We start from the raw sequence: 57,706 nt of genomic DNA, 5'->3' as shown, positions 1-57,706 counted from the left end.
TGAAGCAACACAGGTGTGTGTTTGTGGGTTTATTTTTTTTATTTTATTTCACAAGAGTAGTAGATAGGGGCAGAACAATCTGCAGTATGTCTGTAGGTTCTCAGTCATCTAGGTCAGGCTACCCTGACCTAGATGACTGAGAACCTACAAGGTTTCACAATGTTTTCAATCAAAACCTCTGCTGAGAATGAGCCACACCTTGGTGTATGTGGTGAGGCGCACGGCCGATAGGCCAGTTGGTTTTATAAGAAAAGAATCCTGGATGAGAGTTCAGTCACTTTCTTTCCAAGCTCCTTAGACCATAATCTCCAGATTTAACCATGTTTAGGCAAAATGGCTAATCGCAATTATTTATTTAGTTATTTTAAAATTCACTATAGACTCAGAAGGCAAGTTGTTTGGCAAAATAAACATTTACATATGGCTGCTCTGCGGTTTGCCACTAGATTTGATCAACTCTGTTGTTTGGACCAACCCTACCAATCAAACAGGTCACACCTGACCTACTTAGCTGATCTAATCTGGTGTTTCCTGCTCCACAAACTTCAAACAACTTTTCATAAAATGCAGTTGTAAAACGAGGAAAAGCTTGAAACAAAAACAAACTGAGTCTGTTGATACACACAAACCTAAAAAATCTGTGAAAAAATTATTGATCTTTATACAACTGGTAGCTTTAACCAACAATAATGTCACGCTGTCATGTCACAATGTGACCTGACATTAAGCCCTGTGCTGATGAATTCAGTCATCCTGCTCTGCACAGGCTGTCATTTGGTGTGAGGGCTCTGCTACGAAGCAAGGTGTTAATCTTAAAGTCAAGAATTTTCTGTGTTATAAATTTTTTTTTTTTTTGACCTGGATAAATCACGATGGTAACTTATGCTGAACACATAACTTGGTCGGGATAAGGTTTGCTTTGAGTTTTGGCTCATCTAGAAGTGCCACGTTTTCACCATTTTTTTAATTTATGGAATATATTAAGTGTGGTATAAATTTGGATTATCTGCTGGGGCTATATGTTTTATATGTGCATCTTGTTAAGATGTAACTTATTAAATTAAAAAATGAAGCCCAGCTGCAATTTTACAGCAATGCAAACTGTGCCTGCATTGCTAGAATTTGTATGTATTAATTTGGTGATGCAGAAAAATGTCTATTTATTTTTTATGTACTTGATTCTAATCTGGTGCCAAGTGTATTTTACACTGCTGGTATTGCAGCTAGTAGAACACAGAAGACACAGAGAATACCTGCTCAATCACTAAAATTAAAATCACTTTGCTCTGAAGTGATTTCGAGCCTAATAAAGTGATTCCTTTCTTAGGCTGTAGGACAGCAATCTTTAATGAATAAATATTTCCAGTTTAAAGTTTCAGAATTCTAATCTGTTGGCATCACATTGTAAATAAACAGAGACACAGAGTGTGTTGAATTTTATGTTCTTATAAATTTTTGTGTGTAAGATGTTAATGAAAATTTTATCATCTAATAACATCACAGATTGGTGTGGGAGGCACTCACAGGGATCCGTTTGTGCATGTGACTTTGTGTCATGTGACATATGAGCCCGAAGCAGATAGCCAGCCTAAACAGTCGAAACTGATAACCACTTAGTGGTTATCAGTTTCGACCACCTATGTGACAGAATCAGAAAAGGTGAAAACTGTTAAAAACAGTAGGTATTGGATGAGTAATTAACTGTATAGTTATTACCTGGAAAACATCTTTTCACAGAGAAAAACAGGAGGTTCAACAGAACCAAGTAAATTAGGTGTAGATGATGATGGATGCGTGTGACTTTTCCTATTTAGAATGAAGGATTAATCAAGTGGCATAAATGTGTTTCTCTTGAAAATATTTAACCTACATTCTGCAAAAGACTGACCTACCATTAGCGTACCCATAAAACTTTATTTCCTTTCATTTAGACTGTTGTAATTCTTTGGCTGTTGACCTTGATTAGTTGTTACTTCGTCACCTACAGGTTGTAAAAAATGCTGTACAGCTGTGCAGCTCACAAGAAAGAAATGGTGTGATCACACCCGTATTGACCTCTCTACACTAGCTATTAGTGCACTTCAGAATCAAGGTTAAACTTGTATTCCGTTTTTTCAAGAGTTTCAGTGGTCTGGCACCTCCCTAGTTAAATAAACTTTTACAGCCCTGCACTCCTGCCAGAACCCTGAGGTCTAACCTGAGACTGAACAATGAAAGTGATGGAGCTTTTTGGTGTTTGTCCCTGATCTTTAGAACACCCTGCCCTTTCACAACTGCCCAAACAAACTACTTTTTTTCATGGCTTACACTTCTATACAAGCATGATCACCTAGCTTTTCTTGTGCAAGCACTGTAAAATTTTTAATCTATTATTGTTTCGCTTAATTATATGCACATTTATTCAATTTTATGCTTTAGTGTGTATTTTTATGCATATTTATTGTTTGTGAAGCCAATATGATACAATATGAATTATGAAGCCAATATGATAAGGATATCATATTGGCTTCACAGTTTGTGTCCCGACAGCTGCCCCTCTCTAAGCCTGGTTCTCCCAAAGTTTTGACCTGTTAAAATTAAGTTTTTCCTTCCTACTGTCATCAAGAGTTGCTCATAGATAGTAGTTTGATTGTCAGAATACTTTAGGGTCTTTAACTAAAATTATAAAGCACCTTGAGTTGACTTTTATTATGATTTGGTACTATGTAAATAAACTAGGGACGGGACTCGATTACAAAAATTAATCTAATTAATTAGAGGCTTTGTAATTAATTAATCTTGATTAATTGCATTTAATCGCACTAGAAAATTTCCCCCAAAGCGCAAATGTTGTTTTTTTTTTTCATTTTGAAGGGTTTTAGTGGGCAAGAGAATAAATAATAGACATGGACATGAATATTGTAAACACCAACTCTTTTAATTTATTGGGGAAAAAACTGCATTTCAATGCAAAACAGAGAAAAATAATAATATCCCTGGCCAACATTGAGCAGACTTAAAAATAAAGTGTTATTTTAAGTAAATTTTCAAAATGGTATTGTCTTTAAACATTAATAATAAAAATGTCAACATAAAGGGCAGTTTTTCTTTTTAAAAAATAAGGCAGAAACGTAAAAGGTTATTTAACCAGCTTCACCTTTAAACTGAGTATCCTTAGCCAACCTTATTTTGTACATTAGGCTAAAACAGTGTGAATCATCGAACATTTTAGTGGAAAAAATAACAAGCCCATTGGACTCACAATACCTCCATGCTTATTTACTTTTCGTCTCTTTCAGCCAGTTACTGAGACAAACTAGCCTGTTCACATTTTCAGAGCTCAGGGCAGCTCTCTTTTTGTTACTATGTGACCTGTAAGAGAGAACAGTTTGTCACATGGGACAGAAGTGGCAGGACTAATCAAATACTTGTGGGCCAGGACAGACAGCTGTGGGTGCCCTGCTCAACTGGATCACCAGTCGATTCTGCTCTGTACAAACTCAGGACCCTGTTACACAGGGCTTCCTCGTCTGAATCTGTAGCACATTTTCTAACCCCCTATCTTCTACCACTAATAGTGGTCTACAGTCCAGAGCAATGCATTTTGTGAGAGAATTTGTAAGTTTGTCCAAAAAAACACATTAGGACAATAACAAAATCAGCTTACTATCACCTCAAGAATATATCAAGGGTAAAAGATCTGATGTCTCAACAGGACCTGGAAAAACTAGTCCATGCATTCATCTTTAGTAGGCTTGATTACTGTAACAGCATCTTTACAGGTCTACCTAAAAAATCAGTCAGACAACTACAGCTCATTCAGAACTCTGCTGCTCGAGTCCTCACTAAGACCAAAAAAGTGGACCGCATCAGTCCAGCTCTGAGGTCTTTACACTGGCTGCCTGTCTGTCAGAGGATAGACTTTAAAGTTCTGATGCTGGTCTATAAAGCTCTGAATGGTTTAGGACCAAAATACATCAGTGACCTCCTGACCCAGTATGAACCTTCCAGATCTCTCAGGTCATCTGGATCCGGTTTTTTATCAGTTCCCTGAGTCAGAACCAGACACGGAGAAGCTGCATTCAGCTTTTATGCTCCATATATCTGGAACAAACTCCCAGAAAGCCTCAGATCAGCTGAAACACTCAGTTTATTTAAATCCAGGTTGAAGACTCACCTGTTCTCAGCTGCTTTTGAATAAAGCACCAAATCCACACTTTTAAGCTTAAATTTCAAAACTTACATTTTAACTACTGATTTTATCTACACTTCTGATTTTACCTACTGTTTTTTTTTGTTTTTTTTAATCAATTTTAAATCATGCTTTTTATTTGTTTTTGTTTTTTAATGTCTCTGTAAAGCACTTTGAATCACATTGTTGTTGCATTGTGCTATATAAATAAACTTGCCTTGCCTCGCATTGTTGACTTACGAATTTTGGTCCTGAAGCCAGTCATTTCATCAAGTTTGGGCTGCTGACACCTTTTGTTGGTACTTGGACTGCTAGCTCTAACAGCTCCCACAGTTTCTGTGCTCGCTGCAACATGTTTTGCATTTAGATGGTACCGTAAGGTCGAAGTGCTTCGGTGTATGCAAACTCCTTTTTGCACAGTTTGCACAAAACCACGCTTTTATCAAGGCTTCCATCGGGTAGTCTTTTGAAATGGAATTTGCCTCCGATCAGTCCAAGCAATGCGCTTTCTTCTGATTCTTCCATTTTTGTAGCTGCGTGTATCAGTGCAATCGGTATACAAGGAAATCGTGTATAGACAAAAGTTCCCCTTTGCTTGGAATGCAAAGTGCGATTAAAGGCGTTCATTTTTTTAACACTTCATTTTTTCAAATTAATTAATCGCAATTAACGCGCTAAATTCCGACCCATAAAATTAACCTGATTTGAAGCTCAGTTGAATTTAAATTTTTACCCTTTTTGCAAAAGCTTTTAAAACAGCTCACCAACTGAAAAGGCGAAATATAAATAACCAAGGGTTTCACAGGTTAGAGAAATTCTATGGATTTTTGAAATGTAATAATATCAACAATAACAGCAAACAAAATGTTTCTCTCATCTCCATCATCTCACAGTATTTTTCCTACAGTTTGTTCTGATCACTGTTTTATTCCATTTGGTGATGATGTCCTCACCATCAGAGAGCTGAAACACACAGTCGTATATTCTCCAGCCTTCAGGTGTAACTGATCAAAACATTCAGATCAACACTAATTTGAAAGATCTCATCATTGTTGGGGAGCATCTCTCTGTGGTCCACACCATCATGAATCTCCTCTGTGTCTTTCTTCCAGAACATCTGTCAGGATAGAAACCTGTAGCGTGGCAGCTGACAGGAGAGGAGGGAGTCTTCTGGAGGAGAGACACTGAGGGAAGAACTGGAGAGAAAGAAGGTGGGAAAGAGAGGGAGAGAGATGTAAAACTTTACAAAATAAAAAATGTAGTGTATGTGACATAAAAACTACAGTAAATCCCTTCTCTGTAGTGGGTGTGTGTTATAGATATCTTATTTCAGTTTGCTTACATATGAGTATCCTTGTATTCTTCTATTCATTTCTTGTTTTGTTTTTAGAACTGTGTTTCCTTTCATGTCTCTTATGGCCTTACGTCTTCCATCTATGTCTTCCTATCTGAGACTCCCTGATTGTCTCCAACTGTCTCTGGTTTTCTTCCCTTGTGATTGTCTGTGATGACTGGTTTCACTGGTTTCTCAATGTCCAATCAACTCTGTGTGCATACTGTACAATCTTGTCTCTCCACCGACAGTTTCCTTGGACCTACAATTGCAGCAGCTCTGTGAAAATAATATTTATTTATTTATTATCAGCCTTTCAGCAATGCTCACTTTTTCACCTGTCTATGGTGTTTTGAGTCTTCTCTCAAAAACTCAGCAGTCTTTTGCCCATGCAGATAGACAGTTATTAACATGTTTTCCGTACTGGAATCAACCAGGAGACATGATAATTCTTACACTACAAATTGAAAATAACCACAAAAACAAATCTAATTCTGTAAGAGTTGAAAATATATTTCCAAAGCATTGTCTTCTCTATTTTAGAAGACAGTGCTTCTAAATTCCCTGTAATATTCTCAGATATTACAGGGAAAATAAATGTAATTATCTCTCTCTCTCTCTCTCTCTCTCTCTCTCTCTCTCTCTCGCTCTCTCTCTCATATATATATATATATATATATATATATATATCTCTATATATCTATCTATATATATATATATATATATATATATATATATATATATATATACATACATATATAATGTAGGAACAGCAAAGGGCCCCCAGGCCTCTGGTAGAGGACCCGAGTTTGAAGGATAAGGAGGAAAAAAACAAAAAATGATGGGGTGCCACTAAAATCCTATTATGTTTTTTTAATCCTGGATCATTTATTTCATTATTTAACAAAAAACATGAAAATGAAAATTTAGTTTAAAAAGGATTATGCTAATTGTTAACACTCAACCTCTTAAAGTAAAAGAAAAATAATCACACTGAAATATTACGAAATGTAATATTTTATGTATTTCCAAGGTTAAGATGTATTTGTTTATGTTTCAGATGAGTTCTCCAGCATTGCGTTTACCAGGGAGTTGTGAAATCGTTGCAGGTTTGCTGGTGTAGTTGAAGGCTGAATGACCTTACAAGGCTAAGGGGATCAAGTGGTTTTCCTGGCATTTTATGGATTGTTTGGGGCATTTCAGCTGTGCATTTGTGAGCAGGCCCCAATGCACTACACTCAAAAAAATTAGTCATTGGATGAACTCAATTTGATTGATGGCAGGTTTTCCATTTTGGTTCAACCAAATCTACATACATCATGACAATTTATTTAAACTGAGTCAGTCGAACACAGTTTTTTAAATACGTTTAAAAAATATTCACTCGCACATTAGGTGTGAATGTGCGAGTGATTAGGTGTGAATGTGCGAGTGAATGGTTGTCTGTCCCTGTGTGTTGGCCCTGCGACAGACTGGCGACCTGTCCAGGGTGTACCCCGCCTCTCGCCCTATGACAGCTGGGATAGGCTCCAGCGCCCCCCGCGACCCTGAATAGGATAAGCGGAAGCGAATGGATGGATGGATGGATGGATGGACGTTTAAAAGGAAGAAAATTACATTAATAAGATGTGAAAGGTTTTGGTTGGTTCAACTCAATACAATGTCATTCATTTGAGCTAGATTTTCTTGGCATTAAAATTATTTATTTAAGTTCAACTAACTCATAATTTTAATTACCAGAAAACAAATTTAATTATTGAAATAATAACAAAATTAATTTGTTTTTTCAACTCAATTTTATTCATTTGAATTAACAGCAGAAACAGAATATTTTGTGAATAAACATACATGTTACATGGTCAAATTAACCTTAACAAAATCAAAGTTCTAACAAAAAAAGTGCTGTCTTACAATGAATATCAAATCTGAATAGGAAACACCTTTGTATTACTAGGCAAGACTGAAAACAAATCTCTCCCCTCAGTATAAAAGAAAATGTACGTTCTTGCTTTTTCAAACTGCAATTTGTAAAATCAGATTTCACTTAAGAATCATTGTATATATTTACAGTGACTCTTGCAGGTAGCTTTTCAGCAAATTCGCAATGATAACCTTCTAAACATTACAGTTCACACCAGTCACTGAACATTTTAAACAACCCAACAATACTTGAATACAAATATAATATACAGGGTGGGCCATTAATAGGTACACCGTAATAAAATGGGAATGGTTGGTGATATTAAAGTCCTGTTTGTGGCACATTAGTATATGTGAGGGGGCAAACTCCTCAAGATGGGTGGTGACCATGGTGGCCATTTAGAAGTCGGCCATCTTGGATACAACTTTTGTTTTTTCAATAGGAAGAGGGCCATGTGACACATCAAACTTATTGGTAATGTCACAAGAAAAACAATGGTGTGCTTGGTTTCAACGTAACTTTATTCTGTCATGAGTTATTTACAAGTTTCTCTTTGTTCACAGCCATTGACATGTCGAAGAGGTTAACACGTGAGGAGCGGATCGAAACTGTGTTGATATCTGGCGAACGCAGTAACTGGGTCATTGCAGCAGATTTCAATGCAAGACACCCTACGAGACCACCCATCTCCCATGCTACAGTTAGCAAACTGCTTGCTAAGTTTCATGAAAGTGGTTCAGTGTTGGATTTGCCAAAATGTGGACGCAAGAAAACTGTCACTAATGAAGAAACATCAGTGGCTGTTCTAGCTTCATTCAGCAAGAGCCCACAGCGTAGCACTCGCCGCATGTCACTGGAGAGTGGCATTAGTCGAACATCCCTTCGGCGGATATTAGCTACTCACAAATGGCACCCTTACAAACTCCAGCTACTGCAGCATCTCAACGAGGATGACCCAGATCGGCACACAGAATTTGCAGAATGGGTAAAACAAAAATTGGAACAGGACCCTCAGTTCACGCAGAAGATTTTGTTCAGTGATGAGGCAAACTTTTATGTGAATGGTGAAGTTAACAAACAAAACCACCGCTATTGGTCTGACACTAACCCACATTGGATGGATCCCTCCAAGACTGTTGGAACAACACAAGTGATGGTTTGGTGTGGTATATGGGGTACAACGATAGTGGGTCCATTCTTCATCAATGGAAACCTCAAGGCCACTGGATATTTGAAATTGCTACATGATGTGTTTCCCTCTTTATGCACTGAAGCTGGCACGTTCCCTGAGTTTTTCCAGCAATGGTGCACCACCACATTATGGGTGCCAGGTCCGAGCATTCCTAGATGAACAGTTTCCTGGAAAGTGGATTGGTCGTCGTGGGCCAGTTGAATGGCCCCCAAGGTCTCCCGATCTGACCCCCTTAGACTTTTATCTTTGGGGTCATCTGAAGGCAATTGTCTATGGTGTGAAGATACGAGATGTGCAGCACCTGAAACTACGGATACTGGATGCCTGTGCTGGCATTTCTCCTGCGGTGTTGCTATCAGTGTGTGAAGAGTGGGAGAAGAGGGTTGCATTGACAATCCAACACAATGGGCAGCACACTGAACACATTTTATAAGTGGTCAGAAACTTGTAAATAACTCATGAAAGAATAAAGTTACGTTGAAACCAAGCACACCATTGTTTTTCTTGTGACATTACCAATAAGTTTGATGTGTCACATGGCCCTCTTCCTATTGAAAAAACAAAAGTTGTATCCAAGATGGCCGACTTCTAAATGGCCACCATGGTCATCACCCATCTTGAGGAGTTTGCCCCCTCACATATACTAATGTGCCACAAACAGGACTTTAATATCACCAACCATTCCCATTTTATTATGGTGTATCCATATAAATGGCCCACCCTGTATATATAAAAGGTTTTCATTAAGAACATTTTTGTGTTACCAAAGGGGAAGTATTTTAATAAGAAAAAACTCTCAACTTTACTTCTCTAAAACCAATGACATTCAAACTTTTACAAGCGTGTAAAAACGGGAACACCAACTTTAAAACACTGGAAGACACCAAAGTTGTCAACATTTGTTTTGTGTCTTTGAAAATCCCAAAAGCAATTAAAAAGAAAATGCTGGTTACAACCATTAAACTTTTTGGAGCTAAAATCCCACAGTCCTTTTATCCATCTATATTAGTATAGATTAAAGGTTACATCACTCACAATAGGATGTTCATCTAAAATGTTCAAACAGAACAGCAGACCAAAATAGAAAACTTCCATTTGTTTTTTGTTTTTTTAAAAAAGGCCACAGTTTGAAAAAAAAAAAAAGAGATAAAAAGGCCAAAATCAACTTTTGTGCTGGAGTCTTGTTTGCCTAAGCAAATATCTTCATTTTTATTTGTTGCATCTTTGCACTGAGCATTTGGCCATCCAGATTCATTCAAATCTTCTGACAAAACTCCAAAGTGTACTTGTGGTCATCTGGATAGCTTAAATCAAGTGCAAAAATCAGTTCAAAGAAGACGATGAATGCCATGATGACACTACCGAGGTTGTTCATAATTGTAGTACCTTCAATGACAACTCCCACATCCTCTGGCTGCTGAATGCCTTCTCTTGTGGTGGTGTAAATACCCATGACAGTTGCTGCAATGGATCTCAACTGTTCATCCTCAGTGGAGGAGGTCTGAAAAACAGAAACAATACCATATAAAAATAATAATAATAAACTTTATTTATAGAGCAACTAAAAAACCAAGGGTATACCAAGGTGCTTGACAAAATAAAATAGGAAAAAGGAGATGGGAGGGAAGGAGAAAGGACCTGGCACGTATCAATTATAAAACCATGACAATCATAATACATAAAAGTAGATAACAAAGCATAACGGATAAAAATGTATCAATGCACACCAAATATTAGCTAGGTGGAAAAGCAACATTAAATAAATAAGTCTTCAGCCGTGATTTAAACAATGGCATAGAGTCAGACGCCCGGATAGCAACAGGAAGATTGTTCCATAAGACTGGGGCAGCTACAGCAAGCGCACGGTCGCCCCGAGACTTCAGCCGAGAACGAGGTTGCTCCAGAAGAAGTTGGGTAGCAGATCTAAGTGCACTGACAGGAGTGTGTAACCTAAGAAGCTCATTGAGGTAGCTCGGCGCCAAGTTATTGATAATTTTGTAAGTGAAAAGTAGTATTTTAAATTGAATATAGGTATCTGACAAGCAGCCAGTGCAAGCCAGCAAGAACAGGAGTGATGGAGGAAAATTTCCTGCTACTCGTCAAAAGGCGTGCCTCCGCATTCTGGACAGTCTGCAATCTAAGGAGAAGGGGGGAGGAAAGGTCAATGTAAAGAGAGTTGCAGTAGTCCAACCTGGAAGTCATGAATGCGTGAATAAGTTTTTCCAGGTCATTATGCGGAATATAGCACTTGGCCTTAGAAATGAGGCGCAGCTGATGAAAACTAAACCTCACTACGGCAGACACTTGCTTGTCAAATTTAAACGAGCTATTCAGTAATATGCCCAAATTACTGGCATAATGAGAAGGGGAGCTAGCAAAGGGCATCAGAGCAGCACACAATTGGTCGTGGGGGATTTTACTATCGAACACCATGATCTCTGTTTTCTTTTCGTTCAGGACAAGAGAATTATTCTTGAACCAATCTTTAACCTCATGCATTCATGAAAATAATGAAAAGACATAGCAGGATCATCAGTAGTCTAAAAATAAATCTGTATATCATCAGCATAGCAATGAAAGGCAATATTATACTTCTCAAAAATTGCTCCAAGAGGGAGCAGATATAGTGAGAAGAGAATAGGGCCTAATAAGGATCCTTGAGGCATACCACAGCATACAGGTACCGAGGAAGACGAGAAGTTGACCAAATTAACCGAGAATGACCTGTCAGCGAGATAAGATTTAAACCACTTAAGGGCAGTGCCTCTTATACCCACAGTATGCTCAAGTCTTAATAGAAGAATGTTATACATCTTATGCAAGTCTTTTATGAGTTTTTACTATTTCTTTTCCATATGGGTTCACTGGTTCTCCAGTGCCCTCCCCTACTAACCCAGCGACTATCATCGGCCTCTCCTTCCAACGCTTCCCCCTGACACAGCATTTTCTGATAATCTAGGCGGTAGCAAATGAAAAGTGAAGAAATCAGTTCTAATAATAAATAGTTTTGAACATCACAGGAGTGCACATTGTGCTGACTGGAGTTACTCTTACAGCCACATGGTTCACTTTTGGTAGTACCCTCAGTAAAGTTAAAGACACCTCAAAACTATAATTTGTACTAGAATATGGCCTTATATAATAATAAACACAGAATGCCACATTATTAGATTATAAAAAGAAAACAGTAAGAATGAAGTTAGCCTTAGGACATCATCTTTCATTGAGCTCATGGCGGCTGGCTAGCTGCTACTAAGCTATCACAAGCTCTGAGTACTTAAAAGTCGGTGGCTACATAATTTCTCCTCTAAAACAAGGCACTTTTGAAAAGACCTGTCTATTTTGTCCCCCCCCCCAAAAAAATAGTATTCCAGCAGAGAAGAGAATGGTAGCACCACCAAAAGTTCAAAAAACAACTGCTTCTATGATAAATAGCAATACTCTACATTCAGCTCATAGGGAAATACACAATTGGTTATATGAACAATTAATATGTTACCTTACCTGAAGGTGTAATTTTATCCAAAAAGTACAGAGCGGCCAAGAGCAGCTGCATTCCGTTAGGTGATCCTGAAAGAGCGCAAAATTTTCGAAGAGGGTGGACCGTTGTATAACTCAATAACTTTGTGTTCTTGTAACAAAGACCGCTTTGAGAGAAAATAATTTATGTTTACCACACAAATAATAATTGCAGTAACGCTGGAGTGCTACATTTACGTTGAGTGAGATTAAAAAAAATGTTTCAGCTTAAAGAGGGACATGAATTTTTTTCTTTGAGTATACAAATGCGCATGTGCAAAAATGTACTCCCCCTACCCCCAGTACCCCAACAAACTCATTCATTTTGTGTCCAGAATCAGCCACTGCTGGTTCAGAATACATTTAAGTTTACACAAAGAAAATCAAATTAATTTGGTATTTTTTAATTACATTTATGAACAACTAACAAAATTTGTATGTGTTCTTTGAAAGAAGGACCTGAATCTGTTTTTTGAGTGTAGAAGAAGACAAGCCACCATAGTTGTTGATTCACTCAACTAGAGAAATGTTTTCACCATACGATTTTAATCGTATGGTGAAAACATTGGTTTTAAGGGCATTAAACATTGGTTTAATAAGGGCAATTGGTGAAACCCATTGCTGAGGGTGCGGTATGAATAACAAAAAAAAAAAAAAAAAGTACTTGGACTTCTAGCATAATGGACACAAAAAGAAAAAAAAACTACACATAAAATAATTACACCATAACGATGTTTTTTTCTGTTATTTAGAAGCTGTAGTAGTCTTTTTTATTGCAACCTGTAATTTATTGCAGTTTACTTTTATTTGTTTAAGTGTTTACAGAAGGTTTTAGGTGTGAAATAAACTGCATGGGGTTTGAAAACAAATATGTGTGTGTGTGTGTGTGTTTGGAGGATGTAAAGATTTTCTTGTAAGAACCAAGGGAGGCCTAGCAAAGAAACTTTGGGAAACACTTGTTTAGAGGATATTCATTTTTTAAAGAATTTAGACTTAGTTCTTTAAATTAGACTAAAATGGCTAAGGTACACAAAAGCAACACATTTGATTCTACAGACAAAAAATGTCAGTTACTGCAATCCTTTATATTAAGAGTTTATTCTGGACCACTCACTTTGAATTTTTTTATTTTATACACTTTTTACTGCAAGGGTTTCCTTGCTACTGAAATGTTTCTGCGCGCATGGTGTGTGTACGATGTCAAAGAAGTCTTTTCCCTTAGAAGACCACACTCTGCATTATAAACTATATTTCAATAATAATAAATGACACCTTTTAGAGCTTCAAAGATATGTCAGCAGTGAGAGCTAAAACAAAATTGGGCTTTATTTTGTTTCTCTCTCGGTGAGTTTATGCAGCTGCAATGCAGTTATGGTGAGGACCAGTAGAGCAGGAGCAGTTGTTTTGGAGATGGCAAGACTCAGCTCTCAGTAGGCTTTGGAAATTATTGTGCACTCTCAGTGTGGAGATGGCTCCTAATCCTCCTCCGAGGACTCTGAGGCTAACATGGAGGAGGCTTGAGAGGCAGAAACAGACCAACTGGAGTCCAACTCTGGCTCATCTGAAGTTAGATGACCGAACGTGTCCATCTCCAAATTTTGATGTCCCACATAAACTGAGACACTATTTCCTATTTGCTATGTATACTTCAGGCTCTTGTATTTAAAAAGACAACCATGAGTCATTTAAAGTTGTAAAAAAAAAAAAACCTATAAAAAACAGTTTGTGGGAAGGTGACATTTTTGCTCCTGTCAAGAGATTTATTCTAAATGACACTTCTTCAGCTGAGAGTCTAAGAGTGAAGAGACACACACTGTAGATCTTTACTTGCAAGGGCGGTCACAGAACGCTCACACCAGAGTGGGGGCCCTGTGATGCGCGCTCTGTTCTTGCACTTGTCTTTATTTATATGCAAAAATAATACAACAGTGAATACGTCTATTCATAGGCAGAGGAAAGTTAGTGCGTAGGGAGTGAAGATAAGAGTGGTTTAGGTGTATGTGTGTGTGTTGTGAGATTCAGAAGGACGCAGCCTCTCTTCTTGTTAGGGAGCGCAGATAAAAGTGTCCAGCTCTCCTCTTCCTGCTTGTTCAGCTATTATCACTGTGAGAAAGAATTTATAACACAGTCTTGTAGTGGACAACAGTCTAAGTCATCAAAAGGTCAACATACAGTATTCTATCATATGCAAACTTATATCATTAAAAGCTTATACTGACTACTAAGTACAATTTTCCATTGACATTCCCTCCTGTTGTCAGTATAACTTTCAAGTGAGATATCAGTATGTAACATCTTGTTGTACAGTTTCTATCACACCATCATTAATCACACAAAGTCTTCATGTTTCAACAGGTCGGGGTCATCATCATCATCATTTGTCACGGCTATGTATGCAGCAACAGTGGAAACAATTATACGGTTAATCATGAGTTTTAGACATGGCAGGATACATGTTACAAAGACACAAAATAAAAGTAAGAATACAAAAAGGAATAAATAGAATAAATAAGAATAAGAATACAAAGGAATTGCAAGTATTTCAAGTATTTCAAGTATTTCAAGTATTGAAGTCTATTGCACCGTTGGTTTTTAACAAAAAGTATTGCACAGTGAAAAGGCAGTAGTAGTCTTTTTAGCAGTCACTTGTATTATTTACATAGGCCTGATTTTGGGCCTGCTGGATCTGTCTCAAGGCGTTCAGGGCATCAGTCATGTTTGATGAGTGTACATTGTCTGATGTGTGTGTGTGTCATTTCTCACTCAATCAACAAGTGCACGTCTGTTCAGGTGTGTGTTTCTCTTCATTCTGAGTCAGTGTGTGTAGATGTGTATGTTTGTGTATGTTGGCGTGTTTATCACTTTCCTGTTCTGGTGTTTTGGGTAAACCACGGCCTGAAGCGTGCCCTGGGGTCCTGCCCTCCTCCTTTTCAGTCCGGTTGCGACCATTGCTGCTGCTGCTCATAGTTCAGTCTGTCCTGGTCCTGGCCCCAATTGGGGCAGTCCTTTCTCCAGTGTCCATGCTCACCGCAGGTGAAACCTGCATCTTCTTCTGTGTTTTGTCCATTCTGAGGTGCCTTTTGACCTCAGTTGCTCCTCCTGTCTCTGGCACGCCCTTTCTTCTGCTGCCCGATCATCCGTGTTGGTCCGTCACTGTCCTGCACAGTGTTAATGCAGAGTTATCAAGGTCAGCATTCTTTTGCTCGGCCTTACTTTTCATTCGGGCTTAATGGGTGTCTCGTCACAGCTCTGTCAGCTGAAGCTGTCTGGAAATCTCCCCCGTGTAGTGAAACGGGCCTTGGATTTAACGCTCTCCGTCTCTGCTGCATGAGATCGCTTTCCTGTAGCACTGTTGACATTTTTAGATTGTTGTTATGGGTCCAGCTGCTGCAGCATTTGGTCAGGGTCAGGGTCAGAGATGGTAGAGGGGAGAGCAGGAGTCCAGGTCAGCTTCGGCTTTCAGGACTGGCAAAGCAGCCTGTAATTAAACATAAAGAGAAAAAACAAAACAAAAACAGACGAACAGGAAAATGATGTTGTTTTGGCTGTGTTATTCAGAGAGGGGAGAAACACCGGGCCAGGCCCTGTGTCAGCCTTCTCTCCCCCTTTTTTGTTTTTCCTCACAATATAATCAACTCATAACCCACCAAGTTGACAGGACAACACAGGTAGATATTAAAATTCATAAGATCACGTTTAAAAGCACAAAAAAGGAATTTTCCTTCCTTCAGTAATCACTTGTATGATTCAATCAGCAGAAAACATCTCACCATTTGACTCTTAACCACTAAATTTGTTGTTTCATCACTGGTTGGTCATACCAGTCTCGTTCTTTTTGAAGTTGTTGTCCTGCAACCCAGAGAGTTTATTTGTTAGTAGTGGATAAACTTCAGCATTTGATAACAAAACTATTAAGTTTTCCCTGTTTTAACACTAATGAGAGATATAGGCGCATGTATAGTGTGTGCTGTAGTGTAAGCTGTTCTTCATTGCATGTATGTGTATTAGTAGCTTGCATGCAAGGCCTCTGGGCCTGTCTCACCCAAAAGAGCATTTTCTCAACAGTTGCCTTTCACTCACGTGTGTTAAGAAAGGCTTGAAGCAGTTGTGAGATTATTATGCTGTTATATATTACATTATACCTGTAATCAAAATGAGTGAATCATGATACTGCTGTAGGCCACATCACACTTCTGAGTTAAAAGAATGTGAAAATCATTAGATCTATTAGATAGGTTTGTAGTATCCTATACTGCTGATTTACTGTGAGTGAGTTACACTGTTTCATGACATTTCATACTGCCGAGTTATGAAGAGAATATTGTATTCAGACAGTAGGGGTCTCTCTCTTTTTTTTCCCTCTTTGTGATAGTAAAGAGAACAGAGCACATTGAACGGGAGCGTCACCCCCCACCTTTGGTGGAAGCAGAAAAACAGGGAGCCAAGGTCATAACTCAGGCTCACAAAGAGTTAGAAAGAATATGAATGCTTAGTTTGTGGCTGTGGCGCATTTTGTATAGCTTCTTTTCTTTGTTTAGTAGCTTTCTGCCTTCACCTGAGGGTGTGCCCTAAGCATGTGACTTCAGGTCTCCATAATTGGAGTTTATTTATATGTTGCAGTATTAGCCTGCTTCAACACTTAAGCAAAACATCACTCTTTGTTTTATTATTATTATTATTATTGTTATAAATTCTCCTTTCTCAAAAACATAAAATTAAATTGTAGTTGTTCTTGGCTGAGAAACACAAAACCTCCCTTTTTTCCCTTTTTTCTTTTTCAAAACAAGAAACTAAGTTTTAACTTTTCTGGCTTGTCACCTAAAACAAAACAGACAACCCAGCTCTCAGCTGGCTCTGAACAGAAGTTACAGTGCTCATCACTCAAGCAACATTTCAAAAAAGAAAAGAAACAAAAACAAAACTTAGCACACTACACAGAGAATAACAACAAGACACAACTGAAGATGTTGTTCTTGTTTGTTCTCCTTGAATTTTAGAATAAAGTTATTACATCTGCATTAGTAAATCATATGCCTAATCATTATGTGTTACTGTGATCCACAAGTATGATCACAAATTTATTCATTTTTCAACCCAACAAAACAAAAAACAAAACAAAACAAAAAACAAGTTACCGATGGCTTGAACGCTTTACACACGAGTCAGGATGCAAAAAGGCTGCTGCCAAAGACAAATCAGAAGCGTGAGGAAAAAAAACAAAAAACTGAGCCCACAGACAGCTTCATGTTTGAGCTTTAATAGCTGTTTCCCTCCCTCTGATGTGTTCTTATGCAGCTCCTGCTCTAAAAAATGTGTAACCTGCTCATCAGCTTAGCAGTGACCATATATTTAATTCAGCTTCTCAATTGTGTAGCTTTAGCTGTTGTATACAGGGTTTTTATTTGTTAGTATAGGTGTGCTCTATATTTCAGCAATGTCTCATCTAGGATGACAGGTTTTCGAGCAGGTCAAGTGCCTCTATGCACTTAAGTAGTTTACATATTTTCTTTATTTTCTTCATTTCATATGTCATTATACTGAATTTGAGCAACCTTAAGCTTGATGCAGATTACTTCTAACAATTATCCACCTCACATCATAGCTGACTGAGGTGCCTCTTCATATTAATATTATTTCATTATTAATGTTATTATCTTTTTATATAACAGCAATAGTATATTACAATATTTTATTTATATTTTATTTGTGTCCACCAAGGGCTGAGGGTGAGCTGCAGTCTCACCCTTTCCCAAGCTGGAGACATTTTCCTTTTCACACATTTTCCTTGGCTGAACAATGACACAACCTTAATATACCTTATGCATCTCTTTATTTCATTTAATATGTGTTTGTGTGAGTTATGTATTTTCTTTCATTCTATTCATTCTGGGCATGGTCTTCATCCTAACTATGTTTCATTGTTAATACCAGTTTACAGGTTGTTATCCTTGCTTTTATCAATTTGAGACATTACAGTTGTTTTATTTAACTTTATTCCTCTTGCATTTATATGTATTCAGTTGGGTCTGTATCCAGCCCTTTTTAAACTTATACTTGGATCTCTAATTTTTTACTTGGTGGGGGATTATTATGTTCTTCCTAATCTGAACTGTTCTCTTCACCTGAGCTACTATCCTGTTCTGAGTCACTGTCTTCTTTGTTTCTTACAGTCACGTGCAAAATGTCCCTCTTTTCCACACTTCCAGCATGTAGTGCTATAATTACTGTTTGGTGTGTATCTAGGTCTGTCTCTACCTCTTGCTCTTCCCCTATGCATTCCTCTCCCTCTCTTTTGGATTACTCCTGCTCCGGTTTGTTGTTTTTCTAAACATTCCTCATCAGGTGTTAATTTTGCTTGTTTATTCCCCATTGTCAAAGATTTTGCTGGGCTGTCACTGGCACGCTTGACTTCAGAGTGGTTGCTGATACGCCCTTCTACTTCACTTCTAAAAAATGAAGCGGTATCAGTTTTACGAGATAAAACTCAACCGTTCTCATTTGTCACCAGTACGTGAGCCTCAGCAAAGAAAACAAATAAAATAGAAGTAGTTCAGCAGCGTATTGTGCTGTAAAATCAACTTACTTCCAGACACATACACACACATAGACATTTGCACGCTTTTACAATTTGTTACGAAGTAATTACGGCTACCTCTAAAACCTAGGTCTAATTCGGTTCATTAAGGCGATTCCTAACCAAAGTAGTGTTTCTCACCTCTCAGACGTCTCACTGGTGATTCGGATCGTCAGACTGAATCCCGCCGCCGTGGACCAGACTAAAAACACCGGCCTGGACCCGAATTCACACGTTCCAGGGCTTTCGGCCTCATCTAAGAGGGCTGTGCACAGACTTCGGTGCTGGCTCCACGGCGTCAGGAAACAGTATGCCAGATCCTGGAACAGAGTCACAGATAACAGTTCTGATATTTCTGAATCCGGCTCGAAGGACCAAAATAAATGTCAAGAGATTTATTCTAAATGACACTTCTTCAGCTGAGAGTCTAAGAGTGAAGAGACACACACTGTAGATCTTTACTTGCAAGGGCGGTCACAGAACGCTCACACCAGAGTGGGGGCCCTGTGATGCGCGCTCTGTTCTTGCACTTGTCTTTATTTATATGCAAAAATAATACAACAGTGAATACGTCTATTCATAGGCAGAGGAAAGTTAGTGCATAGGGAGTGAAGATAAGAGTGGTTTAGGTGTATGTGTGTGTGTTGTGAGATTCAGAAGGACGCGGCCTCTCTTCTTGTTAGGGAGCGCAGATAAAAGTGTCCAGCTCTTCCTCTTCCTGCTTGTTCAGCTATTATCGCTGTGAGAAAGAATTTATAAAACAGTCTTGTAGTGGACAACAGTCTAAGTCATCAAAAGGTCATCATACAGTATTCTATCATATGCAAACTTATATCATTAAAAGCTTATACTGACTACTAAGTACAATTTTCCATTGACAGCTCCTTAGGGTCAAATGCATTTTGAAGGTTAAAAAATAGAGACAATAACACAAACTAGTGGGAAAAAATGCTCTTTGATGTGGTAGAGATCAAAGAGATCGCTTTCACTTTTACTTTAGTTGTTTATTTAGTCAACAGATGGACCATCCTCCTTTAAAAGCAAAGACCTGAAGTAGAAGAAAATAATGCCAACATATGCAAGGCTGCATAACTTTTACACAATAGCTGGCAGCATAATAGATATGGTCCATAGACACATGGAACAATAATAAGGGCAATTTTCCCTTCTTTTTATAACGTGAGGATTATTTTTATAGTAAATATTTAGGGAGGGTATTGCAGCTGGATTCACATGTTTTTGTTTAACCATCCACAACTATGGTGGATCTGCATATCTGGTCTCTCTCTCTCAGGTGTCCACTGGATGAAGGGCTATAAATGAGATGAGTTCAGATGAACTGAAGATTTTACAGAACCAAAAAAAAAAAAATTCCAGCAAACCAAAAAAATAAAAAATAAAAGAATATAAAGAGATTTATAAAACACAATTGATAGTGCCAGTCTGATCTGAATTAGTTTCATCATTTTGGGAGTGTTTTTGGTTAATAGCCCATCTCTTCTGGCCAGCAAGAAAAGACCTTGAAATGACCGCAGCATGCTAAAAATCACAACTTGTAACCAGTGTTGTGCAATAGCTACTGGAGAAAGATGTTTAAATTTCTCACTGCTTTGTAATATGTAGGAAGAAGCGGAGTCTGTAGGTGTATGGATGAAGCCAAGTGAAGTCATTTAAAGCAGTCATGATAAAAAAAAAGTGAATCCATGTAAATCAGTGACAGCCAGAAATTTAAAATATGTGTTTTTAAATGAAACATGAAAGAAAATTTTTTTGACAGTCACCTTTCAAGCATATTGTTTAATCAACGAAGTAAGCTTACTCATCTGCATATCAAGTTGAAGTTTAAATGTTATTTGTCACATACACGGTCATACAAGTACAACATGCAGTGAAATGCTTGTGTCACGGGGGGGGCAAGCCATTGCTGAAGGTGCGGTATGAATAACAAAAAACAAAAAAAAAAAAAAAAAAAAAAGAGTACTTGGACACTGCTAGCATAATGGACACAAAAAGAAAAAAAAACTACACATAAAATAATTACACCATAACGATGTTTTTTTCTGTTATTTAGAAGATGTAGTAGTCTTTTTTATTGCAACCTGTAATTTATTGCAGTTTACTTTTATTTGTTTAAGTGTTTACAGAAGGTTTTAGGTGTGAAATAAACTGCATGGGGTTTGAAAACAAATATGTGTGTGTGTGTGTGTGTGTGTTTGGAGGATGTAAAGATTTTCTTGTAAGAACCAAGGGAGGCCTAGCAAAGAAACTTTGGGAAACACTTGTTTAGAGGATATTCATTTTTTAAAGAATTTAGACTTAGTTCTTTAAATTAGACTAAAATGGCTAAGGTACACAAAAGCAACACATTTGATTCTACAGACAAAAAATGTCAGTTATTGCAATCCTTTATATTAAGAGTTTATTCTGGACCACTCACTTTGAATTTTTTTATTTTATACACTTTTAATAGGGTTTCCTTGCTACTGAAATGTTTCTGCGCGCATGGTGTGTGTATGATGTCAAAGAAGTCTTTTCCCTTAGAAGACCACACTCTGCATTATAAACTATATTTCAATAATAATAAATGACACCTTTTAGAGCTTCAAAGATATATCAGCAGTGAGAGCTAAAACAAAATTGGGCTTTATTTTGTTTCTCTCTCGGTGAGTTCATGCAGCTGCAATGCAGTTATGGTGAGGACCAGTAGAGCAGGAGCAGTTGTTTTGGAGATGGCAAGACTCAGCTCTCAGTAGGCTTTGGAAATTATTGTGCACTCTCAGTGTGGAGATGGCTCCTAATCCTCCTCCAAGGACTCTGAGGCTAACATGGAGGAGGCTTGAGAGGCAGAAACAGACCAACTGGAGTCCAACTCTGGCTCATCTGAAGGTACATGACCGAACGTGTCCATCTCCAAATTTTGATGTCCCACATAAACTGAGACACTATTTCCTATTTGCTATGTATACTTCAGGCTCTTGTATTTAAAAAGACAACCATGAGTCATTTAAAGTTGTAAAAAAAAAAAAAAACTATAAAAAACAGTTTGTGGGAAGGTGACATTTTTGCTCCTTAGGGTCAAATGCATTTTGAAGGTTAAAAAATAGAGACAATAACACAAACTAGTGGGAAAAAATGCTCTTTGATGTGGTAGAGATCAAAGAGATCGCTTTCACTTTTACTTTAGTTGTTTATTTAGTCAACAGATGGACCATCCTCCTTTAAAAGCAAAGACCTGAAGTAGAAGAAAATAATGCCAACATATGCAAGGCTGCATAACTTTTACACAGTAGCTGGCAGCATAATGGATATGGTCCATAGACACATGGAACAATAATAAGGGCAATTTTCCCTTCTTTTTATAACGTGAGGATTATTTTTATAGTAAATATTTAGGGAGGGTATTGCAGCTGGATTCACATGTTTTTGTTTAACCATCCACAACTATTGTGGATCTGCATATCTGGTCTCTCTCTCTCAGGTGTCCACCGGATGAACGGCTATAAATGAGATGAGTTCAGATGAACTGAAGATTTTACAGAACCAAAAAAAAAAAAAAAAAAATTCCAGCAAACCAAAAAAATAAAAAATAAAAGAATATAAAGAGATTTATAAAACACAATTGATAGTGCCAGTCTGATCTGAATTAGTTTCATCATTTTGGGAGTGTTTTTGGTTAATAGCCCATCTCTTCTGGCCAGCAAGAAAAGACCTTGAAATGACCGCAGCATGCTAAAAATCACAACTTGTAACCAGTGTTGTGCAATAGCTACTGGAGAAAGATGTTTAAATTTCTCACTGCTTTGTAATATGTAGGAAGAAGCGGAGTCTGTAGGTGTATGGATGAAGCCAAGTGAAGTCATTTAAAGCAGTCATGATAAAAAAAAAAAGTGAATCCATGTAAATCAGTGACAGCCAGAAATTTAAAATATGTGTTTTTAAATGAAACATGAAAGAAATTTTTTTTGACAGTCACCTTTCAAGCATATTGTTTAATCAACGAAGTAAGCTTACTCATCTGCATATCAAGTTGAAGTTTAAATGTTATTTGTCACATACACGGTCATACAAGTACAACATGCAGTGAAATGCTTGTGTCACAGAGGGGGGGGGGACAGGCTGCAGACATGGCAGTGCCAAAAAGAAAACAGTAAAAGTACACACATCAGGGACATGAAGAGAAAAAAAAAAGAACTCTACTTGAACTGGGCTCCTAACTGGGAACCAGTCGGAGGACAGTAAAAAAAACCCATCTCAGCACAAAAAAAAGGCACATGAATATTCACATGTAAAAGGACGTGGCAGGACGTGCAGGATAGTCGGACTGTCCCGAGCCCAGGCTTCTCGGTAGGGTGTCAACTTCGTTGATGGACCAGTTGATCAAATCCATAATTCTTTAGGTTTTAGAGAACAAGGCTGAGAGACTGTCTGAGGGTTAGAGTTAGACGAGACTTGACAAGGACATACAAGCCAAGCATGAAAGATAAGGGATGAGAGGGTGAAAGATGCATCCGCCTCTGCCGAGAGTAAAAGTTGACATGTCATTAGTCACATACACTGTATTTTGAATGACCTTACTGAAAGCACTGCATGAGGTTCCTGTTTGACAGGTAAGAACATGTAGAGCAGATCCTGTAATACCAGCCAGTATTTCTAGATAATACAGGTGATCAGATAGTGTTAATGGATAGTATTGAAGACCTTCAGGAAGGCTGAAACTCTAAAGCCCAGACTGAAGTCTAGTCAAATATTCTATTAGTTATTATTCATAAAATAAATACATTCAACTGAAATAATTTCATTAAGGAGCTCTATAAATCTACAGTTCAGAAAAGGTTTAGAAATCATTCAGTAAGAGCAGGTTCAGGTTTGCTGTTACTGAATGAAAAAAACTAAACTAAATACCCACATGCTGGAGAGAAATATCATAAATTAAAGAACCATTATCAATAAAAATAATGAAATGCTCCACAATGCGTTTGCAGGGTGTGCATATTTGTCCATAGGGTGCTGTATTTATTGATGGGGTCTCTAGTTCTAGTCTCTCTCAGAGGTTTCATAGATGTTGCAAGAAGCTGTTAAGTCCACAACATACTTTTATTCACACTGCTGTTGAACTTGCTTTTGAATGCAATGTGAATAATACAGAAGAAATAAGATAAATTGTTTACTTACTTTGTTCAGTTTTTCTTTCTAGAAATAAAAACGTAAGAAATATTTAAGCTAATAAGCTAATAACAAGTATTGGCCTATTAGCTTAGATCATCTGAAAATGTCACCTTTCTTCTTTGCAAACATAAAATCAAAGGAGGATGAAACAACATCGGTAACCACAGCAGCAATGATCATCACGTCCAAGGGCCTCTCTGCTCAGTCAAAACAAACAAGCCAGATAAAATGTGAATATGAAGCAGAATAGAAGAACATCCATTCATCCTGTAGTATTCTCCTAGCTATAATATAAATCCCATAATGGTGAGGGGTAATAAATATAGCACAATTTCTCAGTCTCAAATGCTATGACATATTTAAGCTAAGCAGAGCTAAAATTCACACTAAAATTTTGTTGCTGACATTTAACCCTATACAGGAGCTTTGTGTGTTTTTTCTTAGACTGAAAAATAAATAATTACAGACACTACTGAAGTCCAGTTTTTTTTCCAGATTCTGCTTGAGGTCCAAACAAAAACAGGATAAGACATTTCAAACACCACATTATCAGGAATCCATAGTAAAAGCAAACAAAATAAATAAAATGATTTAACCTCACCTTTCGTACTGTTTTGTCCCCATTTGGTTCTTATCACTGTTTATTAAATCTAGTGATTATGTCCTTACCATCAGAGAGCTGAAACACAAAGTCTTATCTTATCCAGTCTTCAGGTTTGACTGATGAAACATTCAGATCAACAATAATCTGAAAAGTCTCATCATTGTTGGGAAGGATTTCTTCAGGTTCCACGCCTTAATAAAGCTCCTTTCCATCATTTTTTCAGAGCATCTCGGCTTTGTCAGGATAGAAACCTGTAGCGTGGCAACTGACTGGAGAGGAGGGAGTCTTCTGGAGGAGAAACACTAAGGGAAGAACAGAAGAGATGGAATGGGGGAAAGAGAAGGAGTATGAATCCATGGAAGAAGTAAACATGGCAACAACAGAAAATGTAGCAAATATAAAGATGGAAGAGATCAATTGGAAAACATCAACAAAATATCTCTGCCTGAAATCAGTCTCATAGAAATGAAACTGCATCAGGTCATTCTACCTGTTTTCTGTACAAAACCTATTATTTTTTTCTAAAAAGGATCTTCACCCAAATATCTAAAAAAAAAAAAAAAAAAAATCATATTTAAAATTATATTAGGTTGTCGATTTACTTTTAAGCCTCTGAAAGTGGGGGACTATGTATAAAAAAGAGTTTGGACCACGATGCAGAGTTGCAGTCTTACACACCTCTCTGCAGTTTATTTCAAAAAGATATATTCACAAAGAAAGAACACATTTTTAAGTGCACTAAAGACTAAGTGGGTTAAGTTTGGACTATTTAACATTAGGGCTATCTCTTTTAAGTCTGTGTTAGTAATTTGTTTAATAAATTACCAATATTTTTTATATTAAAATAAAAAGAAATAAAAGTATTGTTTTGTTCTACCTTGCAGAAACCTGGTTACAGCAGGATGAATGCATGCATGTCCATTTGAAAGTCTGAAATGGACATGATGGATTGACATGTCTTAGGCACAGTCATACGGTTTACTTTATTTTTGTATGTTGACTTAATGCTAAATGGAACTTGATAAGAAAAAAACATAATCAACATTGATATTTAATCTGATTCTAACCACAGAGCAACCTGAACATATCACACTTGCCCTTTATTTTGTTGTCAACTAAAACACTATTAACATTTAATGACTAAATCTTACATAGATGAGAGAATATTGATGACACATGTCAACACAACAGATAAAAAGACAAAAATACGATCACTCTGCAAAGAGATTAAAATTCCCTGTTAAAATTCCCTAATTATCTGTTTCAGTCAGCAACACTCATGACCTTAGTGTTGAACTTGGTATAAACTGAATCTAATCTTAAAAGGACATAAATGTCCTTCTTTGAATGATACTTACGCAATAACTTGCATTGTTTTAAGTGTACTTTCAAATTTGCGTGTTGATCTTTGTCTTTCCTTGTGTCACCACTCACACCTGCATTCTAAAAAAGAATCGTCCCTGCCAAGCGTTCCACACAGATCATGCAAATCTATTTACACATAAATGTAGTAATGCGTAGCATCTATATGGAACCCAATGTGGACAAAAATACTTTGGCAGTTGTTTACGAAACAAAAAGGGAAGAAACATTATGATGTGCTTCTTCTTGAGCTGTTGTTAGCACAAAATATCAACAACTCGACTTTGTACCTATTGTTAATTATTATTCAGTTTTAAGCCAAGATCACACATAAATCCATATAAATGTAACTCTGCATGTGCAGAACATGCTCTCCAAAGGGTTCACTCACTTTTGGCACAGCAACACTTAAAGCTGCAAAGATCTAAGCTAAGATATCTCTGAACCATAAATAAAGAATAGAAGAAAGAATACATGAATTAACTGTTTGGAGACTGGAAGAAAATTTAATGAACATATATATTCCTTAGAGGATGGAACCTTAGTTTTTGTTGAACAGAACCCCTCAGAACAGAAGACAAACAAAAATCTACAGGTGTTTCCTGCATGTCCCATACATAATGTAGAGATGTATAGATAGCTAACAATTCCACATAAATTGAGGTGCCATACAGGTATTTATATTGAACTGGTCTAACGGGAGGCCATACTTTTGTCTCTCACTAATGTCGCCTTTGCTAGTTTTCTCTCTCAATATCATACTAAATATTATGCAGTAAATAGCAAACTATGCAGTAAAATATTTTATATCTAAATTTAGGTACATTTCAGACTTTGAAGATCCTGTTTACTCATATTTTTCTTAACCTGGTGCAGATATTCAGGTCTTTCTCGTACAAGTGGGAGTGACTACATGATGACTCATACCTAAACCGCTATATAGTGATTCCAAACAGAGGTATTCATTTGCTGTATTCATCATGGAGGAGCTAAGAGATTTACCAAAGTAAGTGTGATCTGTAAAGAAATGTAATTTTTATATTTTAACTTTCAGATTTTCACATTGTTTAGCACATATAACAAGTTAAATCATTTACATGCTTTCTCTCTTCATTCAGGAGGCCGTGGGACACCTGTCAAGAAGTCCCAATCATTGAAGATGAACAGACACCATGGAAAATGATCAAACTGCTGAAGATCATCTCTTTGTTTGCTGTAGCTGTTATTGTGTTTGGATCAGCATTATGTAGTAAGGTTTGTTCTTTTTAGGACATTTAACAACATATAGGATATTTATTCTGCACATATTACTGCAGCTAAAAGTATACATATTATCATTTTTACTGACACTAAGGAAATAATCACATAGCGCAACTGTTGATTTTACCTTGCCAAATCACTGCACTAATAACTGACATGTTCAGAGATTTCTTTTCCTCTCTTACAGACGTCTTTTCTCCTCCTAATCACGTTGTCCAATGAAGGCACAAAGACTCTCCCTCCTGAACAGAAACCTGTTGCACTGCTGTGTATCGGCTGCTCTCTCATCGCCTCCAGTGTATTTCTATTCCTCAAAAGCATCTGGAAATCATGTTATAAAACATCAAAGCTGCCCAGAAAAACAACTGCAGCCCTAGTAAGAAAACTTTGACTGATGCTAAAAACAGAAAGTCTGCAGATTTTTAGCCTTTTTTTGTCATTATGTTTTATAATGTCATTATCTTCTGCTTCTTCTTTAGGTTCTGTTCTTTGAGTTTCTGGTTTCTGCAGGTGCATCAATTCTCACCATTATGGCGATGCCACACTTGGACATTGTGACCAATGTGACAATATTCAACGGAGTAGCTGTCATCTCTGCAATCCTACAACTGGTCGCTCAGTGTTCTGCCAAACAAAGGAACCGCTTCCTGATGCCTTGCATCTTTGGTTTAATCTTTATTTTGATTGGTTATGTCCTGTTTGTTCTTCTATATATCATGAAGGATTCTTCTAATAACAAGATGACCATCTGGGTGGGGCTAGCTGTTGGAGGGTCCATTTTGGTGTCTTTCAACTGGTGGGAAAACTACTTTCAAATAATCTCAGACAACAGCAGCTCCACCTTCCTCGGAAACCTTTGCAAAGACATAACAAAGTGCCAGAACATACTGCAAATCTTCTCCAGCCTCATCAGGATCGTTGTGACTGCCTGTGTAACTGGAGCCTACATCCCTCTAGCCAAAATGAACTGGAGCATTCTGACCTCCATCCCAAGCCGTGAGACAAAGATTATAGCCATCATCATTGGGGTCCAGCTGATCTCCTCAGCACTCTGCCACTGGTTTGCCTTGGTAGCCTGCAAGATGCGTGCTTTGCGGCGATGCTTCATCCTTCCTCTATACCTGGCCTCTCTGGCTGTTATGGCTCTGCTGGTCATTCCAGTTATTGTTTACTATCAGGACTACAGAACAAGCCTGAATGGGACTACAAACATCAACTTCACAGACTACTGTAAGGTGGCTGTGGATGGAAGAAACCAAAACCTGAAAGACAGTGTGCTTCCATATATGGTGCTGGATGTTACACACACTCTGTGTTTCCTTGACATGTCCAAGATAGCTGACATTGGCATACTCACAGGTAGTAAAATAGAGCTGTTCATAGGATCAAACAATATTTACTTGTTATTTAAAGTCACCTGACTAGCGAACTTCGAGTTTGTGTGCATACAGACTCAACTCCTAGTTAGTAAACTTTAATTCAAAGTTAAACTTGCATGCGACATGGTGGAAATAAAGGTAGAGTTCTCAAGATGAACATGATTTTTTTTTTTATCTTCGTTCAGGTACGGCACTGTTCTGGTGGATTGGTCTTGTATTGGTAACCCTACATCTCTGGAAGCTCAATGTGCATCGAATACAGAGGACTCAAGACCTGTTCATCAGGAGGTTGTATGAGGGAGCCTTTATTGAACAGTCCCTTCTCCTTAACACCAGATTTGACATCCACACTAAGGAAACAATAAGAAAGTAAGCGTGTGTACCACTGTTTTTTCAATGTGCTCCTGTGGTTCATTAACATGTTTCGAAATGGGGTTTCTCTAAGTTGTGACTAGGTTTAAACAATTTTGATGATACTATCTCAAATATTTTTCTGTCAAGACTTAGGTATTTTGAACCGGTTATGGTGTATCTGTGTGCGACCATGTGGCACGAGACATATGAGGAGATGATGAACATTATAATATCAATATTCAGGTGAGTCTACTGATTCTGTCAAAAAAATATTTTATCTTGCTATTCCTCTAACTTCAATTTCTCATGAGTTACTACTATCTCCTCGACTTCCCTTCTTCACAGTGAAACTTAAACGTAAATTCAGTTATTACTTAACCTCCTAGGACATCACATTTTGGGTTATTTAGACCAAAATACTCAATTTTGCTCTACAAAGGCCTGATATCCACTCACGAGGACATTATACTGCTACTGTTCTATGAAAATGTTAAACGAATATCCTCATATGTGGTTCTCATTTTTCTTAAAAACAAAAATAAAGTAAAAAAAAAAATCTGGTAATTCTTTGTTTTTACATTCATCGGGCCCCAATGTGCCCAAATATCAAAGAGAAATTAAAAATGCATGCCGTGGAAGAGGCATAGAGTTCGGGTCTTAGGAAGTTAAAGCATCCATCCATTTTCTTCAGCTTATTTGGGGCCGGGTTGCAGGGGCAGCAGACTAAGCTGAGAAGCCCAGACCTCCATCTCCCTGGCTTCTCCAGCTTGTCCGCAGGAACAACAAGGCGTTTCCACGCCAGCTGAGAGATATAATCTCTCCAGTGTGCCATAGGTGTGCCAGGATGGGACATGCTTGGAACACCTCATACAGGAGGAATCCTTGTCAGATGCCCAAACCACCTCAATTTGCTCATTGATGTGGAGGATCTGCAGCTCTACTCTCTCCCGGACGGCCAAACTTCTCACCCTATCTCTAAGGGAGAGGCCAGCCACCCTTCGGAGGAAGCTCATTTCTGCCCCTTGAATCTGCAATCTCGTTCTTAAGATAAGATAAGATAACCTTTATTAGTCCCACACGTGGGAAATTTGTTTTGTCACAGCAGGAAGTGGACAGTGCAAAAGTTATGAAGCAAAAATTAGAATAAAATAAAATAAGAATAAATGCAGTACACAACTGTACAGAATAGAATAAAATAAAATACTATATACAGTAGAATAAAATAGAATAAAATATACAATAAGATAAAAATAGAATACAAATGCTATATACAACTGAGTAAAAATACAACGATGCCAGAAAAGATTATTGCACATTAGTGTTATTGCACATGTGTGGATGTGTGTGTTTGATCAGTTAAAGTCTTTGTTGTGGAGTCTGACAGCAGTGGGGAGGAAAGACCTGCGAAATCTCTCCGTCCCACACCGTGGGTGCCGCAGTCTCCCACTGAAGGAGCTGCTCAGTGCTGTCACAGTCTCATGCATGGGGTGGGAGATGTTGTCCAACAGGGATGACAGCTTAGCCACCATTCTCCTGTCACTCACCACCTCCACTGGGTCCAGAGGGCATCCTAGAACAGAGCTGGCCCTGCGGATCAGCCTGTTCAGTCTCTTCCTGTCCCCAGCAGAGATGTTGCCACCCCAGCAGACCACACCGTAAAAGATGGCTGAGGCCACCACAGAGTCATAGAAGGTCTTCAGGAGTGGGCCCTCCACTCCAAACGACCTGAGTCTCCGCAGCAGGTACAGTCTGCTCTGCCCTTTCCTGTAGAGGGCGTCTGAGTTATGAGTCCAGTCCAGTTTGTTGTTCAGATGAACACCAAGGTACCTGTAGCTGTCCACAGCCTCAATGTCCATACCTTGGATGTTCAGTGGTTGCAGTGGAGGATGTTTGTGCCTGCGGAAGTCTACCACCAGCTCCTTGGTTTTACTGGCATTGATCTTGAGGTAGTTCAGCTGGCACCAGTCCACAAAGTCCTGAGTCAGTCCTTTGTACTCCTTACTCCCCATCAGTGATGAGGCCGACTATTGCAGAGTCATCAGAGAACTTCTGCAGGAAGCACTGGGTGGAGTTGTGGGAGAGGTCTGCAGTGTAGATGGTGAAGAGGAACGGAGCCAGAACCGTTCCCTGTGGGGCCCCCGTACTGCAGACGACCCTGTCTGACACACAGCCCTGAGTCCTCACATACTGTGGTCGGTCGGTGAGGTAGTCCAAAATCCAGGTAGTGAGGTGATGGTCCACTCCAGAGTTCTCCAGCTTGTCCTTCAGAACCGAGGGAAGAATAGTGTTGAAGGCACTGGAGAAATCAAAGAACATGATTCTCACAGTGCTCCCAGCTGGGAGAGTATTCTTCCATGCCTTAAAATAGAAGAAAGAATACATGAATCAAGTGTTTGGAGACTGGAAGAAAATTTAATGAACATATATATTCCTTAGAGGATGGAACCTTAGTTTTTGTTGAACAGAACCCCTCAGAACAGAAGACAAACAAAAATCTACAGGTGTTTCCTGCATGTCCCATACATAATGTAGAGATGTATAGATAGCTAACAATTCCACATAAATTGAGGTGTCATATAGGTATTTATATTGAACTGCTCTAATGGGAGGCCATACTTTTGTCTCTCACTAATATCACCTTTGCTAGTTTTCTCTCTCAATATCATACTAAATATTATGCAGTAAATAGCAAACTATGCAGTAAAATATTTTAAGATAAGATAAGATAAGATAATCGCTCACTACTGAAAGCTCGTGACCATAGGTGAGGGTAGGGACGTAGATCAACCGGTAAATTAAGAGCTTAGCTTTTACACTCAGCTCTCTGTTTACCACATGCATCCGCATCACTGCAGCCACAGAACCAATGGATCTTCCGCTCCCTTCTCCCATCACTCCTGATTCTCATCCCCACTACTTCACACTCGCTGTGAAATGTTCCAGTGTGAATTTGAGGCTGTCATCTGATGAAGCCAACAGAACCACATCTGTGAAAATGATGAGATTCAGACATGAGATTCTGAGACCACCCAAGTGATCTAAATGTGAACTAAACTCTTACAAAGATTGTATAAGAATCAAATGGCCTGTAGCAATGGGCCAGACACCCTATTCTCCCAAAGCACCTCCCACAGGACACTCTGAAGGACACAGTCAAATGCCTTCTCCAAGTTCACAAAAAATATGTAGACTGGTTGGGCAAACTCCCATGCACCTTCAAGTATCCTTGAGAGGGTAAAGAGGTAGTCCAGTGCTTTATGAACAGAATAAAAATTCATTGTTTCTCCTGTATCTGAGGTTCGACTTGATCGATCATTGACCCGGTGCCAAAGTTCTTCCAGTGCCATATGCAATTATGGACACCCTTTTGTTTGAACATGGGGTTTGCAGAGAAGTCCAATAACTGAATACCAGTAGGGTGGGAAGCCGTTCCTCCCAATCATGCCCCACTTTCATTGCCCACATAATTGGGCGACGGCAGTGAGACCGGAAGCTCCCAGTAGGACGACAGCGAGACCTCCCAGTAGGACGACCCCAGGTAGAGCACTCTCAAACACCACGCCCTGGGACTCCACGAAGGCTGAGTACTCTGAACAATCGTTTGGCAACTCCAGACTAAGGAAGGGGTCCAGCCTCTCTCTAGGAGACTGCTTCCATACCCAAGCCGTGCGTTGAGGTGAGACAGCAACAATGTCCTGAGTTCAATTCCACAACCTGGCCAGAGCCTTTCTGTGTGGAATTTGTATCTTCTCTTCATGTTTGCGTGAGATTTTTCCAGGTACTCTGCAGGTAGGTGGCTTGGGTTAAATGGTTGTACATCTCTATGTGTTAGCCCTGCGATAGACTAACGATCTGTCCAGGATGTACCCTGCCTCTCACCTTACATTAGCTGGGATAGGATCCAGCCCCCCACCCCCACGACCCTTAAAAGGATAAGTGTGAAAGTTTTCCTCACACTTCCTATTCATGCTTTTCCTTACAGACTGGACAAGTACAGACCAAAAGAAGACCCAAAGATCAACGATTTCACCTTTGAAGCGCAAATCTACTTTGATGATGCATTTGAACATGTTGAAGAGAGTCGCCATCTGAATGAATACGCAAAGAATCTCGTACAAGTTATTCAAGAGGTTTATGGGTATGTTTACATACTCACTACTATTACTGCATTTAAGACCAGGATTTATTTGACTATCCTGGACTTTATGAATTTAGTGACAGCATTTTTTCTAACTGCCTGTCATCAGCATCTTCAAGAATGCTGAACAAAAGTTCTTCAGAAAGAAGCAGCAAGTTCCTGATCAGAAAATTATACAGACGCCATATGGAGGTCGTCTTATTGTCAACATGCCTCAAGGGAACAACATTGTAGTTCACTTCAAGGATAAAGAACACATCCGTCACAAAAAGAGATGGTCTCAGGTAGGAAAATAATTAACTGCACTATGTTTATTATTGCAATGTTTATCATCTGAACTCTTGAAAGTTAAAATTCATTATTTATTAACCCTTTAAAACCGGTCGGAGTGGGCACGCTCCGTTTTGCGTAACTATTTTTAAATGTCTGTAGAACTCGAACCACGTAAGCTAGTGCAAGAATTTTTTTTGCATATGAAACCGGAGGAGTTGTACTTACAACTTGTGCCATTAGCTTGTCCTAGGTCACACTTTCCTTCCACATACAGCTTCCCAAAAATTGCATAAAAAGGACTTGCAGCAACAAAAACACAATATTCCAGAAACACGCTTTGCCGATCCGATCAGCTGTTCCTAACGCTACCTAGTTGGAATAGACGTCACCGCAAACTATCGCGTGCCCGCCATTACCTGCCCGAAACTGGAAGTGATGTCATTTTCGCGGAAAATGTAGTTTTTTACCTTCAGGGCCTCAGAGCCTATACTGGTGTTTTTAAAAGTTATGTTTGACTCCATGCTTTTCTGATTTGTTTCTGGGATGCTTAGAACTCAAATTGCTCTGCTGGAAATAGTTTATTTTGATGCACATGCTGTTTTTTGGTTTTTTTTGCAAATTTGCATTATAATATTTACTTTTGTTTTTCCAGCAGTGTATAAAAATTGGTGTATCTCAAAAATAAAACTATGAAGACACTCAAAATAAATTTCCCGTGGTTGGAAACTATTTTGTGCAACTTTTTTGTATTTACAGTTTTGAGGGATACACTCTAAAAAAAGATCTGTTGGCTTAACGTAAAAAAATTAAGGTAACAATTTGCATGGATCTTTTTAAGTTACTTCAGCTTAGCCACTATAGCGTAAATGCCACAAGAGTTCTCTAGTTAGGCAAACTCTATTCCTTATGTACAAACAACATGATTTGCTTTGTCCTCTACAAGCTTAATTAAGTTGAACCAACTTATTTTTAATTGTTTAAAAATTACTCCATTTAGTTATTAAAACTTATTTTTTTTTACTTTTATTCTACTCAGAAATATCCATGCAAATTGTTACCTTAATTTTTTTTGAGTACTAATAACTTACAATTATACAATAAATTACACATTGAAATTCCAGTTTTATGATCAAACTGTTTATTAGAACACCATTCCAGAGTCATTGACATTTCAATAGCAGACAAAATTGTTGCCTCCATAAAATAAATGACATAAAACACCCCTGTAAATCTGTCTCAAAAAGACTGAACATTTTGACAGTCATGCTCTGATTCAAGTTTGTTTGTGTTAAAGTGATAGTTTAGGTTTTTTTAAGTATGAAGTACATTGTGAGTGTATTACACACAGTAGACAGCAGTCAGCACATTCCTGCCACCGACACGCACGATAGACTCAGTTTGTTTGTGTGACTTTGGTAAATCTGAACTAACCTGAACTAACACCAAAGTCACCAAATAACACAATTACACTTACTGATCAAGGCAGCAGGAAACCAGCAACTCCTGTGTGCTGTCAGGTAAAATTGCTGTTTTTGTCCATGGACGCTGGTGGGCCAGAGCGATTGAAACAACAAGCAGTAGAACTTCTCTTTCCTCACAGAAAAGGCTGTCTGATAGCAAAACAAAGCAGTAAACATATTCTTGATATAATGTACATTTAAACTGACATCAGTTTTATTAGGATGGAGGCTCATCTTGCGTGCCGGTGGCCCCGTCTGCTTCTCCGTAGGTGGAGCTTACTGACTGCCATCTACTGTGTGTAATACACTCACTATACATATGTACCTCATACAGCCTCACTTCAAAAGACCCGAGCTATCCTTTTAAAGTGCATTATTTTGAACTAGGTGTACTTAATGCTCAACGCTCAACTTTACACCTACTGCCTACTGTACAGTATGTAACACAACACATTGCAAACAACAGTGGAACATTTCCCGTTTAATTTGAGGATAGCCTCACTCTTCACATTTTTTAGTACAACAGTTTACTTTTTAGTGACATTACCTTAGGACTGGCTTTCAGATCATCCAGCTCGAGGAATATCTTTTGAAACACTTCAAAAGTGTTTTTCAGTTCTTTTGGGTAGCTGAGGTTGAGTGCATATATCAGCCCCATTAGCAAGGCACAGGCTCTGGGTACATCCAGGTCTGCTAGGACTTCTGTTCCTTCAAGTATGATCCTTGCGCTGGCTGGATCAGACGTTGTGGCACCTCTGGTTACAATCTTCATCACTTCATTGGTAATATCCCCGCCACCATCCTGGTAGGTCAGAATCAATATAAATGTTTTAAGTAATCATACTTATACATGAGAGTAACACAAAATAGGGCTGCAACTAACAATTTTCTCGATTATCTGATTAGTTGTTTGGTCCAGAAAATGTCAGAAAATGGTGAAAAATGTCAATGTTTCTCAGAGCCCAATATGATGACCTCAAATGTCAAACATATTCAGTTTGCTGTCATAGAGGAGTAAAGAAACCAGAAACCATTCACATTTATGAAGCTGAAACCAGAGAATTTGGACTTCTTTTTCTAAAATAATTACTCAAACCGATCAATCAATTATCAAAATAGTTGCCGATTAATTTAGAAATCAATTAATAATAGATTAGATCGTAGCTCTAATACAAAGTATAGTCATGTCTGATTTACCTGCTCTTTGAAGAGATCCTCCTCCTTTTCCCTGAGATACACCACTAAGCCACGGATAGCGACCTCTCGCCTTCTCTCCACAGAATCGTCCTGTGAATAAGAAAAAGAATGTCGAACTGCTCTTCGAGGAGGATGGGTTTTTGATAATTACATCCAAAAAAAAAAAAAAAAAAAAAAAAGGATTGACTTTATATGGCCTGAACTGTACCAATTATAGATTTCCAGTGATAATCAAAATAATGAATTGATCATTTCAAAGAGCCATTTCTCTGAAATGATCAATTCATGAACTTGAAAAATCCAGGTAACAAATAGAAAAACTGCAAAATCTTGCAAATTACTCTGCCAATCATGATCCACATCACCTATAATTTGTTTTATTATTAAGTATTTATAGTTTTAATTGATATTTGTGCCTCAAGCTCTAAACAATAATTTGACATAGTTGAGTTGTAAACAGCTACCTTTTAAGACTCAATATCACCTATTGGAAAAAAAAAAAAGTGGATTATCCTATTTGAAATAAACTACATTTCATTTATTCATACCTCTAGCAGCATGTTCTGGATGCGCCGAATGCGCATTTTTGCAGCCCCTCCTCTTGAGGACAGCAAGGACATTATTTTCTGAGAGTACTGGTCCAGCTTTGCCATGAATGTTGTCTCCAGGTTAACAGTGGTGATCCTTCTGAATTCTTGGTTTATCTGTATAAAAAAAAAAAGGCACAAATAGGCACAACATGTTAATGTATACAATTTACTTTAAAAGAATACATACTGCAAATTATCTTATGGAAAAATATTTACCTGAACTGCATCAAAAAGAGCAGGCCATCTTTCTTTCAGGTCATTGATTTTTGGTGCTTGATTGACAACTTCCTGCCTGCGAATGGAGAATGTCTTCGCCATTTTGTCACTGATGATCTGACAGTTGTCCCTCTTCCTCACTTCACTGAGGAGCTCCACTCTTCCATATTCCAAACTTTCTTCCGTTTCTCCTTGTGGGTGAGGAGGTAAATAGTTCACTTCTGACTTTTTTGGCTTTTTGACATTCTTTGCAGGTGCTTTCTCATGTAGTCGCTTCTTTCTGAGAGAGTTCACATCAAGTTCAGGGCATCCGAGCCCTCTCAACTTGGTTCTATAGTTGCCCATTTTATATTTTAGTCTCTGTTGCCATCCATAGCATCCATTATATGACCCCGGTTCTTTAAGGCAAGGATGCTTCTGAATCAGCGCCTCAGCAACATCCAGAAACTGTGCGCTTGTTGGGTAGGCAACATACTGAAAGACGCTTTCAGCCAGTCTCTCAAGGATGTCTGGAAGGATTGAGGTAAAGTTGAGTGGAATTCCATCCTTCTTGAAAGCTTCATTTCCTGAGGCAAGCAAAAGCTCTGTGTCATATGCAAAGCGAGGTACAGGAAATTCAGCCGGCCACCGCTGTGATCGCTGAATCCCATGTTCAGGTGATGATAGAATCAGTGTATCCTGGGATCCGGATGAGCAACTGCTTTGGGGAGGACCGACGGCGGTCACTGAAGTACTGACTGAGGTTGCTGAGCTACAGATGGAGGTTTCTGATTCACTTTCAAAGGAAGTGTTCACTTCAGTTAAGTTCAGAGTAAATGTGGGAGGTTCAACAATGTTAACCACTTTTATTGTGTCCTTGTCCTTGATGTCACTTGTTGAGGTAAGACTGAAATATTCCTCTCCAAAATCAGCATCCTTGTAATGCAAAGTAAAGTTCCCTTGAAGCCCAAATGTCTCTCTTACAATGGACTCAAGTTCACCCACAGTCCCAGGGAGGCCATGAGGTAAGTCAAGTTTGCGAATGTCATGGTCCTGAAGAACGATCCTAAGTTTGGTTTGATGAGACATTGGAGCGTCTGTAAGAGAAACCACACGCTTCAGTTTGATTTATAGAATACATCCAGTGTCAACCTTAAGACATTAAGTATCAGAGGTAAATATTACCTTTGATAAGCTAAGGACTTCTCATCACCTTTGAGATATTAGCTTGCATGCAGAAAGGAACTAAGGTAGTGATTACGTCTCTAATCATTATCTCACAGGAAATCCTTATGACATTAAAAGTTAAAATTATGTATATTATTTTTAGTGTTGAGTTTCTCCTAAAAGTTGCTTTATGTTTCCAAATCAAAGATATTTTTTCTTAAGTGATACAACTGCGCTTATGTATCTGCAGTTAACACCCAAAAGAGCAAAATTATATTTTATGTGCTAATGCACACTCAATGTAATGCCATTAAAACAACTAGTTTATGAATGTTACTTAAGATCTTTCCTGTGGCGTTTCTACAACATGGCGTTCGCTTCCTCGCCCGCGTTTTTTGACTGAACTTTGATACAGGCTGTTCTTCAGCTAGGGCTCAATTAACAAACTTCAATCTCACATAAAAATAACTCTAGGACTTAAACATCAAAATGCATCGATGTTAAACCGAATGTATACTCAGTAACCTACATTTGTTTAGTCATGAATGTAAAACGGCCCAGCCTTTTGCTGGTCAAACCTTCATCAACGCTGCAACGATTTCAAAGTAGAAAGAAGAAAAACGTGTATTACCCTGTCTTTGCAGAGTTAAAACTACTGCTACAGAAGCTCAGTGTCAATTAACACCATTTGGCTGCCACCGTAAAACAAAACTTAACAAAGACTAATGTTACGGTCGAATTACTTCACAAGTTAGCCAGAAGTGTAACGTTACTAGCTTATCACCACCACTCACCGAGGAAGAGTTTAGTGTTGTGTAAAAAGGATTTCTTGCAGTGCGTGTTGATAGAGTTAAAGTTAGAGTTATTAGCTGCTGTGAATAAAACAAGGCAAAAAATTGTACTCACCACAAAGCTTTAACGTTTGATAACGTTCCGTACAAAATGGCGCTTCTCCGCTTTCTCTCTTTGCCTCCGTTTCTTTCGATCAGTGGTCTGAGAGCACAACATGTCCGGGCAAGTCAGCCTTGTACTCAGCTTTTAAAGGACGCTTACGAGATTTTTAAGTTGTATTAACTGAATACACTTTCATGTTAAGTTAACACAGAAATGTCTGTTCAAAATCGATATATTACTGAGCTAAGACTGTTTTCTTTATTTTCATTTCGACCAACTCATTAAATTAAGTTATCAACTGATTACAATGTGTACATGCAACAAACTTAATTTTTTATGCAGAAAAAGCTATTGATTTTAAGCTTTACTTACTAACCCCATGAATCATTTTTTAGAGTGTAGGCCTCTTAAATTTCTCTAACTAGAATTATGTGTCAAAAAACCCCAAAAAGGATCTTTAATTTTTTTGTAGTTTATTGCACTTTTTTGCAATTTATGTAGTTACTATGGACTTAATGCATACATATTATTAAAATTTTGGCTATAACGGTTGTATTGATGTATAGCAACTTGAAATGCTCCCACAAATGGCACTACAGCATGTAAAAATATAAAGATAAGCTCTGGCGGACTTGGTTCTATGGTAGGCCTTAAAGGGTTAATTGTTATTTATTTTTTTGCAGATAATGTATCTTTACTATCTCCTGGGCTGGAAACTCATGACCAAATATTACATTCGTTGTCAGAGGGGAGAGGATGAGCAGGAGCTAAAAAAACAAGCTCAGGTAACATGAAAGAGAAAGTTTCTGATTTGCTCAAACATGCTTGCAAACAACTCTTATGGTACACAAAAGATGATCAACGTGTCATTATAAAACAAAGCAAATTGCATTTGTTTCTTTAGAAAGAGAAGCACAACACCTACATCTTGGCTTTGGATGGGGACACTGACTTCCAGCCTGCTTCAGTGATGTTGCTTATTGACCGTCTGAGAATATACCCTCGCGTTGGGGCAGCATGTGGCAGGATCCATCCCACTGGATCAGGTTTGCACATAGTAACAAAATAAAAGAAAAACATAAGGGCAAGATGTCACAGAGACGTTATACTGATGAAAATTCTTGTCGAACCAGTATACTGATGTCTGTATACACCCCACAGCTCTTGTTCAACACAACCAAAAGGAAGGATCAAAGTGACACACTTATGGTAACACTCAGCATTGCAGGAGAATATCAATAAGAGATCAGTCACTGATGATGGTTGAAATTACTTAAACAAACAAACAAAAAAAACCAAAATATCCATAACATGGCCCAACTCCATCAGTTTATCTTATTGCATGCTTTCAACTCCAGTTCACAGGTTACGTATTTTCAGAGTTGGCTTTTCTTTCTACTACTACCCAGCTTAATACTAAAGGAATAAAAATGAAGCAGCTAAGAAAGAAGTGGATAGATAAAATTAGCGCTTTTAGCTAGTCCCCCCTCCTTCACATGCCCCTTTCACTCAGTTGCTATCTATCCATCTATCTATCTACATATATATATATATATATATATATATATATATATATTATATATATATATATATATATACATACATACATACATACACAAAAGGAAAATCCTCTCTCATCCCTGTGGGAGGTCTATCCGTCCTGCCAGTATCTTTGCTGTGCAGTATTTTTACTGAGTGAGGCCAACATCAGGAAGAAGGAAGACGAGAAGCTGGGCAAGTACCAAGGGCTCAAAGAAGGGCTTAAGAAGATGTGGAGGGTGAAGGTAACAGTGGTCCCAGTAGTAATTGGAGTGCTTGGTACAGTGCGCCCCCCAGCTAGGCGAATGGCTCCACCTGATCCCAAGGACAACAATCGAGATCTCTGTCCAGAAGAAAATACTTTGCAGAATTGCTAAGTCTATCACTACGGCCGTCTTCCGCTGCTTACCCACCACTATTATGTCTGGTTGGTTAGCCATTACCATAAAACCTCACTGAGGGGGTTCAGGCCTATACAAAACAGCAGTGGGGACAGTACATCTCCTTGGTAGATCCCGCACTTGAGTTGTGCTATGGGCTTGAAGTTGGCCCTTAAGTCTTATTTGCCACATTCCCACTGAGTTCCGGATGAGGGCTTTTAGGGTCTTTTTGATCTTGTATGGCATAACTGGGCAAGAGATGAAAATAGGGCACTGTTGTGTTTACATGAATATGATAAGGGTCATATGGAGATCTATCAGAGATCGAAGGAGGCCGGCTTTAACCTGAGCCATGTAAAAAAAACAGGTGTTTGGTGTTTTTTTAGCTTTTCCTGTCAAGATGACTATGAAATCCTCCAACTTTTCCTTTCTCAGCCATTTTTGTTGGATTTGAAGAAGGTGGGGGGGCCAACTTCACTCACATACAACAGTTGCAAGCTACAGGGCATCTGCAAGATCACCCGAGAGGCCGTTAATAAAGCAAATTTCAAGAGGGAGGCTGTAGCTTTGGCTAATGAGAATTATAACCAATTTTACATCCTTGTGCAGATTTTTTGAAGTCAACCCATGCAGCTTTGCAGACTCTCTAGAAAAACTAAAATCCTGACCAGCTGCTTTGCAACTGTTTTACAGCATCACTTTGGACCACCAAAGATCAGTGTTGCTGGTCCTTTTGCGTGGCCACCGCATTCACATGTTTATTTTTTTTATTTGAAACATCACTCTTTGAGATATTTTTTGAGGAATTGACAAAGAACCATTTTTACCTCCCATGACAGAAGACTGCTTTTGGATTTCATCCAGCACACCTAAGGAGAGCAGCAGACACAAATTGTGAATTACAAGCAGCAATGGATATTTGATGACAGGTCTTAGATAATCATGAGATTGTGTGTCTGCGGGTATAGTCACAAACATGAAGGACAGAAAATAATTTTCGACTATATAAAAAAATCAAATGATTCAATTAACATTTTTGTTTTTATTTACTATTAGACCTTATTTTTCCATTCTCTTAAAGCTATGACAAAGTCTAAAAAGGTGGTATGGAGCATCATACGGTTAAGCTCAACTTTTTAACACATGACATCTGGGTGAACTAAGTGAGTAAATTGCTTGCACAATATCAATATGTAAAGGAGCTCGGAACAAATCTGTTTTTCTTTTCTCAAAGAAAAGCCAGACTGAAAACTTGAATGTTACTGAGCAGCACACAAGATTGACAACGCACGATAAGCTTAAGGACAGCATTCATCTGTAAACACGTGTGTTCACACCTGTGTGCGTGAGTGTGCTTGTGTTCAAAAGGTTTCTCCATGTAACTATCTAATAGATCTACATCTAGATACATCTAGAGCCCCCCCCCATTCCTACTTTTTGATAGAGTACTATCTTTACTAAAAGGTGTTGATCCCACTTTATTATATATTATATAACTCCCGATCCATTTCTAAACTTTGCATTCTAGCCAAAGTGCTCGAGAAATTGGCGAACGGCCAATTGAAGAAATACTTGTACTCCAATATTATTCTCTCCTTCAATAGATCTCGTTTCAGAAAACAACATAGCAATGTTACAGCTTCAACTGAAGTTTCAAATGACTTTGTGGAAGTTTTGGCTGCCAAGGACTACTGTGTGGCAATTTTTATAGATATGTCAAAACCATTTCACACTGTAGATCATACCGTATGTCATAGTTATGGGTTGTTTGACCCAGTTTCTGAGTTATTGTGACTTTTCTATTATGTTCTAGCTTATATAGTCATTTAGTTTAGGCTTCAGATAGTTCTATGTCTTGAGTTCTCTCTTTTTAGGTTAAATGTGTGAGAATTATCCCTCATCAAGCAAACAGCTGATGCACTATGGCCATTTGAAGGAGTAACACAGGAAGTTTCATCTGAAAAACATGTTTCAGTCTCCAAAGTGATTCTACTTGTGTCAGGGCTGTAGCAGCGTGTGATTGTCAGGGCAGCTGTCTTGCTATGGAACGCACGGACTGCCATGCCAGCACAGATTTAGCGTTATTGAGAGCATTCACTGTCTAGCTGCAAGTACATTTCTGGATGTTAAGTTTAAACACCTTGGTTTTCGAGACAAAGACAGTGTTGACATATTAAAAAAACCTCTCCACACTAAAATGCAAGAAGTCTATCAAACAGGACAGTCTGCTCCAAATCTAACTCTAAGCTCAACACCTACTGTTAGCTCTGCCTCAGGGCCTTCTACCTCAAGGTCTAGCCACAGTCCTGCACCCTGAGGTTCAGCTGCAGCAAAAGGCGGGATATGGACAGATTTTGACACGCAAGTTTTGTCAGGCCAAAATCACAGCTCAGCTTCCAGTGATGTACTCATTGAAATATGCCAGTAACACTCTGATTCCCAGAGATAAGGATCCACTGGTTTGGTGGCAAAAGCATCACCTCAGGTTTTTTATTTCTATATGATAATTCTGCATTATAAAAAAAGGAACAAGTTGTCTGATGTCCTGTAATTATTATGAAGTTATAATTTGAAATACAATAAAACATTAAGTTTTTGTCCAAATTATTGGTATTGGATCAGTATCGTTGATATCACCCTGAGCTTTTCTTGCTTCAGAAAGGAAATCAGTGGCATTGTACATCGATACCTTTTAGCCCTGTAAGCAAATTGGTGAGCATCAAAGGTTGGGTGAATGAAGGGCATGATATGACTCTGAAACAGTCTCTCAAAGCACTTCATCAGCAGCAGGATGGACGCCACTGGCCGTTAGTCATTCAGGCAGGATGTGAGTAATTTTTTGGTAAGGGAACTATGATGAAGGATTTCAGCCAGGGTGGAACTGAGGCTTGTCAGGTCTCATGTTTCTGTATTCCCTGTGTTCTGTGTGCTAGTTTTAAGTTTAGTGGGCTCAATTTTGTTAATTTAGTCAAGTCTTGGTTCTTGTTTTGCCTTTTATTTTGTAATGTGATCCAGCCTCAAATAAACATCTCGCCTTTTGCTAAAAATGACTTTTTTCTGGAAGTGTTAATTCAGAGATGATTCAGAAATCTTATTCTTGCAACTCTCCTTCCTCTCCGGGGAAAGAGAGTTTAAAAAAACAGAGGTGGTCCACAGCAGGCAATTCACTGCATTTTAAAATAATACAATCCACACAATATTAGTAACATAACTGTAAAGACATCTGCGTTAAATATTTAACAAATTACTTTATTAAAGTGTTTTTTTTACTTATTCATCATCAGGATTCAGACAGTTCCTGCAGACAGTTGTGTGGTTTATTTCCTACATTCAGTCTGAGGGGGTCATATGATGATGATGAAGCATTCATTGCACAATCACAAGAAACGATATAAAAAATGTATAAATTATCTATGAACCGTTAATAATCTCCCGATTAGTTGAAAAAATCCTACTCTATGGTGGCAGGGAGTGCTGTTTGTATAGTAGTTTTTCCACCTATTACTAAATTAAAAAAATACTGCAATTTGGACACTTTGTGGGACATGTACCTCGATTTAGAGAGTCGCTTTCACATCGAAATTTTTTTGAGCAAGAGTATTAAAATTAATTGCAAAGGTGATAGACTAAGATTAGTGGCAGAAAACTTTAGCAAGCAGGCGTGACAGTAATTGTTACTGCTATAACTGTAAACTTTTTGAAAGCCTAAATGGGGTGAATTACCAATAGTTTTAACTACAGCAGCGTTTCACTGACCTTATTTTTCATCAGAAATGTTGTGCAATCAGAGTGATTTAAATTTGAAATTAACAACTGCATTGATTTAGTAACATTTTTTGCAGGACAAACGCTGTATTTGTTGTTGCATTTGGAGTTTCATAGAACAATATTATAAAAGGAGTCAGACAAATTTAATGTACATATATTAGTGGAAGGCAACTTGCTGAAAGTAACCATGTGTGACTGTGATCGTTGCCGCTATGACTGTTCGTTCCTTTGCAAAGCCAACGCATACAGTAATTGGCATGCATGGATTGCCCATGCAGTTACAGCAGATGCAAGGGTAGTATCAGCTTTGGTAGCTTTGGTTCCCTCTCCTCTGTCAGACTTCCCCTTTTGTATCACATCTAAAATAAACTCTTCTCTTGAAGGACAAAACAATGATTTTCATTTCTAAATTAAAATAAAAACATTGTAGTGCCGTGCTTCAGAAACATTATTTAGCAATAATCATAGTATGGTATGGAAGCATCACTTATATTTTTCTGCTGTATCTTGCTTGTTCATTGTGCACAACTTCTGTCGTTATAGTTATAAAACCACTGATCAATGCAAAAACATGAATGGAAATATATGCAGAAAGTGAATGAACTTTCATTAGCACTGCCCCCCCCACGATGCCCCCAGATGGTTTTCCTAAATGCTGCTCTCGTGTGTTAACATTCCTGTTCACATTGTACACGTGAGAGACAGGGGATATCATTAAAGTCACGGATCAGTTGGTAATCAGCTAGGAATCCGCCAGGTATCTGTTATGGTTATGTCAGGAATATGACAGCCATTTTATAGTAGCTGTATCTGTACATACCTTTGTATTTTCTTTGCAGGTCCTGCTGTCTGGTTCCAAAAGTTTGAGTATGCTCTCAGTCACTGGCTGCAGAAGACAGCAGAGCATGTCATTGGCTGCGTTCTGTGTAGCCCTGGCTGCTTCAGTCTGTTCAGAGCAGAGGCCCTGATGGATGACAATGTGATGAAGACGTATTCTACCAAGTCCACCGAGGCAAGGCACTACATCCAGTATGACCAAGGTAATGGATGTTGTTTGAAATCACACAAGTAAAAGCATTGCCAGTCCACGCTCACTTTTTCTACATTCCTCTGATATACATTACCAGTCAAAAGTTTAGACACACCCTCTCATTTATTTTCCTTTATTTTCATGAATATTTACATTATAGATTCTTGTTGAAGGCATCAAAACGATGAATGATGAATTATGTAATAAACAAAAAAGTGTGAAATAACCCAAAATGTGTTTTATACTTGTTACGACCCGTGTAGGGCCAGGCAATAACATGAGTGAGGCACTCGCTGAATTAACATAAACAGATGCATTGACTGTATAACACATAAAATGCAAATTCGTAACATACTTCAAAAAAGCCACCCGTTGCTTTGATTACTGCTTTGCACACTCTTTGATTCTCTATGAGCTTCATGAAATGGTTTTCCAAACGTTTTGACGTAGTTCCCAGAGATGCTGAGCACTTGTTGGCTCTTTTGCCTTCACTCTGCAGTCCATCTCATCCAAAGCCATCTTGATTGGGTTTAGGTTAGGTGACTGTGGAGATCAGCGCATTTGGTACAGCACTCTATTACTCTCCTTCTTGGTCAAATAGCCCTTACACAGCCTGGAAGGGTGTTTGAGGTCATTGTCCTGTTAAAAAATAAATGATGGTCCAACTAACGCAAACCAGATGGGATGGCTTGTCACTGCAGTATGCTGTGCTAGCCAAGCTGTATTCTGAAAACATCTCGACACCATCACATCTCCTCCTCCATGCTTCACGGTCGGAACCATGCACATAGAGACCATCCGTTCATTTTTCTGTATCGCACAAAGGTAATGCAGGTGGAACCAAAGATCTCAAATTTAAACTCATAAGAGCAAAGCACAGATTTCCAGTGGTCTAATGTACATTCCTTGAGTTTCTTGGCCCAAACAATCTCTTTTGCTTGTTGCCTTTTCTTAGGAGAGATTTCTTATCAGCTATTTGACCATAAAGGCCTGATTCACACAGTCTCCTCTGAACAGCTGAGAAAGTAACTAGTAAAATCAAGTCAAGGAAGCTCCCTCCTCATGCATGGAGGATTTCACTTCAAACCCAGCACCCCGAGACTGCATGCTAAGTGGAAGGAAGGAGGTTAGAGTCTAGTAAGTGTCAGTCCAGGATGAGACTTCGAACATCCACAAGATGGCCACAACCAAACGAGTCCTCAGTGAATACCTCAGACAGCAGAAACCAAAGAAAGAGGAGCAAGAGGAGGAGAACTCATGGAAGGACAGACACTTGCACGGTATGCACCACTAGCAGATAGAGGAATTGCCAGACATCCAGAAATCCTACCAGTGGCTGGAAAAAGCTGGATTGAAGGACAGCACAGAGACACTAATCATGGGAGTATAGGAACAAGCTCTAAGTACAAGACCCATAGAGACTTGGATCTACCAAGCCAGTCAAGACCCCAGATGCAAGCTGTTTAAAGATGCCCCCAAGACAATCCAGTACATAACAGCAGTATGCAAGATGTTAGCAGGCAGGGCATACATGGAACACAATAACCAAGTGGCCCGCATAGTATACAGAAACATCTGTGCCGAATACGGCCTGGAAGTCCAAAGGTCATAATGGGAGACGCCCCCTATGGTGGCCGAGAATGACCAAGCTAAGATCCTGTGGGATTTACAGACGGACAAAATGGCGATGACTAATCAACCGGAAATAGTAGTGGTAGAGAAGCAGAGGAAGACAGCCATAGTGATAGATGCGGTGATACCAAATGACAGCAAGATCAGGAAGAATGAACAAGAGAAGCTGGACAAGTGCCAAGGGCTCAGAGAAAGATTCGAGAAGATGTGGAGGGTGAAGGTAACACTTGGTGCAGTGACACCAAGCTAGGTGAGTGGCTTCCAGCAGATCCCAGGAACAACATCAGAGAATTCTGTCCAGAACAGTGCAGTCCTAGGAACAGCTAAGATACTGCACAGGGCCCTCAAGCTCCCAGGTCTCTGGTCAAGGACCCAAGCTTAAAGGATAGACCGCCCACTACTGCAAGAGGGAAAGTTTTCATTTGATATATATATTTTTTACCCACAGGTGAAGACCGCTGGTTATGTACTCTGCTACTAAAGCAGGGATGGAGAGTCGAGTACAATGCAGCTTCTGATGCCCATACCAATGCACCAATGGACTTCAAGGAACTCTACCATCAGGTGAAAATCTTTTCAATAATACTGCAATCAGTGTTCGGTCATTATTCAAAAAGTAATAAATATTATAATCAGCTTCAGTCTTCGTTTTTACTCCAAGTAGAATTTAATATAGTCACCTATCCATATGTTGCTCATGCCATTGGTTATGTTAGTGTTTATTTGTCATCTACAGCGCCGGCGATGGGGGGCTTCAACAATGGCCAACATGGTGGATCTGCTGGGTTCCACGAAGATTATTTCCAAGAGGAATCCATCCATATCAAAACCCTTTATGTTTTATCAGTTTTTTGGTATAATTTCAGCCATCCTTGCACCTGCCACCATCTGTCTTTTGATTGCAGGTTAGTATCACCTTTGTGTTTTACAAAATCACCTGTGCACATGTGAATCTGTGTCCACTGAAATGTTATTTGAAGTAAAAATAGATTAGTGCTGTCAGCGTTAATCTCGTTAAAACGACTTTAACGCCATAACATTAACGTCAGCCTCACGGATCGTCCTGTGCATGGGGCTCCATGGCGTCAACGCGTTAGCGCCTGACTAATGGAGATTTGGCGCGTTAATGTGGTTATGGCGTTGTAACGTTTGACCCGTTATGCATACACTGGACATGAGTGTGATGACAGCAGAACTTGTATTTACAACTGTGGTTTTCGTTTTGCACTGGGACACAGACACTCCCCCTCTCTGTCACGTTCGCTCTCCTCCTCCTCCGACTGTCACTGTGAACATATAAAGAGTCACAATCACATTCAGATCCCAGCACACCTGTTCACCCCGCCCCTGAGCCGCCCCGGGAGCCTACTGCGTCACCCCTCCTCTGCAGCCGGCCAGAGACCACACCCACGCCACAGGCGTTAATATCATTTTAACAAGATTAAGGCTGACAGCACTTAAATACATACAACTTTAAAACATGACAAATATCTTTCAGGTAGTTTAACCTTCGTTTTGAACATCAATTCTGCTGCTGCTCTTGTCATATCTGTGATACCTCCAGCCATCTACCTGGGTCTTTGCTTCAAGCTCAAGTCAGACACTCAAATTACCATTGCAGCAATCTTGGGTGTCTGTTATGCATTCCTTATGTTGCTAGTGACAATTTCTATTATTGGTATGTTATGTTTAAACACCTTTAAAGTGTAATTATGCAGTCATTTTAATATTTTTTTTTGTTTAATGCTTTGACAAGAAATACTGAAACCTGCTTCAACCCTAAATCTATTCCTCCTTAATTCAGGATCAATGGTTAAAGCGAAAACCATCCTGACACCCAGCAGCATTCTCATCATCTCCATGTCCATCATTTACATAATCACTGCAGCAATCCATCCTCAGGAATTTCATCTGCTGTTCTATAGCTTTCCCTACATAATCTGCATCCCCAGCGCCTACCTTCTGCTCACCATCTACTCGATGGTCAATATGAACAATGTGTCTTGGGGCACCAGGGAGACAAAACCTGCTGCTGGCACAGCCCCACCTCCAGCTCTCACACCACAAATGAAAACACAAAAAGGTAAGAGATCAGCCTTTTTGCTATTACACTCACATCTGTTATTGTTTATTCTGTTTCATGAAATTTATATAAGTTATATTTGCAGCCAAAGGCATTTTCCGACAGCTCTTCTCATGGGTCAAATGCTGCAAAAATTTCAGCCAGGGAATTCAAGTTGACCAGCTCAGTGGGAGTCAGGACAACACAGCCCAAGAGCCTGAGCAGCTTGAAGCTGAAAACACTATTGTGGAAAATATAACCATCACAGAAGCAGAACAGGGGTATGTTCTGAAGCTGGAAAATAAATTTCAATGCATCAGTCCTATGTAGAATATATGTACTATATGTATATGTATACTACCCTATCCTATGTAGTGCATTGTTATTTTATTCTTATTTTCTTTCAGGCAATTAAAACGCAACATTCAATGTAAGTGCATTAAATTAACTATGTTTTTGTTTGTGTAACAATGTAAGACTTGACAACAACATCATTGCAGTTTAAATACTTTTATTTACAATGTTTAAGTTGCACCTGTGGCTGGAGAGCCACTGGTGCTCCTGGAGGCTGGAGAGCCAGATACACAGTTGATCTGAGTGTGTGCATCCTTCATGCAATGGAGCCATTGCAGAGGGGCGCAATCTGAATCGTAATCTGAGTGTGACAAGCTCTTACAAAGTAGAGTGGAGGTGGCTATTTTTACCTTGGAATCTGCAGATAAGGCAATCTGCCAGTAGCTCTTGGTTAAATTCAGTGTTCTGAAAAATGAGTCTTGCTTAACGGGTCCAGGAGCTCTCAATACAGGAATCAAATTATGACACCTCATTCTTGCTGTTGTCTACAAAGAGCTGTATAGACCCATCTTTCTTCACTACAAGAACTATGGGGCTACACCACACACTACCTATGTCCCAATTCCTAGGCCGCATCCTTTAAAGGCCGCATTTGGAGGCCAATAATGTCACAGCCAGGCCATGAAGGCTGTCCCAATTCAAAGGCTGCTCCAAGTGGGGCCAACAAATACGTCCCTCATTTCCCCAGAAAAGAAGGATGGCCCAGGTGTATCCTTTGTGCCCCATCCTATCCCAAAATTCATTGCATGGCCCAGCCAATTCCAGTTTCCAGCAATGGTGGTAGCTACTTAGTTTTAATATCACTCTTTCTGTGTCACAAAATAAACTTTTAAGATATTTTCAGGCAATAATGTAGCTGTGTAAACTTCAAATATCTGCTAAATTTATCAAGACATCACACTTTTGCAAAAGTGCTCCAACGTTTTCGGAAACATCTGTTACCCACCAGCTCGATAGCTAGCTGGGGGTTCAAGGCTCACTAGAGCCAGCGAGAGCAGCAAACTCCCGGCACATTGTTTTCAAACTCCTCGCAATCCTTTGCTATTCAGGTTAAACATGATATATAAGTCACTAAGATAGCTTAAAAATATTATTGTTGGTCTTTTTTCAGGGTTTTATTTGTTCCCGAGTAAATCGGTTTGGCTGAGATTAGTACACACAGCCGAATAAATGTCAAGCTGATTAAACAGATGTGTGAGATGGTAGAGAATTTACTCCAATGTCCTCTTATATTTTAGTGAGAGAGGAGCAGACGGCTGAGTTTATTAAACTCTACTGAGACAGCTGGTGATGCAAATCTGAAGGCTAGATCGTCCCATTTCACAGCCTTGCACTTCCGGCCTTCTTGGTCTTTGGAGGACCCGTCCCCATTGACCGCGAAAGCCTGGTCCTTCGAAGGATGCGGCCTAGGAATTGGGACATAGCTAATGTGTGACTCTTCTATTACTCCCAGCTTTACAATTTCAGCCAAATTTCTTTGAACAATTTGCCTTTTATGTTTAGGGAACCTGTAGGGCCGTAAACACAAGTTCATGCCTGGGCGTGTCTCAAAATCTCTATGAGATTGAAGCTGAGCCACAAACCACACCCTGGCGAAGTTTTTTTTTTGCTTGTTTTTAAAATCAGACAAATATACTGCAATTAAATAATTTTTGTCTTGCTGATTTCAGCAGGCTGGATTGAAAAGCTCCAGAGTTTGTCCAGTGACCTGACATTTCAAGAGGACTCACTCGACCAGGTGTGCATGTGTAATGAATTAACTCATTTGCTTTGCTTAAATGACCTCTGTCTAGAATTTATCATTACTCCCATACTCCCAAAAATGATGGTGGTCTTATGTATAATATGATATTTATGTATTTGGGTAATAATTACTGTTCATTAACATGCAGAAATGCTTACCTTGCCCCCCAAAATGTCTTTATTTCATGACACTTTACAAGCTATAGATATGTTCCATTAATGAACATATTATTTTCCTCTAAAGCTTTTGTTGCTATTTATTTAGTTTTAAACACTTTAAAAATATTTCTGTCTTTCCCAGGAGGAAAAGAAATTCTGGGAAGAACTTCAAAAGAAGTATCTTGAACCTCTGCCTGATGACAAAGAAAAACAGAAAAAGATGGCCAATGAGCTGCGAGAGCTGAGAAACAAAGTAAGTGTGGGAAGATGTGTTATCAAGAATGGGCACCATTTATGTCCTATGATTCCAGGTTGAAAGCGCTGTTACTTTGTACATTTGTATAACATGAGCTTTGGTACCTTTCTAACTGGAAAAATGTGCAGTTAATCTTAGATTAGTCTCATCTTTCTCATTAAACACAGGTCAACTTTGTCTTCTTCATGTTAAATGCCTTTTGGCTGGTGGCAACCTTCATCCTCCAGCTCTTCAGTGACACATTATCTATCAAAATCCCAAAGTTAAACATTCAGTTCCAGAAAACAGGAGATGATATCCAAATTGATCCAATTGCCTTCATGTTTATTTTGGGATTTGCAGTTTCAGTTGTGATCCAGTTCCTTGCGATGCTATACCACAGGTAACCTCTTACATCAAATCGCAGTGTTTTGATACTCACCAAGAGAATCTAACATTCTTATTTTGTGTTCATTGTGTTCAGGATTCACACCCTCATCCATTATGTTGCCATTGTGGACACAGAACCCAAAGCGACAAAGAAACTTGAAAAACAGAAGTCATGCCTGCAAGGCAAAAGGGTATTTGCAACTATATTGCATAGACAGATTATTTGTATTCTTTTAACTGTACAGAAATAATTTTTTGTGCTAATGTTTGTTCAAATGCTTTCCAGCATAGCTCCAGCTCTAATGCAGACTCAAGCTATAACTCCATGGAGGACTTTGAGACTGAGGACAGCGATGTTGAGTCAGAGGTCACCAGAAAGCCTCATGAAGAAGATGTAGTATAAACATCCGCTGTGACTGTATAGCACTTTAAGATATCTCTGAGATTTTACCAAACTGCAATACATCTACTACTTATTTTTTTATTTACAATGTTTCAAGTGTAATTTATTTATATAAGAAAAACCTCAGTTCCAGTGTGAATATATCGAAATAAGCAAATGAGGCTAGGTTAGTCATTTATTATTTTATCTGATGAATCTGAAGTATTGTTTATACTATAATTCTTGGTGACAATGAGTTTGCTGCTTTTACCTTAATATCAAATTGAATGACTGAAGTTTGGTAATAGTGAATCAGAGAAAATTTCAATCAAGTTTCTCATATTCTTTTGACGTATGATAATCTGATCTAGTCTTCCATTACAGAGCATTTTCATACTCTCTCTTTGTTTTCTTTTCTTTTTTTACAAAGAATTCTTGGATATTTTTTGATTCAATTTATTTAAAATATGACTTGATCATAATGTAATTTTATCTTTAAATTGGATTCCATGCAGAAAATTGATTATTTATTTGTGTTTAAAAGTAAAATCAATACTCTAATCAGTACTCAGTACACAGTGCTCCATGTTGTAATGACTAACCTCGTATTGTGGATGGATTATCTACGTTGTTCTCCTGACTGAAGTTTGGTCCGTTTATAGCATCCTGCCATGCGATTGCATTTGTCCCTAACCACCGGGAACCCTTGCTTTAACTTTTATCGAGTGGAAAAAAAGTTAGCGTTCACCCTCCAGCTTATGCTAACATAGCTGTGTTGCTAGCAATCACATAGCACATCATTATATACCAGCTAGTCCAACTTCAGCATCCCTACAAAAGTCACTACTGTTTAGTTTTCTGTTTTCATTTATGTTGGAAGTGATAGCAGAGCTGTACATTTAAATTTTTTCAGAAATCTCTCAGGCAAGAACACGGTACAGTGTTGCCTTGTTTATCACGGGAGTCATGTTCTAAAAATAACCCGTAATAGGTGAAATCCGCGAAGTAGCCAGCTTTATTTTTTACAATTATTATAGATGTTTAAAGGCTGTAAAACCCCTCACTACTGACTTTATACACATTTCTCAAACAGGTATGAACATTTTCACACTTTTCTCTCTTGTATAAACACTCTCAAAGTTCAAACCTTCATATAAATATAAGTCCAATATTACAGAATGAAAACCAAAGATCAACCCAGTTTTCAGATCCAGAACGTGGGAAGTAGCTGCGAGAAAATTCAGCTTTAATGAATCAATGGTACAGAAGTAGAGAAACCAAGAAGAATGAGCTGAGTAAAGTTTGACTTATCTGACTGTTATGTTTCGCTTAATGCGCCTTAAAATCCAGTGTGCCTTATGGTTAGCATCTCACCCTGCCTTTTGGGCGCTACCACAGGTGCCTTTGACATTGCAAAACGTTTAGCTGACATTTTTGTGTTTGTTGGGGAGAAAACAAACATACAGTACAGCACTTCAGATTGACACTGCTAGCGATCAAAGATTTATGGACGTTTGACAAGCTGAATGCATTCTGTACTGTACGTGAGCTTGACTGACAATGGTCTACAGACGATCACGACGCAGAACACAGTGCGCTGTAAGAAAAAAAGAGAAAACAAGAAAGCATGCAAAATTGCACACAAAAAAATCCACGAAACAGCGAGGCCATAAATAGTGAACCGTGTTATAGCGAGGGACCACTGTATATCATGTTTAGATGGAAACTAGCGAGCTAACTCTTGACTACGACAGTGGTAATACTCCAACAATCCATCAAGCAGTGCGGCTCGCAGTTTACCAGAGTCGTATTAAAAGGTTTTTTGACAGATTTTTGATTTTTGACCACACAAAATCGGCTCAAGGTCACTAAGCACAACCAGAATTCAATCATAAGGTTCACTGTCAATTTGAGAAAATTAAAGGATTTTAAGTGCGCCTTATAGTCCAAAAAATATGGTACCAACTTGGATCGACTGAGCTCCGTTCGCCACAGTTTCCAGGGTTTTTCCAACTTATTACAATCACAATGGATTATTACAATCAGAACAGATTATTACATTTAGAAAGGAATTTTCTTTTTACTATAATGGCAAATATATGTTGCAGTGTTGATCAATGTTTAACAAAATATTTAAATATCTAGAATTTTTATAAATTGTCTTTATTTTGTGTGCATAAAAAATGTATGTATTGGGAACTATACAACAGTTGATGAAAAAGATACATCATGTTAAATGTTAACATGTTATAAAACTTTACTTTGACCTGACTCAACAAAAGTTTTGTTAAACCTGTGGAACACCTGGACAGAGATAGGGAGGGATGTACCTCCTTATATGTCCTCCACTGGAGATAAATCTCTGCAAGAAGATTAGCAGTATCATCTTGTCAGATGTATACATAGACTCCCTTTTCTAAGAGAATGATAGTTGAGATCTTTGTTTAAAGGTCCTGTGAGGTTAAATATAATACAATTTATATAGCACAAAAAACCAGAGGTATGCCAAAGTGCTTCACAGAACCAATTAAGATCAATAACAGATACAAATACAAATATACTGACAGGTGGGAGACATAACTAACGAATAATACACCAGGCATTGTAGGCAGAAGCCAAAAGGCTGAAGGTTAAATCAGATTTACAAAATGCAGGCTCTATAAGCCGGGAAGGCTACACTAAATAAAGAAGTTTTTAATTGAGATTTAAAAGATTGAATTGAAACAAACATGCGAATAGCGTCAGGGAGATTATTCCAGAGGTAGGGTGTAACAGAGGCGAATGCGTGGTCACCTGTGGTCTTAAGCCAAGATCAGGAGCATATGGCCTGCTGATGTAAGCGCTCTCCCAGTGGTATAAAAGCTGAGATCAGTAAGATAGCTGGGCGCGGTATTATTTATACAGTATAAACTCAGGCCAGGTATAAACATATGTAAATAAATGTGCTCTATATTTTTCAAAGCTTCCTGTAATGGTCTGAAAAGTCCATCTGGTATTTTGGTTGAAAAGTTGATTACATAATATGCCATTTTTAATTGAGTGTAATATGGGGTTCTAAAATAAAAAAGGCATTTAAGCTACGGGTAAAACCATTTTCTTGTTTTTTCTCATTGTAGGTAACTGCAGAGCTTTTACCTCCATAGTAATTTTTTTTACCACTATAAAATAATTTTGCATGGGGGTGGTAATTGTATTCTGTAAGCTTGGGTTCTCTTCCAGAGGTCTGTGAATTTGAGCCTTCAGCACACCATCTTTATTCGTTCTATGATTTTCGAAGACTGTCTTCTTCAGAGAACTTTGATGTGGTGCGTGCATCTGATTTCAATTTTGGGATTACAGCTTCTAATGCTCCTATTACCACTGGGACTACTTTCAACTTTATTTTTCAGATCTGATCATGTGTTCCTTCAGTCCCTGGTACTTCAGTATTTTCTCATGCTCATTCTTTCTGATGATTTTTACTTTGGATGTAGAAACATAATATTTTCAGATATTTTCTTAAAAGGTTACAAAACTCAGTTCATACCTACACAGTCTGATTTACAACTACAAATATTTATGACCAAAATTGGAGCCCGTAGTTTAAAGTCAAACAGGACTTTAACTCTTCTGATTTTTTTAAACAGTGTAATGTCATCGGAAAAAAAATGGTTGTGTAGAAATGGAATTATCAATGCCAGAAATAAGACGAACATATGTCTTTGTGATTGCGAAGAACCCTTCATAACATTTCTTAAATGTTCTGGAAGTTTTTTGTTTGTTTGTTTGTTTTTTTAAAGAATTACCACAGTCAAAAAAGCAGAAAAATAAAACTGTCAGGGTGCTGGGTCACTGAGCCAGCATTTTGACTGTCTTTTGAATTTTTGATTCTTTTGAGTTAATTTTTGAGAGAGAAGACAAAGAGCATTTTCTTTCAGGTTCAAGTTAAAAACAGCTGCCATTTTTCGTTGCTCATTCAGGAGACCCAAACAAAAAAAGAGCCCCACACCCAGATCACAGAAACAGAATGTTAGCACGATTGGTAGAAACAGTTGAGGATGGCCAGGATCAAGATAAGTCTGATGGTGGATCATGATTTTTCTGCACCTCCCTGCACATCTCCTCATATAGAGATGACCCTTTTGCAGGCAACACTCCTGGTGAGACCCACAGAGTCTCACCAGAGTCCATAACACCAGAAGTTATGTCGTTTTTTAAAATGTTGTCTTGATGCATGCAAGCTTGGGCAGTGGCTGAAGCAAAAACTCGGTGTGAGAGAAATTCGGACAGGCCATAGAAAAAGACTTTCAGACTGCATCGAATAGATTCTGGCAAACTGTCAAGCGACTCAGGAGGGGAAAGTGGTGCTCTACCTGCACTGTGTAAAGTGTGGGTCGAGCGCTGCTGACTTCAACTGAGAAAATTGTTGAAATACTTTGAGGACCTCTTTAATCTCACTGGCATGTCTTCCGTGGAGGAAGCAGAGTCTGGGGATGAGGTGGATGACAATCGCAAGGGGTGAGGTCACTGAGGCAGTTAAACAACTCTTTGGTGGCAGAGCACCTGGCGTGGATGAGGTCCGCCCTGAGTTCCTGAAGGCTCTGGATGTTGTAGGGCTGTTCCTGCCCCAGTGGAGGAGTTTAAGTATCTGAATCTTGTTCACGAATGACGGGAGAAGGGAGATCGACAGACAGATTGGTGATGGGAGAAGGGAGCAGGACATCGATTGGTTCTGTGGCTGCAGTGATGCAGACACTGTATTGGTGAACAGAGAACTGAGTGTAAAAGCGAAGCTTTCAATTTACTGGTCGATCTACCTCCCTACCCTCACCCTATGGTCACAAGCTTTTGTTAGTGACAGAAAGAACACAATTGCAGATACAAGCGGTGGAAATGAGCTTCCTCTGAAGTGTAGCTGGCCTCACTTAGAGAGGGGCTCAGAGTAGAGTTGCTGTCACTCCACATCAAAAAAAGCCAGATGAGGTTGTTTGGGCACCCAGAGAATCAGAATCAGAATCGTGTTTATTGGCCAAGTATATCTGCAGACACATACAAGGAATTTGGTTCCGGTAGATGGAGGCTCTCAAGCACAGCAATGTAAATCACACACACACACACACACACACACACACACACACACACACACACACACACACGTGTCTATATATACATTACACATGCATACACACATATACACAAAGCTGTGTAAACCAACTATAAATAACCAATCTAAACTTATATACATAAAATACAAAAATGAAAAGAGGTGGAATGAATACTACAGAATGTACATAAGGTGCAGTT

General features: G+C 38.7%; 2 protein-coding genes across 4 annotated transcripts; one reads left to right on the top strand and one right to left on the bottom strand.

The window, feature by feature from the left end:
- The first annotated feature begins 26,721 nt into the window (after positions 1–26,721).
- On the top strand, positions 26,722–53,093 carry LOC102079794 (chitin synthase chs-1). 2 transcript variants are annotated; one of them, XM_019351043.2, is made up of 22 exons: positions 26,722–26,848; positions 26,961–27,096; positions 27,290–27,478; positions 27,582–28,461; positions 28,667–28,850; positions 28,983–29,078; positions 32,818–32,973; positions 33,083–33,257; positions 39,433–39,534; positions 39,654–39,795; positions 45,276–45,476; positions 47,547–47,662; positions 47,835–48,003; positions 48,597–48,776; positions 48,903–49,181; positions 49,267–49,441; positions 49,568–49,590; positions 51,188–51,252; positions 51,559–51,669; positions 51,840–52,054; positions 52,136–52,232; positions 52,328–53,093. In XM_019351043.2, exons 1-22 carry the CDS (start codon positions 26,823–26,825, stop codon positions 52,442–52,444), a joined length of 3,834 nt encoding a protein of 1,277 aa, XP_019206588.1. In that variant the 5' UTR covers positions 26,722–26,822; the 3' UTR covers positions 52,445–53,093. The 2 variants fall into 2 exon arrangements, with proteins under 2 accessions (XP_019206588.1, XP_019206587.1); XM_019351042.2 differs by having other exon boundaries at positions 26,723–26,848; positions 51,185–51,252.
- On the bottom strand, positions 34,375–39,153 carry LOC109196664 (sterile alpha motif domain-containing protein 3). 2 transcript variants are annotated; one of them, XM_019351046.2, is made up of 6 exons: positions 39,126–39,153; positions 38,762–38,848; positions 36,710–37,785; positions 36,452–36,607; positions 35,904–35,993; positions 34,375–35,508 (listed from the first exon to the last, which is right to left on the bottom strand). In XM_019351046.2, exons 3-6 carry the CDS (start codon positions 37,775–37,777, stop codon positions 35,221–35,223), a joined length of 1,602 nt encoding a protein of 533 aa, XP_019206591.1. In that variant the 5' UTR covers positions 37,778–37,785; positions 38,762–38,848; positions 39,126–39,153; the 3' UTR covers positions 34,375–35,220. The 2 variants fall into 2 exon arrangements, with proteins under 2 accessions (XP_019206591.1, XP_019206590.1); XM_019351045.2 differs by lacking the exon at positions 39,126–39,153 and having other exon boundaries at positions 38,762–39,115.
- Positions 53,094–57,706: the final 4,613 nt, after the last annotated feature.

The sequence above is a fragment of the Oreochromis niloticus genome, linkage group LG22 (assembly GCF_001858045.2).
Source record: "Oreochromis niloticus isolate F11D_XX linkage group LG22, O_niloticus_UMD_NMBU, whole genome shotgun sequence".
Classification (NCBI taxonomy): Eukaryota; Metazoa; Chordata; class Actinopteri; order Cichliformes; family Cichlidae; genus Oreochromis; species Oreochromis niloticus.
This window is presented reverse-complemented; position numbering and strand designations above follow the sequence as displayed.

What these genes read in the sequence shown, in the direction of transcription:
- LOC102079794 (XM_019351042.2), top strand. Translation starts at nt 26,823, where the DNA reads ATGGAGGAGCTAAGAGATTTACCAAA. An exon ending in GAGCTAAGAGATTTACCAAA is followed by an intron (nt 26,849 to 26,960) that starts GTAAGTGTGATC and finishes CTCTTCATTCAG; the next exon opens with GAGGCCGTGGGACACCTGTC. An exon ending in AGTGACAATTTCTATTATTG is followed by an intron (nt 48,777 to 48,902) that starts GTATGTTATGTT and finishes TCCTTAATTCAG; the next exon opens with GATCAATGGTTAAAGCGAAA.
- LOC109196664 (XM_019351046.2), bottom strand. Translation starts at nt 37,777, where the DNA reads ATGTCTCATCAAACCAAACTTAGGATCGTTCTTCAGGACCATGACATT. An exon ending in TCCAGAACATGCTGCTAGAG is followed by an intron (nt 35,994 to 36,451) that starts GTATGAATAAAT and finishes TCTTATTCACAG; the next exon opens with GACGATTCTGTGGAGAGAAG. An exon ending in AGGATCTCTTCAAAGAGCAG is followed by an intron (nt 35,509 to 35,903) that starts GTAAATCAGACA and finishes CTGACCTACCAG; the next exon opens with GATGGTGGCGGGGATATTAC.